This window comes from Anoplophora glabripennis, unplaced genomic scaffold, assembly GCF_000390285.2.
Source record: "Anoplophora glabripennis isolate ALB-LARVAE unplaced genomic scaffold, Agla_2.0 scaffold1050, whole genome shotgun sequence".
NCBI classification, from domain to species: Eukaryota; Metazoa; Arthropoda; class Insecta; order Coleoptera; family Cerambycidae; genus Anoplophora; species Anoplophora glabripennis.
Window position 1 is genome coordinate 1 of NW_019417126.1, and position 55314 is coordinate 55314.

The window sequence follows — 55314 nt, forward strand, 5'->3', positions numbered from 1 at the left end:
GAGATGAGGCAGGATAAAGAGGGATAATCCCCCTCGATCCCAAATCATTGAGGCCAATTTCTAGCCATAGAATAATGGCGCGGCGAGTCGTTTAATCTTCATCCTTAAAGTTTCCTGTCCTTATCACTCTTGACTCTTGACACTTGACTCAACCTTGTGACTAACCTATTATTATATATTTTGTGTGGCTAACTTTGCTGCTTACAGAGGTCACGTTTTTTTCGTGGTGCATGAATTTTCACAATTTGAAAATTAAAAACGTGATATTAGATAGTTATGTACAATATTAAAGGACCTAGTAAAATCGTTACAAAAACTACTACACGAAGAGGTAAGTAAATAAAACTTAAAGATATACGGTAATAAAATATTTTTGTAGGTATTTCACAAACCATTGATAATTATAGAGATCATAATAAAAACAAATTAATAGAAAATGATGATTATGATTCGGCAAAGTAAGTTCAGGTTAACCGTTTTTAAATTATTATTATGGGGGTATTATCAAATATATATATAAAATATTGGTTTTATCTTTTAGTGTACCAAAGCCCGTTTTTCACAAAAAATCATCGCCAAACAGCCAGAGACAAGAAAATATTTCCCCTCAACATGAAGAGATTATAAAGTTCATTCATGAATGTAAGTAATGTTTGCCAGTAATTATTTTTTTTTCAACGACATAACCTTAACAGTCTGAAATTTAGTCGGTACAAACACTATGAAATAGTCTCTTAAAAAAATTGAAATTACTTGAGACATAGTGATACTTAATGACAGCTTATCTTAGTTTTCTTTTTATATGAAGTATTTTATTGTTTTTAGTTTGGTTTTACTGCATATAAAATGGAGAATATAATTACTGAATGCAAATTCATTTTAATTACTATATCATAATTTTTATCACAATTACTTATCTTATAGCTGTTTTACATTGACAATTTATTTATGAATAAATTGACGAAGTTCTTCATGAATTAATTCACGAATTTATTGGTAAACAGTGTGGTTTTACACTGCTACAGACTTTGTCAAGTTTTTTTAATTTATAAATCAGTTCTACCAATGAATAAAAGAAGCAAATAAATTTCAAAAATGTCACCTTTCCACTCATAATTGTAGTGATACAACAGCGGTACCGTTCTGACACATATTACATAAATATTAGTTTTTGTAAATAACAAATCAGTAAAAACAATGCAAAACTAGTTCGACGCCACACAATTATTTACATATTCCAATAACATAACCTCATTACTGATCTGAGGCTGGAAATCTGTTGGGTTGGTAATTCTGAACTTCACGAAGAAATTGACGAAAATTAGAACATGCTCTAATTCATCAAGAACTTGATGAATAAATTCATGAAGTTATTTGACAGCAGATTCGGTGTATTACACTTGTCCAATTTCTTGATGAAGCGACTTCATGAATTAATTGATCAATAAATTGTCAATGTAAAACAGCTATTATGTAGTTATAATTTTAATGTAGAATGTATTCATGCGTTAGTTGTAATCATATTTAATAAGCTAATCTGTGGCTTACAATCAAATGTTTTAAATGAAAAATAGTTTAAAAAAATACAGATGGTATTAATGATTTTTATTAATGCGTTAGATATATGGGAAGAGTGTTCCTGTAATTGTTCACATTCCCAACATTTTCCTGGGGCAATGCAATGAAACAAGGCAATTTTTTTATCTAAACTATTATATATTTTATATTAGAAGTTAATATATCAAATAAGGTCTCATATCTGAATGTTTTGATATTTTATAAAAAATTTTTTTTTAATCTAAAAGTGAAAAACCGAAAGATAATCCCTTAAAATATAATATATGTCTTTGTTGTAGCATGGAATTCAGTTTGTTTAGAATTAGATCAGGAAAATGGTGACTCCGATGGGAGTACAAGTCCCCAAAGTAAGTGGTCTTCATAGTCATATTATTTTCATATGATTCAAGTTTTTTTGCAGGTGAACACTCGGTGTGTTATTACGAAGATGAACCTTGTGTGTCTTTACAAGACTTTAAACCATTTGATTTAGAATCATGGTGGGGTAAACGTCTTTATGCATACATTACTAGTTCAGTGAATACAAAAAATTAGATTATATTTTTGTTTTTTATTGTCAAATTTTTCAATTTTCACTTTTTAACTATGAAAACTTTTTAAAATATTTTTATGATTGTAAATTACTTGACAAAATTACGTGTACATCGGACATATGCTACTTATCTTTTAATATTTTTGAAAAAAAATTTTACGGGAAGAAGTATTTCGAATAGGTATACCTACTTAATTTCTAATAATAAATTTTATATTGAAAAACATTTTAGTATTTTAAACCAAGGAAATGTCGGTGATTATCATTTTTATGACAGCTAATTGTAAACATAATTTATTTCAAAGTGCCTCGATAAAATGTTTGGGAGAAAAAAATTATACACATTTTGTTTATTTAAAAAATCCATATTAACATTTGTTCTTAGATTGTTGGAATAAATTGAAGAAATAATAAAGGCAATAACAGAAAATTGTAGTTGTATATGGTTGTCTCTGAGGCAGTAAACTTGATTAAATTTAAATCTCACACTTATGCATTATTCATATCCATTGTATAGAAATATTCAGTGTAATAACGTCCGTAGAATATTCTAAATTCTCAAAAAAACTCCAATAGGCAATTCATAAGTAGGTTAATAAGCCTGTAGCCATAAAGTATTCTCCAGCGATATCCAATTAAATCCAGTAGTTGGACATAGAAGAGTGTTGAAGTGAAAATAACTTCAGATTTTAACATTTATATTTTTCTGTTTAAGTTTTAGTTATCAATTTGTTGAAATAATAGCATGTTCGATATTTTAATTAGTTATTAGTTGAAAGTAGTCATATTTAATAGCTGACTCAAATAAATTCATGAAGTTATTCATGAATTGAGTAAATGCTTTTAATATTTGTATGTTTTTCTATTTCTCATATGTATTTAATTAAATATTTTGCCACTTGTGAAAATTAATCAAACATACTCTTACACGAAAAGGATCAGTCAAGGGTTGTTTTTGTGAAACTATTTTGTCCAGTCAAAATTTCATATTGGAAAAATATTAGTAAAAAATCACTAGATGTATTTGTTATCATCTTTGTCTGTTTTTTTTTTTTTTTTTCAGTGTAGACAATACCTCCATATAAACAATTCTTGTCCTTTTGATGTAAGATTATATTAAATTTATTTGAAAAAAATCAAGATATGGCTCAAACAAATAACTTCAGATAATAAATAGTTTTAGACTACCTATTAAGAAATTGATTTTTTGATAAATTAAATATTTTTAAACAAGTCGTTTTAATTTAATTTTGAGTCAATTCTATTAATTTTTTTCAAAACCTTTTAATGCAATTTTTTGATTTAGGAATGCAAATCGTTTGATAACTTATGCTGTAACTTTTCTTTATGTCATATTCCATTAAGAAGGCAATCTTCACTAATTACATTTTTTGCCTATGATTTTATTTATTTAATTTGGAGGCACTTAAAAACTATATTGATGTGGTGACTCCTTTCATTTGAACCTTCTGAAAGCAATTGTTTTTTATTGACTAAGTTAATGTTTGGAATATTTTTTTCTAATACAGTTACCTTTTTATTTGTTTGTACAGCTTTGTTTGAGAGGTATATAAGAGGTTGTTCATTAGAAATGTGATAAAACAATGTAAATATATGTAAATAAAAATTAACAAAATAAATTCATAAAACAAATATATTTCTTGTTTACTTCTGTCCTTTTCTGTCAACTATTCAAAAATTTTTATTAGAGTTGAAAATACTACCTTTGTTGTTTCTTTTTTAATTTTAATCTGAGATAGTTCAAAATGTTAATTCACCGAACTTTGGCGAAAAATGACGTACATAGACATATTTTTGTGTTGAGAAGCATGTGATGGAATACTATTTTTTAGGAGATGATTTCCAAGTCTAAAGAGAACATTTGAGATGAAAACATTTTTGATCGAAATTTGTGAAATAAATTAATTTATACTTACCCCCTTTTCAAAATGTACAACCTTTAAGAAAAATTAAAATTTGCAAAAAATGTAAATCTATTTGTATCTATCAACTGACTAGAGAAAAAATTGTATACATATATGAGACCCTTTTTAATTTTCCAACCTGGGACTTCCAATATTTAATTTTTTAATTCGCAAATTTCATTTGAAGTTTTTTTGATACAAGAATTATGAGTCCATGTTTATAAAAGTAGTAGTAAAAGCCCTTTTTATGATAAAATTAACAAAATTCTATGCAATAAATTATCAGTTTCTAAACTGCAGGCTTTTTGTACATGTGTTCTATTGTAACTAACAAAAAGTCGCGAAATGGTCATTTTCCTGGCCTATAAGGCCCGGCCAGTCAAGGCTGTTGTTTTTCTAAATTAAAAAAAGGATGATGGCCATGATTAAAGACAAAAGTACTAGTAAACACAATCTAGTGCTAGCTGTGAAAAAAAGAAACTTAATTTCTGAGATATTAAGTAGGACAGACCGCCCATGTACCTTTCAAAAGTATAGAACTTTAACTAAAGCATTGGCAATTTTAAGATTCATTTAAAAAATATAACTATAGACTGTAGCTCCAAAAGCAATAGTTTTTTTAATTAAAAAATTGTAGTCAGTACAGGGGTGGATCCAAAGATGGAATTGGCGGAGGGTACGTTTGTACAGTTGACGTCTAAAAAAAATTATTTTTTACTTCTCTGTGAATGGAAATTCCATGTAAAATTAAAATTATTTTTTCTAATGTGAAATTTTCATATTTTCACTACATTGTATTTCCTAAATTGTAAACTTATTCCAAATAGTATAGTTTACTAGCATTTATTTGACCAAAAAATTAACAAAAAATGTTTGTTTATCAGTTGATTTTTTATTACGTAGCACCCTATATGGATTGGACATGGATTTTAAGGTAAACTTGTTATTACCTATCCTTTTTAAGGGATACCTATTCCTTTTAAAGGGTCAAAGGTATCACCTCCTAAAGTACCTATTGTTATGATGTATATTTGCTAAAAACATATTTATTATTATGATACAGATGTAAGGATGCAAGCATTGACCATTGAGTAAGCTACGCTTCATATCTAATGAGGTAAATAGGTACCTACTAGATCATTACATAAAAAAAGAAAAGGGCTGCTATTTAAAAATGATTGACAGATGCTAAATGTCAGAGACTGGGTTTGACTTGGTTTGTTTTTAAATAATTCTAGTGGTCAAATTGTTTTAACATGCTGAAAGATCGCAAAGTGATGTTATAACTGTACTTATGAGTTTTTCAAATAAATTTTAATGCTATTTCTTAGGATAAGAGTGAGAGAAATAAATGTAAAAAACGTTTTGAGAATATCGCCTCGTTAGTGCAGGCATTGGAATACAGCATTATTGAATCTCACCAAAGCGATCGAGAGGTACTGATGGCTGTACGGTTGGACAATCTGAAAAATCACAGTATGAAAATTAAGATTGAACAATTAGAAGAGGAAAATAGGCAACTTCTTAGTAAGTGTTTACTGTTAGATTCGATGTCTTTTAATTTGATGGACTTGTTTGTTTATTTTATTTTTTTAATTTAGGACATACATCCTCCTGTCCTGAAACTTTTGTTGATAAGATAAATACAAAATATTTATTATGTTACGTTTTATAAGATGGAACAAAAAAATGAACAGGGGCAGAGAATACTTCTGAGAGAGTGTTCAAGTTTTTGAAATATAATATAGCTACGCAAATATCTTAAATGATTCTTTCAAGGCATTATTTTTATTATGCTCTTTATTTCATCTCCTGCTATTATGCCATAATGAAAACTTCGCATAGCCACTTGCACAACTTCAACTCTATAAGTACCATCATAATGAAGCATTTTTGCCGACAGCACGGCAGTGGTTGGTAATCTGATCAAACTGAATAATTTTTTGGGGTAGGACGTGGTCATTGTCCGATGACGCAGGGTGGCTACGCCTGCTCGATGTCCTGGTGACTCGACGATAGAGATTTAGAAAGGTCAGTGAATTTATTGGAAAGATTGGTGATTTTTGTAATTGTGTTGAACGACTTGTTGCATGATAGATGACCGTTCGTAGCGTCTGGGGAACTTCGAGCAGAATTTCGAAACATCCGTAAATTTTGGTAAATTTCGTCCAACATTGTCTTACTGATTGCAGAGCGGCTTAGGCGTGTTGTTGTAGCCTACTTTGATACATTTGTATGAGGAATATGAGTCTCGATCGTTTTGGTGACTGGCTTCGAAACATCGGTGAAATTTTGAAGGCCTTATTATGTTCTACAACAATGATATTTATAACTAATCACCGTGTACTTAAGTTTGAATTATTATTGTCAAAATTCAATGTTCGAAAATATTGTTTTAGGTATGTTACACCCGAGACTTGATGAACTTGGTACTTCGAGGACACCCTCAAATTCTTCATGCTCTACTACGAGTATAGTGCACTTGCAGTACAAGTAGGTCAAGTATGTAAAAGTATTACGAGTAGGTTTCTACATAATCACCCAAAATTATGTTACCAGTTACTACACCTTTTCCATTTATACTTAATTCAGAAAGCACCAATTGTATTTTAGATTAATTATTAATTTTATATCAGATAACGTAATTAGAATTTCAGATTAATCAAAAGACTCCAGTTGTATTTCAGAATAGTTAGATTTAATTTAGAAAATATAGATGTCATATTATTTATATTTCAGAATATTGATACGGATTCGATTATTTTATAGAAACGATAATGTCGACTGGCATAGTGGCGCAATTCAATTTAACTACCATTTCGAATAAATTGTGCTGCAAGCCCTATGGAAGTCTCTAAAAAAACAATCGCGCAAAATCTAATCTTTTTCATTTCATTTAAAGAAAAGGTCACACAATCAGCGACCTATCAATACAAAATTTCAAAACTTAAACACTTCTTGAAACTTGTAGCATATAGCAACAATTAGGGGGGGAGGGGGGTTCCCTGGCCTACGCCCATGCCATATAGTGCCATGTAAAAGGCATTCACAAACTTACTTAATATTAAACTTTACACTACAAGGATCTTGGAAACGGTAAGAGATAGTTTAAAGGGGGGCAAAGTTGCATAATCAGGGGACGAACATTATGCCTCTAAAAAATCAAGGTTAACATGATTAGTTTTCAAAATATTTAAAAAAAAACGAAATTTTGGAAATCCGTTTTTATTTAGTTTCAGCCTTGTTAGAGATGGTATTGAAAAAAAATAACACTTTCTCTTAGCAACTTTTTGCCCTCTATCGAATGTATTTTTATATGTAACGTTTCATCTCTCCAGGACCACCATCAACTTCATTTTTTTAAATACAACCCTGGAAATTTTATTACATTTTTTGCAAGCCATCATAATCTCCAATATTGTACTGCCTCACCCCACACCAGATACAGACGTTTTGTCTCTAAAAAAATCGTTCCAAATTTATCATTTTTTTTTTTTTTGTTAGATTTCTATGTCTCTTGAGTTATCGTACACTGTAAATGTCGTTAGATCCTGTGAAATCCACCTAGTTATTTAAACTATTACCATCACACGTTACAATAAAGCATTATTAGAGTTTTAATCCATGTGCTCATAGTTATTTCTAGGTTTCTCGAGTGCTCAAAATTCAAACAAATTTCGATCTATTTTTTTTTCAGGATAATCATACAAATATACCTATCTGACATGCTCTTTCAGAGTTTCGGTTACAGGTATAATAAATTCCGATCATATTATGCTTATATTCATTTTCAACATTTGTCAAAACGCAAAAGTTTTTGAATATTTACTTACTGTAATTTTTTAAAGTATAATATTCATTTGAAGTTTTGGTTGTTATTATGCATTTTTAAGAATTAATTTATCATAATGAAATCATATTTGTAATAATGTTTTAATTTTGACGCAACAACTTATCGAATTATACCAGGTGATGGGGATTAAAACGTCAATAATGTTTTATTGTAACATGTGATGGTAATAGTTTAAATAACTAGGGGAATTTGACAATGTGTAACAACACTTAGAGTGTACGATAATTCAATAAACATAGAAATCTAAATAAAAAATTTAGATAAATTTGGAACGAATACACTGAAGTTGAATTTTTCGAGACAAAACGTCTGAATCTGGTTCATGCTGAAGCAATACCAGTATTGGGGGCCATGAAGGCTTACGAAAAATGTAATAAAATATCCAGGCTCGTATAAAAATAATGAAGTTCATGATGGTCCTGGAAAGACAAAACGTTATATATAAAATTTGATTATCCATAGAGGCCAAGAAGTTGCCATGAGAACAGGTAGAAATTCGACAAAATTGTAAAAATTTTCTTAAGCTAAGAAAACATTAGAATGGAAATTTTTAATTAAATATATATTTACTTAAACAACTTTAATTTTAAAAATTAATACACATAATACTTTATTTTTTTTAAACTATTGTAATACTTAAATTACTAAATATTTGTTGACAAAAGAATTTAAAAATATAAAATTTCATGTTAAAAAGTAATACATTTCCACATTTTAATAATTTAGCTCTGGAATTTTAAATGAAAATACATAAATTTTTATCTATCGGAATCAGAATAAAAGTTTAACAGCAATGATGTGTAGGTACACAGAAAGCTTATTTTTGACAACCATGAAAATTTTATTAATAAAGTGCTTGACAAATTTTCAAAAAACCCGAAATTATGTTTACCTAATTTTCATTGAATTTCTTTATTTTTTTAAAATTATTTATATTTTTTTAATGTTTTACTTGTATTAAAAATATGTATTTCTAGAAAAAATTAATTCACTGTACCTAACTCTACCTATAATTTATATTTCTCCCATCCTCTCTCTTATCTTGTCCCCTAGCTCATTAGCTGGCCACGCCCTTGACTCTTAGCCAAGAAATATAAAACTGTATAATAACTCTCATTGTAACAATGATCCCTAGTGTCTCCTCAACTTATACGTTCTCTGATTTTACTTTAGATATGAAGAATTGTTAGCTAATCACAACGGATTGTTAAAAATACTGGAGTTGAGGATATCAGATGTAAGGAGATATCAAGAAGAAAATGCTAAATTGAAGCAGGAAGTTGAAAATTTGAAAGCTAGTTTGGAAAGTCACAATGATCAAATTTCTAAGTTATTAGAAAAGAATAAGGAACTGAAATATAGAAAAAATAACAAGGTATTGTGAATATTTTTGTTCATTTGAAAAGTATGGAGTTTAGTTCCTTTTCTTGGAAATCTAGAAAGTGGTTTGAGGATGGTTGGAAAAAAATTGGTTAAATTACTTTAGTTTCGTTGTAAATTTCGTAGACTACAAAACTCAACATTTTTCTAATTTTGAACACTTTTACAACTATCGGTATTAGAAATTTATAAATAATAGGTACATAAATTCATAAATTAACATTGATTTATCGACTAACACTGTTAGAATTTTTGTAAACCTTCCAAATATTGATTTTTTATCAACGCCATATTAAATTTACGTTTTTGGATAGTCCTTTTTTATTCTATTTAAGGTGTATTAGTTTCTAGGTACCTACATATTAAAATTAAAGATCACATTTAAACAGAAACAACTATGTAGGTACACACAAATGCCGCTTACTGGTAACAATTTGCGTCGCAAATAATAAGGCAAAAAATATAATAATTGAAAATGGTTTTTATTTTATTATTGTAAAATTCCTAACTTTTCGTAAACAGTAAAATCAGATTAGGTTCATACAGACAATTCACAACGAGTTAATAGACTGTATTCGGCAGAAATATTATTTATTAGAAAATTCCTCTCATCATCATCAATGTGTTTCAGATCCTGAGATTGAAAAATGACCGAAACACCTTAGCCATCATCCATAACAGATTAGTAAATCTATTGCATAAGCAGTGTATGGAGAACGATAATTTTCTTCATAAGGCCGTAAAAGAAACGTCAAAATCGGAGAGAGCTCTGTTGCTTCAAGAAGTAGGTATTTGGATTAAATGTAATTTCAGCGACAGTTTTCTGATGGCATTTTGTTTCAGATCCGTAACAGTAATATACTTTCTTATGAAAATTTTCAGCTTCAACAAGAAAACGAATACCTTCAGTCGGTATTAAATGTGAAAAAACGCAGCTGTAGTGAAATTATGTCTTTGTGAATATAATAATTATAATAAAGAACTTAAAAATATAAATATGTATAACTTCACTACTTGATATAAAAGCGTTATAAAAAAGCTATCTTGGGAACAAAGAGGCGTAGATGATTTCTTTTTTTAAGTTAGTGTAAAAATAAGCTCTGTTTAATGCAAAAAGAGCGAATTGTCGAGCGGCTTTTGCCTGACCCTGCGACAATTGGTTTTTGACGCTGTTTTGCACATCCTACTTTGTTAGTTGCAAAGAGCAACTTAATTTAGATCAATTAGAACCTATATCTATGATATTAACTTCTAAAAATTAACGTTTAGTAATTAAACAATTAGTTGTAAAAAAGCAAACAAAATTAATTAACAAAGAGCTGGAGCAACAATTTCACTGTTAATCGAATTGGCCTTTGGCACACATGTTGGTCATTGGATTGACCGTCTTTTCCATAAATTTTTTCAACATCCATAGCCTTTCCGCAATAATAATACGCAATTTTTGAAAACTGATTTTTTAGCATTCGACCTATATTTTATAGTTATCAAATTGGTGAAATATGACTTAAATTGTACAACATAATATAACTAATTTTCCCCTAGATTTTCGTGCGCAAAAAGTGAAAAAACACGTAATTTTGTCACTTAATTGCAATTTGCTAATTCGACTGAACTAACGAGCGTTCAAATAAAAACGTGGTCGAAGTTGGCTCTGACACATTGGACGTAGGGAGTAGCTTATAGCGACCAACTTAACCTCATTTCTCAACGAGCTGTATAGCAGCTGTCAGTTTTAATAACGTTAATGACTATATAACTTTATTTTAAAGAATAATCGTGATAACAATAACAAACAATTAAAGGAGCTGCGGAAAGTGTCCCCCTCCTTGTTATAACAATAAATTAAAGCAGCTGCTGAAAGTGTCCCCCTCCTTGTTCCAAGCACTTTTCACACCTGTTCCTCAAAGAATTAAAGACATTTTCTAAGATGCTCGGGGTATTGTTAATTTCACGAATCTTGTCTATAAGTCGAGCCTGCAGATGGTTTAAATCAGGAATAGGCAGTTCAAAAATAGTGTTTTTAAGGTAAGGCCACAAAAAGAAATCACACGGCGTAATATCACATGACCTCGGTGGAAATTCATGTTCAGCATTGAGACTTATTAGTCGATTTTGGAAAACTTCCCTCAACATATTCATCGTCTCGCCTGCCGTATGTGCCCTTGCGCCATCTTGTTGAAAGTAAAAGTTTGTAATTTCGTTTTCTTCCAGCTGGTTAACAAAAGGAGCGATAATTTCTTCTCTATACCTTTGCGCAGTAAGAGTACCATTAAAAAAAATAGGTCCATAAATCCTCCTTCGATTGAGAGCACACCAAACTCCAATTTTTTGAGCGTGTAGAGGGCCCTCGACAAAAAAGTTATCTGGTTTTTCAGAAGACCACATTCTCATATTCTGTGAGTTTACGTAACCACTTAAATGAAACCAGGCTTCATCAGAAAAAAAGGTGATATTATGAAGTTCACCGTAGTTGTTTAAAAACCATTCACAAAATACAGCCCGTCGCGGAAAATCAACTTCATGAAGTTCTTGCTGACAAGTTAAACGATAGGAGAACAAACGCAAATCTTTTTTTAACACTGTGTGGCAGGTACCGACTGATACTCCCACCATTTGTGATAAAACACGTACAGAAGTTCTTGGCGCATTTTCCATTATTTGTTGGACATTTTCTTTTAATTCTTCAGTCCGCTTTTTAGGTCGGCCGCTTCCTTCTTTTCTTGTTACACTGCCCGTTTCACGAAAAACATTAACACAACGCTGAACTGCACTTTGAAAAATTTTGTACTCAACAACGCCGGGAAATTGATTTTGAAATTCTATGAAACATTCCTCAATAGAATACTTCCATATTCCATCAATCTTGCGTCCATTTCTAAAGTAGGACTCTATGATAAACACTTTTTGTTCTTGAGAAAACACCATTTTAAACGCTTTTTAAAACGAAAATATTCAAATTGATAGCGGCGATATAGCGCTTTGACAGATGACGTTTAAGTTCATTTGCTATACGCTACGCCCTACGTCCAAATTTTCAGAACCAACTTGACCACGTTTTTATTTGAACGCTCGTTATAAAATTTGTAACATATTTTACGGGACACCTTATAGATATATACACTTGTACTTATAATCTTAAATTAAGTAAACTTTCTTATATAAACAAAAATACGGATTCGAGTAAGAATAGTTATAATTTTTAGAAAGTTGTCTTGTTAATAATTATTATGTACTGTATTATTAGATAAAACACGACTAATATTTAATATTTAAAATTTTTCAATATAATATTTTTCAATAAAGGTGGCGGAATAAAAAGACATATAACATGTATATATTTTATTCGTGTATTTATTTCGTTAAGTAACATCGTCGAATTATTTGTAGATATTAATTATGTTTGTATGAAATGTGTCTGAACCAATAACATTAAAAAAATAAATGTCTATCACAGATTACATCTTTCTTCAGAACTCGTTTATTTATAATATCTAAAAAGGCCTAAATTAGTGATCAAATTTTTAAAATAATAGTCAGAATTTTTTACTTGGCTGTAAGATCGAATCCATTAGTATGTTGCATGTTTAAATTTCCCAGTTTCCTTTTTCCAGAGTTGCTGTCACCCATTTCGTTCCAAACTGTCGGTAGTTCCATCTTGTCTAATAAAAAAAAGTGTATCAACGTAGGGCTCTTGCAGTGAGTTTGAATAATAAAACTCGAATAACATACGTAAATAAAACATATTTTTACAGTCTACATCTTTCGCTTCGAATATTTTCTTTTTACTTTTGCACTCTTTTGCGTGCACATTACATCGTTACTCTTGTTTTTTTTTTGCGAAAGAAATGAGCCCTAAAAGCTCGTTACAATGTTGCTGTTACACCCTAGAGGACATGGTTTATAATAAGTTGTATAATGGCGAAGGTGCCAATGTTTAGATATAGATGATTGTAGAGGAAAGCAACATAAAATACTGGTGAATTCAACTATACAAGTACCAATGATCGAAATGAACGAAAAATTATGTACAGCTTTGCTTTGTTAAAAACTAAATCAAAATAATATATTTTTAATAATTATTTACACAAGCTCAAAAGAAAGTTCAAATACAAGAGATCCACATATAATTACCGAAGGAATTCGATGCGCAGAACACTATCCTGCACTCAAAATTCATGACTTGCCGATGAATTTCGGAGCAAAGTGAAATTTTTGGGCGAAAAATTAAAATGTTGTTAAGAAATAAGACAACTATTATTCCTATCTGTCAGATGATCACGAAACAAATTTTATTTTACAAATATGTGTTGGAAATCTATACAGGCTGTTATAAATTCGCTTCTCACTACAGGGATCTCAGAAACGGTAAGAGGTATGAAGTAGCTTAGATTGGGGCAAAGTTACGTAATCAGGGGACCAACATTATGCCTCTAAAAAAACAAGGCTAACATGATTAGTTTTCGAAATATTTGAAAAAAAACGAAATTTTGGAAATCCGTTTTTGTTTTATATCATCCTTGTTTGAGGTGATATTGAGAAAAGAAGGACACTTTCTTATGGCCACTTTTTGCCTTCCATCGAATGGTATAATCATTTTTTATATGTAACGTTTCGTCTCTCTAGGACCATCATCAACTTCGTTTTTTTAAATGCGACCTTAGAAATTTTATTACATTTTTTGCAAGCCTTCATGACCCCCAATACTGTACTGCCTAAGATGATGATGGCCCTGGAGAGACGAAACGTTACATATAAAAAATGATTATACCATTCGATGGAAGGCAAAATGTGGCCATAAGAAAGTGTCCTTCTTTTCTCAATATCACCTCAAACAAGGATGATATAAAACAAGAACGGATTTTCAAAATTTCTGTTTTTTTTTCAAATATTTCGAAAACTAATCATGTTAGCCTTGATTTTTTAAATGCATAATGTTGGTCTCCTGATTACGCAACTTTGCCCCCATTTAAGCTAGTTTGTATCTCTTACCGTTTCCGAGATCCCTGTAGTGAGAAGCGAATTTGTAACAGCCTGTGTAATGTATAAATAAATAAATAAATTAATTAATTAATTAATTAATTAATAGATAAATATAATTTTTGATTTTTGTTTGAAATTTTTTCATCACAAAATGTGTCTTTGTGATCCTAAATGTACTTCCTTAAAAATTGGTATGGGGTTCATTATCAAAATATGAACACTGTGGTGTATAGTGAGACAACCATTTTTTTCGTGGTTATACGAGGTTTGATTAAAAAGTAACGGGACTTTTCAAATTCCGCGTATCCGCTCTATCGAGCTGATTCTTTTTTTTTTGTGAATTGGTAGCACTGTTACTGACGTACCTGTCTATATTTAGGCAGCTGCCACGCTAGGTTGTGTTTAGCGAGCGAATTCGTAAAACATACCTAAGTGTTTTTGGCGATTTTTTGTGTGGCGAAATGTCTGATCACAGAGTTTTTATGTTAAACGGAATTAACTGAAGCAAAGTGGTTGAAATGTTAAAGAAGGCTTTTGACGATGATACTATCTTACAACCACGAGTTTGTCAATGGTACAAATGTTTTCAGGAAGGCCAAGAAGACTTCGGAGATAAGGCGAGATCTCATCAAATGTGAAGGTCCTTCTGACCGTTTTCTTCGACTACCATGGAATAGTTCATACAGTTAACAGGGAGTACTACCTACAAGACCTGCGCAATTTACGTCAGGCAATCAGGAGAAAACGAGAAAAACACAAGAGCTAACTCGTGGATTTTGCACCACCGGCACATACCGCTTTGCTTATCCAACAATTTTTGGCGAAACACAACACCGTTGTGGTGCCGCAACCGCCATATTCTTCGGGCATAGCACCTGTGACTTTTTCCTATTTCCCAAACTCAAAAGGATACTCAAAGGACAACGCTTTTCAACAACAGATGAGATAAAGGCAAACTTGCAAACTGTGCTCGACGTTCCTTTAGTGTTTCTCAATATCACAGTGGAACTAATTTGAAGGGGACGTAAACAAAATTGAAGATTAAATAGATATTTTCTAATAAAATGAACAATTCTCGTTACTTTTTGATCAATCCTTATACATACTCGCACACCCCGTGGTATGGGGTTGGGAAGTCTGCCAACTGACAGCCATGTAGTTTCAGATCCCTCATGATGAGATCCTTATTGTTCTCATAAAGTTTCATGGTTTTGGTCCTTCGAGATATAATATGCTAGTATATAACTTACTCGTTTTTTTGTTCCTTCGACCACTGTTCGATAAATTCGATAGTAGACTAATGTTAGAATCTCTTCTCACTCCAGAAGGTTGGCCAGCAACATACCTAGACACGCTCAGGTACTGATTTCTTGCGGTACCAGCGCTTGCTTTGGCTAAAGGTTCCAATATATCTTGAAGATTGTACTGACTCAGGTTTATTTTGGTTTCTTTGTTCTTGTCTGAAGGAGGCATCTTGATTTTGCTTCTTACCCCAAGAAAAACATGAAAATAAAATCGAGAATATGGTGTTAGTTGTATCTTATATATACGAGTATTATATTATTAAGATTGAATAAGTGTCATTTATAGTTTTTAGTTTGGGCTTACCCTAATATATCTGCAAAATCATCCTCGTATTCGAAATTGTTTTCTAACCCCCAGGTAATCTTCTTATTTGGTATATTTCGATTGTTATGATTGTTTACATTATTAAGGACTGGTAAATATTTACTACTGTAATCCGACTGGCCAAAGCTATATACTATAGGCGGTGCATGCTGCTCTTGTTTTTCAGGAGATTTCATTGGCTTTATCAGAGATTGAATGTTTATTTGTACAGAGGGTTGCAAAGGTTGCATCGTAGGGTTCTGGTTCAACTGTTTCAGTAAGGGCCGTCCGTTGGCTTGAAGCTGTAGTGACTGCTGGTTGGCATATATTTGGTTTTCATCGGAAGCTATTTGCTGCGTCGGGATTTTCTGAAATATTCCGTTTGTATGCGGCTGAAGGGCACTGTTAAGCTGTATTTGGCGATTGTTGTGGAGAGCGCTATACTGCTGCCCCACCTAGAGTCACATAAATACAACTTGTAAATTTGAAGAGGTACAGGTCACTTAGATAATAATTATAATTCATGCACATTCTACCTCTACATTCTATCTAGGATAAAATGGTAAAGACTAAAGTTTTAGGAAATCGATCTTGCGATTTATAAGAACTATTTAAAAAATAAAAAACAATTGTTGCATTTAGAAGATTGAATCAAAAATGTTTTAACGTGATTATTATTTTTCACTAAACTCCGTGTTTAAGCATATCTTGAGTTCTCCAACAACTCTGTTAAATACAATTTTCAGCGAAAACAAAAATTAAATGCGCTTTGCTTAGAGAAAATTTCACATTTTGAAATTTTTTGGACGCCCTGTATGTTTTTTACATATTTGATTACTGCCTATGGCTTCCCAAGATAAGTAAAACTTTTTATCAATCATCAATGAAAAATTTTACGAGAGTGCGGTACCCCATCCGGAGACACTGTTTATAATTGCAATTAGAAAAATATACAGGGTTCCATTAAAAAAAAGTTTAATTTTAGTCTTCGAAACGTACCAATATTTTTACATATTTATCTGAAATTGTATCGCTAATAAAAAAAACAGTTCCACCTTTAATCTATAAAGGCTCCTATAGCACTAAAAACAAATGTTACTCTTTTTTTTAGGTTACTGCGATGAGAAAAATATATACAGGGTGTGGCGTGTTTAATCTATAAAAATTAAACTACAGCTGATATACATGATATTTGTTATAGAAAACTTAAATGAAAAAGTTCTATCTTCGCGTTTTTTTTTGTAAATTAAATTTTATTTTTTCAACGAAAATAAAGGCCGACCCTGTGTTATTTGTTAAAAACTTTGGAAATGTTTTTATGCGACGCGAGGTGCAACCTTATAATTTAAGTCGGTATAATCTAATACTAGTAATACTAAAGAAAGGTAAGGTTACATTGTCAAAAAATTTGTGCAGTCAACTGATTTTGTATTTGTATTGAATTCATTATTCACTTAATTATTAAATATTAAGCATCGTCCATCGACCCATCAGTGTTAAAAAGTGAAAGATTCCAGACAAAGGGTTTTATTTTGGAATTCCACGATAGTGACAGTGTAAATTTTATAAAGAAGTAAAAAATAAAAATAGCGTACCAATTACATTAAAAACGAGATTCTTGTTTCTTACTTTGCTTAATTTTTTAGTTTGTGCACAAACTAGTTTTACAATGAACAGAGAAAACAATGCATTTACTATTTCCGAACGTGTCGATGGTGTTAGTGTATGCACCATACACTAACACCATCGACACGTTCTGGAGAAAATGCGCTCGCGGCGACTATGTTGTACCGGGAACGATGGCCACAACGTCCAAATACATTCCTACAGCGCGTTCAGCGGTTGCAAGATAGGGGAAGTGTTATTCCTCGAGGAGAAGGACGTGGTCAACAAGTGAACCTTAATGTTGAAGATGCAGTGTTGGAAAATCTTAACGAAGACCTCAGAATTAGTACTCGACGACTCTCACAGCAAGCAGGAACCTCATCTCGTACCGTACATCGAATCTTAAGGCGTCAGCTGTTGCACCCCTATCATCTGCAACCAGTTCAAAAGATTTTACCCCCGGATTGTGATCAACGAATGCGTTTTTGCATATGGTTTTTACGGCAATGTGCCAATCAAGTAGACTTTCCTGCTTATGTTTGTCTAACAGATGAGGCGACATTTATCCGTGATGAGGTGAACTCGGTAAATGTTTGGGCTGACATAATAGGAGATGTACTTGTGAGTCACCTATTTCTTTGAAGAACGACTAAATGGACCAACATATTCTGACTTTTTGGAAAACCGATTGCCTGAATTATTGGATGATGTGGCAATACAAGTTCGGGCACGCATGTTTTATCTTCAAGATGGGGCTCCTCCACACAGTACTTCAGAAGTAACTACACTTTTGAATGAAATGTTTCCTCAGCGATTGATTGGACGCTTTGGTCCTGTACCGTGGCCACCTCGGTCACCCGATCTAACTCCAATGGACTTTTATCTTTGAAGTCACTTGAAGTCATTGGTTTACAATACTCCAATTGCTACGGTGGAAGAATTACGAAACCGTATACTTGAAGCTGCTGACACAATTAGGGGAATACCTGGAATTTGGGAAAATATTCGCTAAAATTGGGTGCGTCGGTGCCATGCCTGTATCCGCGCTAATGGGGATCAATTTCAACATTTTCTCTAGAAATGGTAAGTTTTATTTCATTTTGTTCCATATTTTAATGGTGTTTGTTTAGTGCACGCAGTTGGCAACTACAGATGCTTACGGGTGTAGTTTTGTTTGCGAACTCTTGCAGTAACAATGCATTTAAGATATTAATTACTATTAATTAATATAATAAGAAAATATCAGTTTTTTTTTAATATCTATTTTTCCCCAAAAATTGAGAAGTATCTTTCTATCCTTCAACGACGATTTGTTTACGCGGCTGGTCTACAGCACGTAACTCATCGTACAGCACACGGACAGGACCGTCCCAGAGAAAATATTTTGACACATAATTGAATTTTAATTTACGAAAAAAAGAAACGCAGAAATAGAACTTTTTCGTATAACACTATTCTATTACAAATATCGTTAGGAGGCTGTGGTTTAATTTTTATACATTATACACGCCACACCCTGTATTGTTGTTTCTCAGTCCGTATAAAAATTATGTTCGCGGTAGCAGTCATTATTTAATCATGAGTCACTAGTTGTTAGCTTTGTAGGTTGATGAACGATAAAAGTATTCAGCACTGATTTCAGTGAAGATAATTTCTTCGACGGCTACAACGACACGCAAAAGTTTAAGCGTTACTTAAAGTTACCTGAAAGAATTGATGCTTCAAGGCTGACTGAGCTGTAGGTCGATGGGTCGGATTCCATTCTAGCAAGTCATCCATTAAATTGATAGAACTATAACTTGCTTGAGGCACTACGTCACTAAGGGGAGTTTTGGCAAAATATGGAAATTTGAATCCTACAGCGCCCGCCAGTTGATAACATTCGGACCATTTTTTCTGCAATATAGTTTACAATAAAAGAAATTTCGAAGATTTCACATTTCACGGTAAAAAATAGCATAAGGTAAAGGATATATTTGATGTAAGATTTACAGACTATGCTCCAACCAAAATAGCCGCCTCTAATAATTTCGAAAGTAACAATTTTTTGAAAACACGCTCAAACACGTCAAATGAAGATAGCCGCTATTTTCATATTAAATCGGCATGCATTTATTGAATATCGTGGTCGGCTGACGAAAGAATTTGTAGCTACTTCTGGTCTACCGCAAGGATCGCTTCTTGGTCCTCTTTTCTTTAATATATTCATTAATAATATTGTGGTTGAAACTGATGTTAATTGTTTATTATATGCTGATGACATGAAGCTCTATATAAGTATAAGTAGCGGAAATGATTGTTTAAATTTACAAACCGTTTTAAATAAAATTGTTTTATGGTGGGACGTTTCTTAAAGGTTGCAGTGTTTAGAAAGGATGGCAATTATCCACCTATTGGTATCCCTAAATGTGATCTTTTAAATAGATTTTCATTTCGCAGTTTAGATGAACGTAGAACGATTGCACAATTGATATTTTTATATAAGTTATTACATATTGTGATTGACTTGACTTGACTTCTATACTTTCATTGTTAAATTTTCATACACCTAAACTATCATCTCGTTTTTTTTTTTTTCATTGTTTTATTTACCTGTGTCAGGAATTAATATTCAAAAATACTCTCATCTTTTTCAAATGTGTGATAAATATAATCTGTTTCAAAATCAGTTTGAAATTTTTAATTGTAATATAGCCATTATTAAAAAAGTTACATTTACAAATTAAATTATATTTGTTTTACAATTATCTACTGTTTTGTTTAATTGTTTAAGTGTGTAATGTTTTGTATTGTTGCTTATCTCATATTATGTAGTGTATGATGTAGTTTTCTGATTGTACCTACCCTGTAATTGGAATTTCTGTAGGGTAGTGTATTGTCTAAATAAATAAATAAATAAACAAAGATTTCAGTTTGTTGTTTAAAATACTATACAGTCAAATATGTTGGAAGTAAGATATGGTGCTGCTCAAGGTTCCATCTTGGGACTTCTACATTTTAAAATGTTTGTAAACGATCTTCATAACTGTTTTGACAGTAATATTTTAGTTACACTTTTTGCAGATGACAACAGAGTCCAGTGTTCCTCTGTTTTATTTAATAACTCGGTTTTATTACAATCATTAGCAAATAACTGGTTTTTCTAGAATAAAATAACGACCTACGATGATCTTTAACCTTCGCAATTTAAATGACAAAAGTAATTCCGAATATGTCAAATTTCTTGATATATGGATATCCTAAGGTATCTTGGAATCATCATACTGATTATATTAGTAAAAAAGTTTCAAAACTACATTATCTTCTCTTATCGACTTTAAAAACTCCATACCACGGCCTAATTCATTATATTACATCTTACATTATTATAGTATGTATGTCTTAATGTATTTTTAAATATTTTAGAATTTAGTTGAACATACCTTTTATAAATTAACCTACATTTGAACCTTTTTTGTATTTGCATTAACTGTATACTTTTAAATCAATTACTTTTCTTTTCTTTGGGCGCACGTAAACACTTTTGGTGTATTTACCATTATTTTGAAATAAAAAATATCTCTTTGAATGGAATCCCATCTTACCTTATCAGGTGTCCCCAAAATGGCACAAATTTTGTACAGTTGGTCGGTTTCCGTTGTTCCTGGAAACAACGGTCGATACGTGTATATTTCAGCAGCGATACATCCCACTGCCCATAGGTCTATGGGGCTGCTGTAAGTCGTGGAATGGAGTAATACTTCTGGGGCCCGGTACCATCTGGTTGACACGTAGTCGGTATAAGGGGGTCGAGACCTTATCTCTCGAACCAAACCGAAATCGGCTATTTTTACCAAGTCTGGTCCGGAACATAGAATATTCTCAGGTTTAAGATCTCTATGGAAAAACCCATGTCTATGTATAAACGCTAAACCTTGCAATATCTAAAAAAAAAAAAATTAGTGAAAGTTAAATTTCTCTTTGCCATTTGATTCACCATCTTCTTTTTCAATACATAGGATTCTCACTTATATTTGATACACACGTAAAGGGTTTATTATAAGAAATACAAAGAAAAATTATACAAATGCTTTTGGACATTTTCCATGCCATTTCTTGGAAGAAATAAATGTTAAAACACATCCAATTAAGTACAACTTTTAATTTTAACAGACTATACTTTCACAAGTTTAACAAATGTTTCTAGGGTCACCGCATGAGTTTAAGGTTTGATTGATCTATGTCTAATAGTAAGCGAGATATTGTTTAAAACAATTTTCAAAGAAATAGATGAGAGTTGAAATGGAAATGTCTGCATATAAGAAACTTTTATAAATTCGAAAGTTCTTGTTCTGCAAATATAACAAAGTTAATTCACATTAAAGTTAGGTACTAAATTGTGCAGATAACTTGTTTAAAGTAAATCAAGATTTTAAATTACTGTTACATCGATTGCAGAGAATATTACTCATGCACATAATATTTCTGCCAAAACTGAAGATCGTTTATAGTTATTGCTATTATTTAATTGTGTATTTCCCCACTGAAAAAAAAATGAGATTCAAGTAATTGGTTTTATAAATTCCGTTTTGCCAAACCAGAAATATCTCACATTGAGAAAATAGATAATGCTAATGCTAACGACTACACATGGTGATCACAATACAATTTGCCGTCGAAAACAATCTATTTTCTCAGTTTGTGACTTAATTTTTTAATAACTACTGTTTTTGACTTACAGATCAAACTCATATGTTATTTTTATGGAAGCCATAGTGGGCTATGACCTAGTTAAATCTCGGAAATCATAATTCTTTAAGCACGTCGATTTTTTCATAACATACTATTTTCATTGGATAAGCCAGTGATATTTAAGTAGTTACGTGTCTGCGGTAAAGTCACGATGTCATTGTTTTCTCTAATCTAAAATTACATCACTTACTAGAGTTAAGTAAGTTTACGCGTTTGAAATGAAACGAAATGGAATAATGAAGCTTTAAGTGAATCCAAAACAATTGTTTAAGAATAACGCGAATTTCACACAAAACACTTAAGATAGGAATAATTACTTAACAAATAAATAATACAAAAAATAGTAACCTCATTTAAAAAGCCTTTTTATAATAATATGCTTTCTCTAATATGCATAGTTTTCTTCGGACTCGGAACATTCTTTATAGCCGCATTTATAATATTCATCTGGAATCGTGTTACGAACAGGCTAATCCTCTAAATATCCAGTTCCAATGTATAGTGATCAATATTTATCATCCTTACCCGACTATTAGTTTCAATATAGTAATAATTTATTCACACAATCAATAAATGTACTTTCTTCCAGTAAATTAATATTTATTAGATATCGCAGTTGTAAAGCTGACCTACTTGGATTGGATGATTGGAAAATATTTTTTATTTAAAAAGTCGGTAGATACATATGGCTTTGTCAACACCAATTTGATAAGGAAACTACATTAATTACGTACAAAATTAAAATACTGATTTATCAATAAAGTAGTTGAAAAGTTTAGATTTGAAATTAAATTTCTTATTTTTAAATACTGAATTTAGGAGAATTTAGACAGTGTTAGATTATTTATAACTATAAATAAGTTAGGATTAATATTTGATATACACTTTTACACTTTCTACAAACCCACATGCAACTGTTTATTTTGTCATAGACAGTGGGAAATTATTTAGGAAATTTATATTACAGATATCAAAATTAACTGAAAATAGAGTTAAATAGCAGTTAGTGTACATAAGTTTGATAATAAATTCTAAAAGCTCGTTAACATAAACTCGATGGAAATTAAGATAACATTTATTAATTTATTTTAGCCATTTGTCATTCCTATAAATGATGGTACCTATTTATTTATGTTAATGAATATAGTAAATTCAAGTTTAAGCATAACGTATCTATCATGAAAAGCTCTAAATGGATTGGGTTTGTAGTTAGACATATTAATTGATCGTTTACTATAGGGGGTGTAGTCAATAAAATAGCATAGTTGTTACGAAATAATCTTGACACAAAATGTGATATTTCGGCCAACTACCTATACGTTAATCCAAAGCTTTTTATATGCAAATTACTGGGTTGTTTTTTTTAAATAATACTAAATATATAATAATAAATACACAAATTCACTGAATTTGTATATTTATTTAATTAAGTCATCAACACAGATTTCATTTCAATCAATGACCATTTTCGCGTATAATTTTGTCAAACAGCACCGATTTTCATAAAAATTTGGATTTAGGTTCTACTTTCCCTCTACTTCAAAGTTGACCCTGTACCGCAGGTTGCTTTTACCCGGAGGTGAAAAATGTTTCATTGAAAATATCTCGGGAATGGATATATTTACTAATTCTAAGCAACTTTTGTTCTATAAAGTCTGGAAGTCAATACTTTTCGACTTATTCGCGAGTGAAAATGTAAATTTTTTAACCAAAAAAAAAACACTTTCAAACGGTTTTTTGCGAATAACTCAAAAAGTTAATATTTTATTAAAGAAATCATTCTTATAAAAAACGTAACTTATAAAAAATAAAAAGAATGGTGTCTGTAAACCATATATAAGGGGAGTAATAGCATGTTGAAGGTTGGTTCTTATTTGTCAAACGCCAAAACTAAAAGTTTGAACGTGAAATAACAAAAAACCAATGCATTTTTCAGGGAATACTCATAGAACCTTCTTTTAAAGTGCTTGAAAAAAACCTTTATTTTTATTTTTTTATAAAAGTCCTTAGCATCAAACCTAAGCGAGTTATGACGAAAAAAAGTTGGTCCGTATTTTTTTCGGCGTCAAAAAACGTGAAAATCACCCCCTAATTACCACCCCAATTGAAAATAATCGTTACCACTTTACAATTTACTTTATTTATGTTTGTAATATGCTCTAGAAATTTGACCGGTTTAAAGTGCTTAGTTTTGAAAAAAGTTGGGCTTGAAGTGAAAAGAGAATTTTTGTATTTTTGGAAAAGATTCTCTTTTCTTCAAAAAATAATTCAAAAACTATTAATGATTAAAGTTTGCATATGTTGGTAAATAGCAACTTGTTCAAGCCCTTTCTACTCAAACCGTTACAAAAATAAGGGCTGAAAGAAAATTTAACTTGATCTTATAGCCCTTGAAATAACCTACAAAATGCTTTTTTGAAGGGCTTGAAAGCATAAAAACTAAGCAAATTATGGGTAAAATACCAATCACATATTTTTGCAGATATCAAAACACGTATATTGAAGCACTGATGAATACACATTATAGCTATATTTTAGGAATAGAAATAGGAATTTTAGGACTAGAATAGAAAAGAAAGACGAGAGTAAGAGGATTTTTGAATATCTATTTATGTTATTTGCAATAAAAAAAAATTTTGTTATAAAAATAAAAATCTTATTTTCTCTATTTTTGATTGCAAATTTTAATGAGTAGGGGTTTTTTTAAGGTTTGAAAATAAATAAATACATTACATTTTAAATAATAAAAAGATTGTATTATATTTTGAACTAAAAAATATTTTTAACTATAATTGTTCGATTTTTTTTGCAAGGGATGGTTTTTATAAGGGTTGAAACTTATAAATAAATACATAATAAAAAATTAAAACAGTAAAGAAATCTTAATTTAATATCACTATATGATTAAATTATGCTGAATAATATTTTTCAACATTATTTTTTAATGATTACTGTCATAGGGGGTGGTTTTCGGGGATTGAGAATGTTCAATTCATCATAATTAGTTATTTAAAGATGATTTCAACCTATCTACAATTCTATAATTATTTTCGAATATAGGTAGTTTTCACCCCTAAAAAATAAAAAGCAACCCCCGGCACAGGGTCAACTTTGAAGTAGGGGGTAAGTAGAACCTAAATCCAAAATTTGGTGCAAATCGGTGTTGTTTGGGAAAATTATACAATAACGCCGGATTTTACCTTCAATGACTGGACTAAATACTTTTTAAGTTGCAACTGAAATAACTTTAGTTTAAAGGGATTCTATCAATTATCCATCATTTAAAGACATATATATCGCTTCAAAGAGCTAGTAATTGAAAATCTATTCACCTGTCTTGTTGAAATATGTAAAAAGTAACATTTTGTTCATTTCTGGAATTAAAAATGAATTCTCTGTCATTAAGAGAACGTGTTTTATAAAACATAAATTTCATTGTGACAACAAAATATACTTTTATGGATTTTTATGACCCAACATTATGTTACATATGCAGTAATTAGGGTACTAAAAGTTATTTATCTGTGATAAATTTTAAAGTAGGTACCTTAATATAGTTAGTAAAATGTCACTACTTACCGAGAGGGTATTTCTTTTGAATTTTTTTTTAAATTCTTGCCATTGTTCAAGAACCGTTAGAGATATTGGACTAAGAATTTAGGGATCGAATTTCTTTTTTTACATCATAATATTTAATAAAAACAGCCACAAGATTACCATTTAAAAAGTTGAGCACAGTTTTGTAATTCTCTATGACGTCACTAGAGACCCCTTCCAGTTATTAGAAAATCATTTACATGTCGCAATTTATCGTCTTTTAAAATGGATTTCCCTAAATTTTTAATTTAATATCTCTAACAGTTCATGAGAAATCGCAAAAAATTGAAAAAAAATCCAGACAGCTCCTTTTATTTCGGTAATTATTAACATTTTAAGTAAGGCATGTTTTGCTTAATTTTTTTATTTTGACGTCTTGTGCTGCCCCCCATGCCATTCTTAATGAACACCCCGTATAGAGAATACTGCTTCAATTAACTTTAAATCATAGTCAAAGAAGACCAATAATATACAGGGTGTTTCTAAAATAACTAACTTCTGCTGCGTTTATAACTCATTAAAATAAGCCAAAAAGTTCCTATTAATATGTGCCCTAAAACGCACCCTTAAAAGGGCTCAAACTGGCTTTTTTCTGTTATTGATAAAACGGTCGCAAATAAATAGAAAAAAAATTATGGGTCTTACATAACTTTACGTTAAATAATATGGGCTACTTCGTTTTTCGACATGCAAATCATATGCGTCCCATTTAGGTTGGTTTAGGGGGTTTTCGGACCGTAATTTTTTTTATTTCAATTTTTTTACAATTTTCTCCACAGATTTATAAAATCTTAACAAAAAATATTATCTTTGTCCAAATCGATATTTCCAATGGTTTTCGAGTAAATTGAGTTTGAAAATTACTCTGCTCTTTAAGTTATTAGGCCAAAAATTACAAAAATCTGTTTACCATGGCAAATAAAAGACTGACGTTGCCACAACGCTTAACAATTTAAGTTATTGATAAACTGTCAATTGAGCTTTGCAGTGTTTAATTTATTTATTAAATGATCGGATCCTTCATAACTGCAATTTATTTGAAAAAAAAAACAGTTTTGTTTGAGCCCTTTTAAGGGCATATAACTTCCTAAGGGTGTTTTAGGGCACATGTTAATAGGAACTTTTTGGCTTATTTTAATGAGTTATAAACGCAGCAGAAGTTTGGAATCCTATTTTAGAAACACCCTGTATAAATCATGTACCAAATTTGGTTCTTCTGCGGGGAAGTGTTGAAGAGATATAAATTTTTTCGAAATTTAGGGCCCCAATTTGGGGGCTAATAACTCCTCAGGGGTGCAACTTTGTATATAGGTAAGTTTGGTTAAATTACAATATTTTGGAGACCACTACATGCACCTGTCTTATGTCGGTTCTTATGCGGGACACCCTGTATATCATTTCATAATAGTATTTTCCTGTGGAGATAGTGAAACATGAAAACAGTTCAGGGTGTTTGGAAATGTAAGACTGTACGACTTGCTGCTATTATTTTCATTGTTATGCCTTCAGTATACGAAGCGCAATGTATTTAATAACGCAGAATTGATTACATATTCTTCACTCACCTGATATAACATATTTCTAACAGTTGCTTCTGGAAAAGGCACTCTTCGGTCCTTGATGAGCTGATATAAGTTTTCTTGCATGTACTCAAATACAAAATATAACACATCGTTCTCACGGATAACTTCCTTTAACTTGACAACATTCGAATGATGTAATTTCTTTAAAGACTGAAATAAAAAGTTGTAATTATCACCTACGAGATGTTTTCCAAATAGGTATCGTAAGTTTATAGGGTTATTTTTTAATAATTTGAAATCCAAAAGCCCTGGTTTTCGTGGTTCAGTGTTGAAACTTTTATTTTATTCGACATTTATGGATATAATTAGCGCCCTGAATAAAGGCAGTATGTATTATAAATCTAAATCGCCGAAACGAAATCAATCTGACTAGAAAAGAAGTCCAGATCATCAAACAACTGACAAAAAGTGAATATAATATTATATTTCCTGCTTATAAAGGAAACACAAGTGTTATATTGGGAATAACTCAGAACATCATTACTTGATTACCTTTTAACTTACAGACAGATCAAATAGTAACTAATTGCATTTGGATCAGCCACTCACCCACTCAGGTATGTTTCACACAAAATTGAAGATGTATAGGGAAAGATAGAGCACCATGTCAAAAGCACTGAAGATTTTATCGACAAGATCAAGAAGATCCAACTAGAATCAAATGATACCTACTGAGCTCTGACATGACGTCATTGTCCACAAAAGTTCCAATTAAAGGCTCGTAGTATAGAAAACAAAGATGATAATTTAGTAGACCTTGAAAAGAAGACCCTGGAGTCAGCTACTCTAAAACCAAAGATTCAAATGTTTTGACGATATATTTACCACATTTAGGAGCACATTTTTACAAGACGAGATTCAGAGAGCGTTTTACTCCAAGGCCACTCGTGGTATGCGGCAAAGCATTAATTTGACAGTGCAATACGGCACTGGTATGACGAGAAAAGATAATATTATGAATTACTTGACCTTGAATCATAGTTGTGATAACTACTGAATTGATTAAAATTCCAAAAACTGAGACATCATTGAGAATCATCTCGTGTTGCAATTAACAAAAAATCTTCAATTATCTTCAAAATGTCTACTGGTAATTGAACTTTGCATGCAACCTTTACTTTTAAGATATAATTATTGTTGATTAACATTTCCCGTAAAAAAATCTGTTTATCATACCAATAATAAATCTCTTGCTTCACCAGTAGTATATAATTGCTTTGAATACTTTATGTAGGTTACATTTTCATAAGTATCAACAATCTCCTTCTACTCAGTAAATTATAAGGTTGCATGCATAAGCCTGATAAGAATTCATTGGCCTATTTTAATCTAGGATGAAAGCAAAATAAATTTCTCTACGGCTAGCTTATATATGTAAATTTCCTACCACGAATGCACGCATAGTTTCATATTATTTATGTTTACGTCTCTTTTAAAATTACATTAATTATCATAATGGTAGGATAATACGGATATTAATAAGTTGTACGAGTATAAACTATGGTTTTCATTAATTTGTTGTAGATTAGTTTATTATTAACTAAATGACACAACAAGTGGATGACTAAAAACGTTATTTAGAAATATTATTAGCCCCACTTTCCTTTTTTTTCGAAGATTAATTTCACACTATAGTCCTTTAAATTTACTGACATATGCCAAAAAGAGATATTTTTTGAAATGAAAGAAGTAAAATAGTATTGACAGTATGAATAAAAATACCTCGATCAATTATTCCAACTGTTTCGCTATCGCGGAAGAGTTTTGTTAATAAATTTTGAAAAAAATAGTCTGTGGTCCTGCATAAAGTCCTTTAATTCGCGACCACTGAATGAATGAATTAGCATAAAATTAAACATGAACAAAAAATGCTATTGAAATTACTATGTATTTCATATACCACATTAAGGCAAAAAATAACCTCAGAACTTTGAGAATTGACTAGCAGGCAGAAAACACCTAAAATAATAACTTTTCCAAATAGCTTTTACCCTGGAGAAGATCTTCCATGGATACAATTCTAATAAAATGTAGAAACTGAGCTCAGATACGAATATCCCTACATACTGGGATGCTTCCTTCCATCCTCACATATTTGCATACATACCTAATGTAAATATTTGAAACTTTTAACACCCTGTATCTCCGTAGGGAAGCGTCTTATCGAAAATTTGTTATAACTACGGCTGAGAAAACTAATAACCCAAATATCACATTTACCATAAATACAATCTTCTATTGGGAAAATCCGTTACTTTTTTTAACGATACTGACCATTAGTTATAAATTTAGGGATAATGTATTTAGTTTTTTCGACTCTCTTGCTAGTGCCAACAAAAACGAACCCTTTTTGACTTTTTTTGTTTCCTATTTCTTTTTATGGATGTAAATTCTGTCTACAAATTCATTAATGATTACTGGAGGACCCTACACCCTGGAAAGATGGAGCTTGGTATGGTTTACACTGGTATGACTCCACAACGATCAGGCGGATAATAAGAAATATATGGACTCAGACTCAGACCCAGATGGAGTGCAAGCTACAGTCTGGGGACCTTTCCCACTGTATTTCAAGCAGATATTTTCACGATAATGGTGTGTTTAGGACAGTAAACACAAAGTAGGTTCAAAACTTATGTAGGAATGTTTACAAATGCTTTAGATTGGGTTGGGTGCCAGGACACAAAGGCATCAATGGAAGTCAAAAGCCATGCGAAGGAACTTATGGAATGCTCTTTGCAAAAAAGTACGAATGAGTAGCTGAACTTGAATAAAATTCGGTTCAGGAAAGTCGCGGGACTTATAACGATAGTGTCACTTTAGGAAACATCTATAGAAGCTAAAGCTTGTAGATAGTCCGGTCTGTCGAGGATGTGACTCTCTGTACATTCTGGGGAAGTAAGTACCCACGATTTACACGTAATAGAATGAAGCTCCTGGGAAAAGCCTTTCTGGAGCTTAAGGAGCTGAGAAAAGTGTCGGCAGGGAAGCACCACAGATACAAGAAGAACAAGAAGTAGAGGAGCCTGTTATTACTGAAATATACATTTTAAAATGGAATCTAATACAGATTACTACAATTTATAAAATTATTTTCTATCGGACCAATAATAAGATGTGAGTTTGGAAATGTAGTTCTGATTAACAATGCGCAGGATGTAGAAATGGTATCATAGAATTATGTGAAAACCATTTGGACCACTTAAGTCAATTGATAAGAAGAAAAGTTGAGGCATGTGAATGAGTTACCTGCAACATATGTAATTCAATTTGGCTTAAGATGTCAAAATAAACATTGTTACACTGAAGGAAACCGGCCAACAAAACAGTTTTGCTAAGATAATCTGTATTATTGATTTGCTAACACGAATTTATTATCTGAAGATGATTTACTGGAACAAGAGGTCACCTTTTTACGGTGTTCTTTTTCTAGCATTTTTTTTACTAAAGGTAAGTAAAGATAACTTAGTTGAGGCCTACCTATTAACGGTTAAAAAAAATAATTTGCCTATGACTAGTACAGTACAGTGCAGTAGGTACCACAGTAGCTAGATATTTTTTTTTTGGTGCGTAGTAATTATAGTTGATACGCATTTTTAATCTAAAACTTGCCAAACAACTTTTTAACTACTAATATGTTCCTGCAGCAAAATATCTTTTATTATGACAACAGCATGGTCAAATCCTTTTATATTTTTCTTGTGCACCCACAAAACTATTTTAAATTTTGCTCATTTTGGTTTGTGCAAAATAAAAAAGATATTTGGGAGTACCGAAAACTTACAATAAATTGAAGATTGATTGAACGAAATCTCTTGTTATTATGTGTGGGTCAATAGCACTAAAAATATTAACCCTATTTCAATGACATTTATTTCGATACGTCATATGTCAAAGGTGTAAATCAAATTTTTTTACATACTTTAACTTCTCGCAAATTCATAGCTTCATCCCAAGAGTAGTATTTCCTCTTCATTCTCTTAATGGCGACTTTTTCTCCCGTATCCTTTCTCTGGCCTAGGACGACGGAACCGTAGGTCCCATCTCCCAACTGATGAAGAATAGTGTAACGATTCATATTAAAAGTAATCACTACGTGTGTTAACCCATAGTTATTTCACCCTGGTTACTTTGCACTAAGTTGTAAATGTCTGTTGACACATTGTATTTATTTGCTGTGTACTAGCCTAGGAACATGAATCGACTGAGAAATAATGTGGTACCTGTACCGCCGTCCTTCTAATTATTGATTATTTCGCGACGTTATATATTCTCCTTTCCATGCGGATAGGGTGTCTGTCGAAGGCCCCTATGAAACTATCTAAGTCCCAACTGTTTGGTTACGGCGTACACAATAATTGTCATGCTTCGCTGCAAAGATATTATCTGCTATTCTTATATTTTTAACAAAGCATTGTCCATTTTTACCGTTTTGTTTACTATTAATTGTTGTCATATCAACCTCACAATAGAAATTGTTGTTATAGCTTTATCAAATTCATCTTTGCTTATATTTTTAGTATAATCATTAATAATAAAACTTCATTAAGTTACTACATTTATCAGAGCTAAGTAAATCTTTTGCATAGAAGATACTGGCCCTACTATTAAGGTCCTTTGTCTTTTTCTATCTTCTTAATAATATGGGTTTAGTCAAACTGGAATGCAAAGAGGTACTTTTAAGTGAAGATTGGGATAATATTTGATAATGCCTCTTTAAATGCCATCATGAACTTGCTGGAGGTAGATAGATTGCATCCTTTGGAGAAGATTAGTTTACGCGTTCCAAATAAAAGATACTGTCATGGGCAGGCTAAATTTCATATGGCACATATTACATATGGTATCCTGGGACAGAAGATTTAGTCATTCCTGCTGAGAGTAAATTCAACAATATAGCAAAGGAAGAGGTGGGGAAAGTTTTGAATATTATCCGAAGATGGAGAAGAACCATAGCAGTATTTTTCAGAGCAGAAAACTATAAGATTATACTTTTGTTAGAGCTACAAATAATATGTAATTTTTTTACTTTTTTCTAAGCTATTAAATCATAAAAAATATTTTTTCAGCGTTCGAACAGAACTTTGATATATTTTAGAATTCATAGGTACCTAACATATTTAGTAATTAAATTTTACAAATCCAAAGAAAAATGTTTCTTTAGTTTGGTATTGTGATAACAGTGATTATAATAAATTTAATCGATTTTCTTCTTCTTTCATATTCTCTGGACATTTAATTTTCGGACAGCACCTTGGATATGGTTTTAACAAATTTCCTGGCACAACGTAACAAGGAGGTTCAACGGCATGCTTGGCACATCTGAAAAATAACCAAATTCGTGTCATTTCTAGTATTTGTGGACCCACATTTATAGGAAAAGAAAGTCTTATTTTGATCTCAAAAATACGTCCCTAAATTCTTTGTACTGAATTTTGAATCACCCTGTATATATTTATGTACAAAATTTAGTTCAAGAAACTTAACAAAATGTTGTATACTTACACTTAGTTATAAAAGATGCCAAGTGATATTTTTTAAGTACATTTTTTGAACAAATACAGTATTTAATATACCGGGCCCCTAACAAGAACTGAAGACCCTGATAACTTTTCAAGATTGAGCCCTATCAAAAAAGTTTCAGATAAAACTTGTAGAATATAAAGAAATCAAGACGCTGGTGATTTTGGATTTAACTTTGACCTTGAGATCAAGGTCCACTTGAAAATATTAAACGGAATATTCCATTTTTATAACTGCAATTAATAGAATGTTAAATTGGAAGTCATATAATGTTCAAACTCATTTCTCCCTGAACAACTCGATAAAAATGTTCCAAGAGAAATTTGTAGGGTTTTGAATGATAAATTAGATGGTGGCCTTGTCATAAATTAGATGGTGGTCACCATAAGTTGTAAGGTCAGACCAAGGTTAATAATGTCAAATGGAATACGTTACTTTTTATGCTAGCTACTAATATAACGCCAAATTTTATGAAGGAATCTGAGAACAAAAAGCTTTTCTAGGATGACCTTACATGTCGTTTGAAGGTCAAAGTCATTTTCCACAAAAAACAATGGCTATAAGAGTAAAAGAATTTTATAGACGTATTTAACTACAACTACTAGCATGATCTTGAGAACAATTTTGAAATTTAACAGATTGATACGTTAATAATTAAAATTTAATGATAAGGCCTTTCTGAAGGATGATATCTAATTAGCTATTAGATCAAATAATCTAATTTTGTTGAATAATTAAGAGAAAAATGAGTTTGACCTTCAATTGACCTGTAACGACAAACAGTAAAAATTTTCTAATACCACATTCCGACCTAAAATTTGATGCTTGATCAAAAATAAGGTGTCGCATTTAACCATTTTCAAGTTGACCTGAGATTGACCTTGAAACTAAAGATCAAGGTCAAATCCAATATCACCAGCATATTGGTTACTTGATGTACTACAACTTTTATAAGGAAATTTTGTGACGGGAATCAATTCTGAAAAGTATTCGGGAGGTTCGAGTTTAGGTACACCCTGTATGTACACGACGTCTTTAAATTTTTGTCGGTTTCTATAATGCTCTCTACGTTTTTTGATTGAGAAAATATTTTATCCGTGTAGGGAGATTTTTTACCCAGTTTTTTACGCAGAAGCCAATGGCGTGCATGGCATTTTATACCAGCTAATAGGAAACAGTATACGCGGATATTTATACACTGAGTTAAGGGTAATTAATTTAAAATTCCACATTGGTATGTCTAATAAGAATTATAAACATATAGAAATTAACAACACCTAATGATAAACTGATATATCGTACGATTTAATACGATACTTACCCCCATAAACTTATATCTTTATTCTCTAAACATTCTGCAATCAGGCATGAACTTTCTATTCTCTTTTTTTCATATTTTTGTAGCGAGCCAATTTTAAATACGGGAGAATCAGTATAACAATGTCCACCATGATCTATAAACACAAACGAATACAAAAAAGTCAATGAATAAATACATAGTTCTTTATGATGATCTTCCCTGGGAAAACTTATAATTTATAAAATTGTATATAGTTTGCAATTCTGGCGTTTCTAATGAAAATCAATGAATTCTGTATTAGGTATATTTGTTCCTTTAAAATAGAGTGTTTACTATAACTTTACCTATGAACCTACGAACTGATAATACACTTCTATATTCGAATATAATGCTTTTTAAAATTACATAGTGGGCAATGATGGCAACTTTGACATTCTAAGCAGTTAGAAGAAAGAATAAATAATGCTTTTCATCAGATCAGGTTCAAGCAACAAGAAATTTCGAACAAATTACATTTTCGTTACTAAAAAAGACGTCGGGCCTGTGTTCGTGGAAATGGAGGCATTTTTGAGAATTTACTAAAATAAAATTATTTAAATGATGACTAATGTTATTAATTTCTTTATTCGAATAAATACGTATGACTAGTGCTTGTCATGTCATTTAAGTAAAAGTGTTTTCAGTTGGTTTTTTAAGTCTTACCCGAAAATCAGGCTTTTTTCGAAAAACATAAGAGTGTAGTAATTTGTAGAAAATTGAAAGACGAATCCGAAAATATCATGGTTGTTACCGTAAAGCAGTGGCGTACATGTGCCCAATGTCAAATTATTTCACTTGCTAGTTTTTAAATTATTTTAAAAAATTAAAAATATTTTTTTAAGTTTAACACCCTGTATCTTTTTAACGAAGCGTCCTAGATACAAGCTTTATGGGAATGACTCTCTTTAAAATTCACCAAAGAATACGAGGTTTCATTTTTGGTCGCCATTTGTGAATCACCCTGTATATATACATAATAAAATCTGCCACGATTTTAAATCCGTAAAATTCCGTAAACCTATTTGTGCACAATTTTGATGTCTCGCGTCTTCTTCATAAAAAAAATCTACACAGATGAAATAATCTTTATAATTTTGATGGTATCTCGTACAGAAACAGCAGTTTACTAGCGAAAACTCTCGAGTAGAAAATCAAAGCAGACTTGTTACTGAAATCTTACACACGTATTTACTTGTTCATTTTGAGACGCATTTTTACTTACATTTTGTCGCTTCTCAAACAGAAATGGCACTTTACTGTTGAAAAAAAACGGATATTATGAATTTGAAATTGTAACAGATTTGTTTCATTATTAAATAAGGTCGAAACCCAAAACGCTAACAAATGATTATTTTTGTAATTACATAAATTCAAAGTGATATTTTTTAAACGACGACAAAACTATTTAATGATTTTAACATAACAGATGTGTTATTTAATAGTAGTTCGTGTTATTTTTATTTTAGATAATTATTAATTACTAGCTTGTATGCAGTCTTATTTCTTTAACAAATCTACATAATTGCTATCAAAATATACGGGATTAGATAGAATGAATTAGTTTAATATCTTCGAAGTAAATTAGGAGTATACTTTTTACATAAAAAAGGCATTATTTTTTACAAAATCGTTTATTAACGTTTGGTTTCGTTGAGCGAATGTTTTTCTTTTTGCATCGGACATTTGTTTAAAAATCTTTGCATGTGAAAATGGTTTATAGATTTGGATTTCAGATATACCTTTTTTACACTTCGCTAATTTGATAACAATAGGCCTATTCCCTATTCTTCCTGATTACCTATATTTCACGTAAAACATATCATTTGTTCCATTTTGCTGCTTACCTGATTGTCCTTTTTTGTGTTCAATAACTGCTGTCCACGAATAGACGGATGAATATAATGCACAAACAAATAATATAAATAAAACCACTTTCATGATTGGGTATATAACATTGGTATTGTACCCTTAACTGTGTCATTTTATATAGTGAATATTGATAATGATATGATAACCCTTGATACACTTAAATGTTTAATATATTTTGAATAATAAAAGGGTATTATTTATGACTGTTCTACAAACACATATCTAATAATTGTTTATATCTAAATTGCTATATCTGTTGGCAGTAGAGATTTTCATTTAAAAAAATACCGACGCTAATATTATATCACCCTGTAGAAAATCAGATATGTGGAAAAAACAGCAAAGTTGGTGAAAAAAATTTTTTTCTTTTCTTTTTTTAATTGAACGTTTATCGTCAAATAGGTGATTAAAAAAATTAAATGCTTATGTAAGCTGAAAAAAAAAATTCAAATCATTGTTTAACCCCTTTTTGAGCCGCTTCTAACCGTTGACCCACAAAGGTTTATCGAGAGTGAATCTTGGCCTACCTTATTATTCGGTCACTAACGTAGATTTTACTGCATTTGTATAGTATTTGTATAAGGGAAAAAAAGGACCTTTTTACCTAGACACATGAATGAATAAGATATTTTTTTACATTTTAACAAGTAAGTAAGTTTAATTGTTAATAAAAGCAAATGTATAAAGATAATAATTGGTTTCCAATGTTACGTTATTACAATTTAGTATTTTTAATATTGTTAAGGTTTTCACTATGTTTCATAATTTTATAATTGAATATGAGTTTTTAGTATTACGTTCAATTAACTATTCAGTTTGTAGTACGTATATCTAGTGACTTATTGCTTTTCAAAGGGTAGTATGGTACCTACCTATTTAAAATGTCAGTACGTCTAAAACGACACTCATTCGTCCATAATACTTTGTTAATAAAGTTGGGATCTGCTGCACTTTGATTTTGAAACCGATTTCAAAATTCAACACGACTGGGGAAATCAGCTGTTTCGCTTCAACATTCGACTGCTTTGTAGTCATAAAATGTGTTACCACGTAGAGTCCCGATTTAACGGGAGTTAAGGGGTAATATGCTTATTTTTCAAAAAGTCTAGTTTTTTTAGATTTTCTCTCTTAGTTAGGCTTTCCGAATACGCTCTTAAAATTGACATTATGACTGAATCACCCTGTATATCCTTTAGTATTCATTGGTAATATATTTAGCAAAGAAATTTCACAAAAATAAACAGTTTTCTTATGATGTTATTTAACAACGATTATAATGAATTTAGTCGATTTTCTTCCTGCTTTATATTCTCTGGACATTTAACTTCAAAACAACACTCTGGATACGGTTTTGACAAATTTCCGGGCACAACATAACAAGGAGGTTCTACGGTATACACGCCACATCTGAAAAAATAATCAAATTGATTTTATTTCTAATACAAGATTTTGAATAAAAATTAAGCATGCTTTTCAAGAATATTCAAATTACAAGTAAAAAAATTAAATAAACTTCCTGCAAAAAAAATTAGCACGTGTTCTATTTTTCTGCCCTCCTTACCTATTGATCTTTCTTTATAGGAACTAATTTTCTTGCTACTTTAAAGCAATATAAATTTTAAAATAAATTTACTTGCATTTTGAAGATATAAATCAAACTTTTATTCTTTTTTTAATAGGACAGCATAAATATCTGTAATTTTTTCGATTCCTCTCTTCTGATTATAATGTGATGAGTGATATGCATGCTATACAGGGTGTTAAAAAAAGAGTGTAAAATATTTCAGGAGGTAATAGTATAAACCAAAATAAGTAGAAAAGTCTTAATAAACATGGGTCCGCAAAGTAACGGTTGCGGAGATATGGACCACTATTCGTTTTTCAAACATTTTATTTTATTAGGTTAAACCGACAAAGGAAGCTTTTAACAAACAAAAAACAAAGTTACAGAAGATGTTCAAAGTGCCCTCCGTCCATTTCCAAGCAGGCACGACATCTTCGTCTCAACGATATTCGAACTCTTTCGAAAACACCCTCCTTGGTTTGGATTTCTTGACACTTTTGATAAATCCGTAGCTGCAGCTCTTCCAGGCTATTTACAGGAGTACCATACACTAATGTCTTCAAATATCCCCAAACAAAGAAATCTAGAGGGTTCAGATCAGGCGATCTTAGAGGCCATAAAACAGGTCCATGCCCATCTATGTGGAAAAGTTTGGTGTAAATGCTCTCTAACGGCCATGGAAAAATGAGCTGGAGCACCATCATGCTGGAACCACATTTGTTGCCTCTGATTCAAAGGAATGTCTTCCAAAAACTCATACAGTGTGTTCTGCAGAAAGTTGAGGTAAGCAGCACCTGTTAATCGGTTTGGTAAAACAACAGGACCTAGAAACCTACAATACCCATCCAAATGTTTAATGAAAAACGTGCCTGATGTCCTGATTCTATTAGAACATCTTCTGTAACTTTGTTTTTTGTTTGTTTGTCGGTTTATTCCTAATAAAATAAAATGTTTGAAAAACGAATAGTGGTCCATATCTCCGCAACCGTTACTTTGCGGACCCATGTTTATCGAGACTTTTCTGCTTATTTTGGTTCATACTATTAACTCCTTAAATATTTTACACTCTTTTTTTAACACCCTGTATATTTGCTCTGATATAGTCAAGGTTGCCATAGAACTACTGCGTAGATATGTTTTCCACTGTTAAATTTACTACAAATCTATAAATTCTCTATTAAGGAAATTATTTTATAAAAGTTCTTTTATAAAACTAAACTACAAGCCCATCGGAAATTTTCAAGGGGTCATTTGACCCAGCATCAATTACTTATAAATCAATACTACCACATATAACAATAACTTCAGAAACAATGCCGTCAATTTTTGTTGGTACAGGTAAGCTAAACCTGTCCACCAAGGGGGATGGTTTTCCGCAAAACATTTTTGTACGGCATTTCTAAAGAATATAGGTTATACAAAAAAAATGAACCTCGACCTAATCCCGTACAAAAATAGCAATACCGGAAGCCATAGAAAGGCCGTAAATAATTTGTATTAAGGAGAAAGTACTAGTAAAAATAAAATCAATTCTTGCAAGTAATACTTATTTGCAAAAATATATTTAAAGCCATTTAGAACCATTTTTTTTGGACGGCATTTTCTTTTTGTTGATTATTGTTGTCAGTATTAGCAAAATATATTAATGCCGTACAAAAATTTGCCTCGTGAAATCCTACTTTTCAGAGGGAAATTAATTTTCCTATAGTAAGCACGTTTCATGAAAAATGTACGACATGGCCAAAAATGTCATTATTTAATAAAATAGAATTAAAATTAGTGAATTTGATGTTCGTTCAAATCACCCCCCATGCGCTACTTACAAATAGAGGGTTGCGCATTTCTAACCCCTGGATCAGCAAATACGTACGGCGCAACTAAAAAAGTTATCTACGTATCTATCCGAAACTTGCAGTATAAATGCCGTACTGTAGTAAACCACCGGGCCAAAATTTTCAGAAAATCAAAAATGTTCCTATCTTCCGGTATTGCTATTTTCGTACGGCATTAAGTAGAGGTTCATTTTTTGTTGTGTTACCTATATACTTTAGAATTGCCGTACAAAAATGTTTTGCCGAAAACCACCCCCTTGGTGGACAGGTTTAACTTACCTGTGTACTCATACCTGTACCAACAAAAATTGACGGTATAGTTTCTAAAGTTATTGTTTCATGTGGTAGTATTGATTTATAAGTAATTCATGCTGCTGGGTCGAATGACCCCTTGAAAATTTCCGATGGGCTTGTAGTCTATACCTTCTAGGCAAAGAACATGATTGTATGTACTAGTCTTTGCAATTTTTTAGTGCCTTATTACCCGCCTTATTAATAATACTAGTTTATCCATCAATATTTTCTCCCTTAAATCGATAATATCAGCAATAGAAAGAATTTCATTGACTGGTCTCGTGGATCATGAAGTGATGCTTTTATAAGATTTATTTAAAAATAATTCTTTGTCTTGAACACGATAAGGTTATTATGAAACATCTATTTTTTTCAGAATATGTGAAGTATTTAATGATCTGTTCAGTATATTTAATATAGGAACAACTTAAAGAATATGCACTGGTGATATGGCAACCTTGACTTTATGCACTGTGAGGGTCAATAAATAAATCAAAATATTTGCACAATATTGTAATCAGAATATTGGTAATTTGTTTTAATATTAAACCTTATAGGATGGTATTGTTCGCAGTTATTTATTTCTGGCTGTTTTTCAATTAATTATAATATATTTACTCCATATCGAAAGGAAAATAAATTTTAAATAAAATGTTTTAGGAACGAAAACGAGAAAGTTTCGAAACGTTGATAAATTGATATATATGTACTTACCCCAATATACTTATATCTTTACTTTCTAAACATTCTGCATTGGCACATAAACCTTGTATTCTCTTTTCTTCAAATTTTTTTAGTGCCCCAATTTTGTAAGAATCAGTATAGCAATGTCCTCCATGATCTAAACACAAACGAATACAAAAAAAATTATGAGTAACTTAATGATCTTCCTCGATAAAACAGATAATTGGAAAATTATTGGGTAAAAATACATGTGCAGTTTCTTCAGGCATGGAGAAAAATAACTATAAACCTCTTTCTTGATTCAGAGCTGTTGATATTATACAGGAATGGCCAGAAGTACGAAATAAAATTAATATCTTTTGAATGAGTTAATTTTTTTTTAAACGCCGAAACACGTTAACTGATTTTGATTTTTTCCCATCTTTCGGTTATACAATAATTAATTTTTCTTCAACCCCGTAACCCCCAGCTACCCCTACTTCTTTTTTCAAATGGAAACATAAGGCACGAGGGGGCTCGTTGAAAAGCTTATAGAAAACCGTATCCAGCCATACCAAATAAACAAGTTTTATTTTTTCAATAGCAAGGTTTTTAGGGTTGTATAAAACACCTACTTAACAAGTGAAATAAAATTTAATTATCTTCAGTGTTATCCTCCATGAATTTGCACAGAATAAAATAAAGAATTTGAAACTGTACCTATCACTGCTAACGCAAAAAAGATATATTTTTTATGTTGCGTTTTTTTGGCACCACTTACTTGCCAGGCTTTCTGGTTAATTTTTCGCTTTAGTTGTAAATTGGAGTTCGAAACGTTACTATTGTGTCAAAATCAAGTTATTTACTGAATTGCAATGGTATTGTCGGAAAGGCAACGCATCGAAATCTTGATATTGCTTGGATGTGGAGACAAAATAAGAAGTCAGGCTGAAGTGCGCGATTTATTTAATGCGAAATATCCCGAAAACCAAATCTCGCAAGGGACAGTTAGTAAAATATTTCACAAATTTGAGGAACACGGTACAGTACAGACTTTGCCCAAAACTGGACGGGCACGTGCTTTGAATGAAGAAAAGAAATTAGACATTGCATTAGAACTTGTTGAAAATCCTCATACTTCAACTGTTTCATTGGCCCGCAATCACGATGCTTCTCGAACTGCAATTCGAATGTTTCTGAAACAAGAGAAATACCACCCCTATAAGGTATGTCTTGTCCAAGAGCTTTTGGAAGACGATTATGATAGGCGATTACAATTTTGTGAAGAAATGATGAGACGGTGTGACGACAATAATGGTTTTCAACGAGACGTACTTTTTTCGGATGAAGCTACGTTTTATTTAAATGGAGTGGTTAACAGGCACAACTATCGCTTTTGGTCCCAGGAAAATCCACACTGGACATGCGAATCGCATACGCAGCATCCACAAAAAGTTAATGTATGGGCAGGTATCATCAACAACAGAATCTTGGGCCCATTCTTTTTTGAAGAAAATCTTACTGCCGCACGCTACCTGGATTTCCTAACATTTGACCTGATACCTGCTCTAGCTGTGATTTTCCCTCATGAAATTGATCCAGATATACCGAATGAAAGAATTTGGTTCCAACAAGATGGCGCTCCCCCACATTTTGGTATTGATGTTCGAAGATACTTAGATGAAATGTTTCCAAATCGCTGGATTGGTAGACGGGGTACAGTTGAATGGCCGCCAAGATCCCCCGACTTAACACCCCTGGATTATTTTCTTTGGGGATATTTGAAAGAAAGAGTCTACCAGGACAGACCGGATAATATTGAGAATTTAAAGAACAAGATTAGGGCGGAGATGCATAATTTACCAGCTGAAGTCATTCAGAATGCTGTGGACAGCTTTTACTATCGTCTTGGAGAATGCCAAATAGTGAATGGAGGACATTTTCAGCATTTGCGACATTGAGTTTATTTTTGTAAATTATCTAGTTGTTTCAATTTCTAAATGAAAAAAAACTTGTTATTGAAAAAATAAAACTTGTTTATTTGGTATGGCTGGATTCGGTTTTCTATAAGCTTTTCAACGAGCCCCCTCATGCCTTATGTTTCCATTTGAAAAAAAAGTAGGGGTAGGTGGGGGTTAGGGGGTTGAAGAAAAATTAATTATTATATAACCGAAAGATGGGAAAAAATCAAAATCAGTTAACGTGTTTCGTCGTTTTAAAAAAAAAAATAACTCTTTCAAAAGATATGAATTTTATTCCGTACTTCTGGCCATCCCTGTATAATACATTTTCATGGTTTGAAGATAAGTGAATTTAAATTTAAAGCAGTAAAATATGTTAAAACATATATGTTTGTTATTAGTGCCTACTATTTGGATAGAATTTATTATTTTATTTCTATTTTAGTTATTAATTAATTCTGTCTCATTTCTTGAATATGTATTTGCTACCAAAAAAATATATCTATATGACATAATTTAATAATAATGTTAGGAAAATTTTTAGTCAGTTAAAATTAATTAATACTGAATATCTTCAAAAAGTATATATTTTGCATAAAAAATTGTAATCTTTTCGATTTCCTAATAAAATCTAAAGATCTATTGAAATAAAAAGTTATGTAAAAATGAACCCCGGAACTTCTGAAAAGTAAATACCCCTACCTATGTTTCACCCTAACAATTTGATCTACATACAAACGTACAAGAACATATATGAAATTATTTAAAATTGTTAAAAACGGTTTGCAAGTAACTATTTGTGTTTTATACAAATTGATCTGTGTTTTTTGTTTTCCATTGAGGCCGAAAAACAAAATGTTTTAAATATAAATATTTGCCCGCAATTAATTAAACATGAGCAAATTCAAAGCGTTGCAATTTTAAATTTTCAATTAAAGTTTCGATATCAGTGAGTCAGTTCAGTCAGTGAGTGTAATTCTCAAAAAATCATAATTATGCTTCTTCACTTATTTTCTACTCTCTCAAAAAATTTCCAGAATGATTGTTGTTCATCTTATATTTCTCCTTAAATTCAGAAATATGTAGCATGCAAAAATTTATATCATAATAATAATAATTTATATATAAAAATAATATTAATGATATCATTTGTTCCACTTTGCTGCTTACCTGATTGGCCTTTTTTATGCGGAATAATTGCTGTCCACGAATAGACAGATATATACGAAGCACAAAAAAATAATATAAATAAAGCCACCTTCATGTTTGGGTATGTAACACTGTTACTGTTTTCTTAACTAACTGTGGCATTATATTCAATATTGACAATTTCATGATAACCCTTGATACACTTAAATGTTTAACATAATTTGAATAATAAAAGTGTATTATCTATGATTATTCCGCAAGTGCAAATACATAGATAATATATAATAGGTACCTATTGTGTATATTTAAATTACTATACACTATACCTACCTACATACTAAGCTCAGGTACATAGATCATTTTTTTAAATTTACTGATGCTAAGCTGATATCACCCTGTATAAAACAACAAAGTTATTATAAAATCTTTTTCCTTTTTTTTAATTGGGCTTTCTGGAAAAATATACATACAGGGTGTATTTTTTTAATTTATTATTTTTTTAATTTAGTAGAGGTATTACCAGAGAATGATACCTACATACAGAAGTGCAACTCTCGTAGAAATCCGCGTTGTTCTAATCTAATGGAATCAAATTATGGACCTTCAAGCCATATTTTTGGCAGCAACCAGTAGCAACGAAATTTAAAACAGAACGAAGTCAAAATTGTACAGTTTACTGCGTGTGGTTAATAAACTGTATTGAAATAAATAATTCAGTAACATTTACCCACAACATCAAAAAATTTTGACATTAGATTTAAACAAAGTTGCATTTATTTTAATTATGTAGTTTAACTGTGTAAGGACATTGCAAGTTTGATAGAATATTTCGTGTCAATGCTTTAACTAGAAAGTTTATTGGAAGAGAACCACGAAAACCTTTAGCAATATTACAACATATCAACTTACTCCAAATATCTCAATATAGGTAGTTATAAAAAAAATGTTGCAGTGGAATCGAATTGGAATCTAAATAGATTGCTGTAACTTTTCTCTTTTGTCAAAAAAATTCTAACGAAAGTTTCAGTTTAATGTCGATATATTTTTCTTATAAATTGCCATAAATTTAAAAGTACCTATCAATCAATTGGTGGTGCTTTTCTATTTAGTGCTATCACTGGTGTTTGCTGATCGTTATACTGTTATCTTTGCAAGTGGATATAATGATGGAGACAGTCATCCTTTATGATGGATTATAAAGAATGATTACCATTAGTGGTTACTTAAAAATAATAATAAAGAATTCTTTTTATTGGTGATTCGATTTCTGATGACGTCATGTTCTCACACTGCCTTTACTGAAAATGCTATCTTGTTTATGAACGCACCATAGAATACAAATGACGATAACATGACACACGTTAAATTTTGTTTACCACGTCTATGCAATTTAGGTTATGTCGTTTTTGATAGTTATAAATAATTTTTAATTTCAGAATAAGTACAAGAAATTAAAAAGAAATCTATAAACATATCTCAAAAATGGATTCTATGTGAAAGTTGTATTGAAAAATATCGTGCATTTGACGTAAAATAGGTAAATATCCTAAAACCTTAATCCCTTAATTAACTTTTGAATACCAGATTTTTAAAATATTAGGATATATACATAAAAATTGAATGTGTGTGTGTATAAAAATAGTCCGAGTAAAATTTTTATTTTTTTATTAAAAAATTATTCTTTAGGAGTCTGTCTTGTAATTTGTAATTACTAGGTTGTACGTTGATAAAAAATCAGAAATAGATATAAAACCGCTAAGGATGTAAAGCATATTTCAGGAGCAAATAACACTGACTGCTTACCATAAAAAAAATAAACTTTGATAACCACAGAAATATAATCAAATTGCTGTAGACAATTTTGTGAATTAAAAATCATTCCTATAAGTATTGTTCTCTCCACTTAGATATCCAGTTTTCAGCCAGATTCTTCACTTTTAGGATCAATTTCAGTCTCCTGTGATTGTGAAAAGTAGAAAATTAATGCCTTTTTTTGGTTGTCAGTAAACGCATACATCGTAATTAACTTACATATTTGATAGTATTGGGGTGTAATTGTTTTTATATTTGGTCATCAGTTAATGGTAATAGGCAATGACTTCAGCACCTAACCTACTATTTCAGATTGCTTCGACTGAACAGTATTAACAATCTGGCAATTTAATTTTCACTATATTAACAACAGTTCATTATTTTGATCTAATTAAAAATTTTAATATGGTAAATGAAAAATATAACTGTTCCTAAAGGGAAAGCAATACTAGAAAGGGTGACTTCCTTCGATCACTGATCTACAGTGGCGTACCCACCATTTGGTACCCAAAATCGAGAGGCCCCATTGTGAATCCTTTGAAGTAGGTAGTGGTAGTTTTATAATTATATTTCTATGATTATCAATTATCAAGTAATGTGAGTTTTGTATTTCTTAAAATGCTAGTGATTAGGTATAATGTATGTGTTTACAATTTTCATTATTACTGTTTTGGCTCAAAATTTTAGGTTTAGAAAAATGAAGATAAATGAAAAAAATTTGGTTAAGAGGAATGTAGAGAAAAATGTAAAGAAGAACCCTGAGAGTGATAAAAAACATTCTGAAACTGAATCAAAGGGAAAAGATGCTCTGTAAGATTTTATTTATAATTTGCGTGTGGAAGTTCTCTGGTTTCTTTATAAAAAAAGTGTAGTGCTAACTTTACCTAGGCACAATAACATTCTGAGATTGTAGGTGTAGCATCATTAAGGCCGCTGTAGAACAAGTTTTTGTAAGATAGTTACTGACAGTTAAATTTGAGTTTTTAAAAGTAATAAAAAAAGTATGAGATGATGATACGCTTTATTTTTATTTTTTATGTGAACATAAAATAAATATAATAGTCACTCGTTTATATTTGAAAGTACTTACATATAATAATAAGAGAAATAAGTTATAATAAACTAATTTAAATCAAGTTAATTACCTTAGTACAATTTTACTTTCTCAAAGTTGTAGGTCGTAAATAACATTCAATATGAACACAACAGCAACATTTTTTTCTCTATTATGCTATTATATTATGCTACCATATTTGTACGTTAAAATATATGTTTCTAGTAAATATGGTCCTTTACCAAGGTTCCCTGGCCAGAGAGTTTGGACCAGAGGAATATTAATACTGGGTGTATTAATTTACGTTTGGTACTTTTCAAAAAGTTCAAAAGAGACAGTATTGGCTAAACAGAATGATATGTATAACAGAAGAGGTCAGGTTATTGAATGCAGTGAAGAATACTTAGATGACATCAAACAGTATCCAGGATGTATTCCACAAAAGTGTGGGAGGTATGTTAGCGATAAAATTGTTACCGCACACGAAGTCGAAATTTTACTTCAGCTTGCAAACAGAGGTAAGCAACGATGTTATTAAACTCTTTTATTTATATTTTTGAGAAGAACTTACTCTATTAAATTGTCTAGAGTGAGACGTAATAGATAATAAAAATAGTGATATGCCATTTTTCTATTTGTTCATGCAGTTTTATGAAGAAATATATAAAAAATCAAAATCATTTTCAGTTCATTAAGGTTTGTCGCAACATGGACTTTTTGGTATTGTTTTAGTGATGGCTCTTGGGGGCTCGAAAGGAGGAGCAACCATAATGGATCTGCACTCTGGGGCTTTGTCGTTTGATGACAAATTTATCAATGTGTATGCCCAGAAAAAAAATAAAATTTTAACACCGACCGATCTAACAGTATACAAATTAGTCAGAACGAAAATTCAGAATGCTATAGCAGAAACGTTTGGAATAGATGTTGGCAGCTTGTATTTAACTCACCCTACGTTCTTTTCGAAACTTTCTAATTTAACACCTGTTACACCTCACGACGAGTACTGGCACGTCCATATAGACAAAGTAAGTTCATTTTCATTCATAACTAGTACTTAAGTCTCGACCTAAGTTCTGAATATTCATTTACACACAAATAATCATTATATCATATAATAATAATTACACGAAAATGGTGGTTGGTGGAAATTAATGTGTAATATTTTACGAGTGGAACTAGTGAAATTCATTTTTTAGGAAACGAATTGTGCTCAAATTAGAGCAAATTTGTTTTTCTGTGGCTTACTTTGCTTATTTTTAAGTCCATGCTTTTGAGCTTTGTAAAAAGAATATACAACATGCAGTTGACAGGGAAAAGTTTTCTCTCAACTTTAGGACATTATACTCCGCGGTCGAAATTATAAAGAGTGACTAAGACATAATATAAAAAAACTATTACCATAATGCGTATAAAATATAAAATGATTTTTATACGGTTCAATATTATTTATCTTTGTGCCGCTCGCTACGCACATCGATAGAATCTATAATCGTCTAGAGACTGAGTTACACTGAACATCGATCTATATTCTATCTCTGTCTTTTGCACTTGGTAGGGAATAGGGAAATGCTTTTTTAGTGGGTGTAAACGGACTTGATTTAACCCGTCCTGAGAAACGTCATAGTATAAGCGTAGACGAGGGGTCTAATTCCATGGCTATAATAAATTTATAAATTAAAAAAACACAATTGGGACGTTTTAAAATTCTGTAATAATTAAAATGGATCAAAGTGCTTGTTATAGCAAACCGTAAAAAATATTAGATGTTATGTTTTATTATCTTTTTTCATTATTTTCTATATCTTGTTGCCTTTTACGCAGACACGCCAATGGATTTTCGTTCCCGGCACGCTTCATCCCCCTTACTAGTCCAAAAGCTAGCGATGAATCACTCTCTATAATTTCGACCGTGGAGTATATGCAGAATGATTCTGTGATGTTTATTAAATATACACATTTCATTACAATTTATTTATATTTAATATTTTTTTACTTTAATCATCTTGTTATCTTCATTTGTTCAAGAGGTTTGATTTTTTGAAGAGAACATTGAGAAGACATACTGCCACAATTATAATTTTGAAATTGTTTGTTTATTTGAACTCATTTGTTTTGATTTTGACATATGCCAAATATTCTGCCGAATGTCAAATATGTGGTAGTTATCCATCAAATATACCATCTTCAGACTATAGTTTTACTACGGAAGATCACAGTACTATGCTGTTAAAATAAGGAGTGTTTCCAAATGTAACATTTAGAAAGCTGATACTGGTGATGGTTAAAATCAGATATCCAAAGCCAACTCTATAAACAGTTTCAAAATTGTGAACGGCAGTTTAAATTAAAACAAGAAATTTTCAAAGGCAGTATTGAGATAACATGATTATAAGGAAATAAAATGTTAGGAAGGAATCAATCTTTTTAATGAAGCTTACTTAGTAAAGTTAACACCACATAATCATTATCCGCAGTATCTTAAAGTTGAAAACAAAAATAAGGGAGCATTTGTTTCACCTGTACACTGCAAGTTATAAATAATTTTTATTAAATTCCAGATTTAAAAAATTAAAAAAAGATTATCAGGAAGAAAATATCACTCATTAAACTTAATCGAAATTTTGTATAGATGCAACTTCATGTTGTAATTTTACGAAAAATTAACATTTTGTGAAAAATTTAAAATTAATTACGTTTGTTAGCATTATAGTCCAGGGATATGAGGAAAATGCCGTGACTGTTGAGTAGCCAAGGATCTGTAAAGTTTTTCCTAAAATTTGGGTGAATTTGTGCAAAACCCACACACCATCAGGTGAGGTTTTTTAATAATTAACAATAAAATATCTAAAATAACCCAAAATATCACTTTTTTTGCCTACCAGAAAAAAACGATAATTTTTATTTTAATATTAAAGTAACCAACTTGTAGGGAATAAAAAACCTTTAAAATGGCGGTTTATAAAATCCGATACGATAATTTGTTGCTCGAGAAATTGCAAAAAATTGTCATAATTCGATTACTACTAAATAAACAATAAGTTTTGCAAAAGTCAACGACTTTGATATTGCATAAATAGTTGGCTTTTATAGTCCTTAATTTGTGATTAAAATTTCAGACTGATTCTTCCAATAGTTTTTGCAAAATTCTAAATGTTTATCCCAGAGGCATTATTTTTGCAATAACTTGACATGCAAAATTACCAAGATATTTTAATTCTGTAGGTGTCATATGAAAGAGAAAGACTTCTTTTATTGGAAGAAATTATTTTATTGCAAAAAATTGTTTTTTACCACTGCAAAAACGTACCACAAAAACATTGTCATTTTTGTCTTATAAACAATTAGAATAAATTTGTTGCAATTATATTTAGAGAGATTATTTTTCCATATTTGTAAAGCTGATATTTTTACACAAATTTAAAAAAAAAAGTTGCTCTAACTTAATTTGGGGCAAAGCTTTTTTTAAAAAATCACAGCTACTTTGTTTATTACAATAAGACTTCTAATAAGTGCCATTTCGAAGATCAAGAGCTAAAAAGTTTCTATGTGAAATTTTTGAGGACGATAGCTTTGTAACAGCATCTCTGAGAATGCTCCAAATAATGACTTCGATACAAGATGACTGTGGGTCAGTGGAGGGGGAACCTACAAATCCACGAGCAAATTGAACTCTGGAACTTGTTGACCGATTTTGATGTTTTTTTTTTTTGGGGTACCTTCTTGCGTACATCACAAATATACATTTTGTTAATAAATAAAAATTTAAATTAATCCAGTAATTTGTTTAAACAGTAACAAAAAAATTTTTTTTTTGAAAAATGTCAACATCTTTGTAATTTTTTGTAATGGAACATTATAGGAATGATTAAATATCATTTTTTAATAAATTAATATTGCATACTTTTACCAAAAAATTCTAAATTATCAACATTATTTTAGTTACTTTAACGGAAAGTTATAGATATAGGTTCAATTTTTTTCTTATTAATAAATTAACATTTAAATAATTGAATAATTTGTTTAAACATTAAAACATTTTTTTTATGTTAATTATTAAAAAACCTCACCTGATGGTGTGTGGGTTTTGCACATATTATACTAAAATTCCCCTAAATTTTATGAAAAACTACAGATCCTTGGCTACTCAACAGTCACCACACGGTCATTTATTTTCCTCATATCCCTGGACTATTAGTAACAATTCCTTTATTGTGATTTATTGATTTTATATGCGCAAATATATTGAAACAGTTAGTTGCTGAAATTTTTTTAATATATGGAACAGTTTAATTTTGCTTTACTAATTGGTAGAAATCATAAAATAGAATTATGTTTTTAGCACACCTATGAGTCGTTTCACTATACATCACTGCTCTACCTGAATGATTATGGTATTGACTTCAAAGGAGGGCGATTTGTTTTTTTAAACGATGCTTCTAATCCTACAAAAAATGTCACAGTAGAACCTAGGAAAGGTAGAGTGTCAATGTTTACATCGGGTCCTGAAAACCCGCACTTTGTAGAGCGTGTCACGGAAGGTCTCAGGTTTGCTATTACTGTATCTTTCACATGTGATTCCTCCAAAGCAATTCAAGATCCGGTACATAAAATGTGATTACATTTCATTCCATATTTAACATTTTTAACAACCAACAAACTGCTTTTTAATTTAATTAATATACATCTATAAAAATTAATTATTTTTGCAACTTTAGTGTTGTGAGAATAATATCACAGTAAGTTAATATACAAAATACTATTGTTTGTTAAATGTTTTACATTGTTCTTATCTTAAAACATTCCAAAAGTTACACATTAATAAAACATTTTTGAAATTTAGATTTTTCACATTTACCCTTTACGTTATTCATAATCTTACGATTTTCCCAGCTGACAATCTAAAAATAGTAAGCACTTATACCAGAGTTTGCTACTAATGCCTTGACCCACAAGCTTGCAAGACATCACAATTTAGGTGTTGACACTTGTTGATACCATTGTGACTTTATTATATAATTTTACATCTGGAAATACTTTAAGGACTTAATTACTTCACTTCCACTTTAACTTCACGACCACCGATTCATTATGTTTGATTATAGCAGATGTGAAGTAATTGGATCCGTGAAATATCTGCAGAGGTGAAATAGTAAGACATCTAAAAGGTGACATTTCTTGTACAGAAATGATTCATAAAATTGCATGTAGAAGTATTATTTAAAGTTACCGTTCTATGCATTATAACTTTTTTTTATTATTAACGTGGAGTTTAATAATTAAAAAATTGGTAGCAAATAATTTCCGTGTTAAACATAACTAACAATTTGCAATTATGCAGAGACCCTTTGTGATTCATTTTTGAGATACAGGATGATAAATATTTTCTTATGTTATTGTTCTCAATTATTTTACACTTTTCATAGATGATAGATTTGTACGAAAGGTCTTATCCAGTAATGTGTTTACGGTTAAAAAAACAATGACAAAATATCATGACATGAGGACATTCGGAGGAATTAGAAGTGTTATGGTCCTAAAATTTTGAACAGTAACTCATATATTCCATTGGTTCTCAATAGTGTTGACGTACTGAATTTAAATGGATTATCTTTAAAAACATGTAAAATAAATGAGAATTATGCTTTATCCCTCGTGTCTCAAAAACAATGTATTTGTGACCGTAACTTTTCTTAATTTTGATCTGGTAGAATTTTTTTGGTGGAATGTCGCAAAAATGTATATGTCAATTCAGAAATCAAAAGAAATATGTACTTTAAAAATTTAGTTTTGTATATCTGCTTAATAATTTAGAAACTTTTAAACATATGTGTAGACATTTACAAGAAATGCATTTTTTGATCAATATAACTTGATTTGAATTATGGAAAAATGGTAATCAATACATACATTTTAATTCAAGTTAAGCAGTGAATAATATTGGAAATTTTCTCTAATTGTTGAAATATGACTTTCAAATTGATAATTTCGGATTTTAATGAGCTTTGTTGTAGTAAAAGTACATACTCCAAAGAATATCTAGAATTTTGGTTAGTGTAAGTATATTAGAACTTGGAAAAAAAAAATTATCAAAATTATTTTCTTTTTTTTAGACCATTGAAAATAATGTAAAAATCTGAAAAAAATCTATAATATTCTCTGAAATATCCCTCAAAGTTGCTCATTAGTTCCATACTTTTATGTAGTTTTTGAGAAAACATAATTTGAAAAGTAATAACATCTGCGTGTTAGTTATCTCAAAAGTAGTTTGAGAACCAGCACTAAAAGCGGTATGTACCTACATATAATGTTTTCATTGTATGCTAATATTAAAACTTATATTTTTTCACACATTAGTCATGTGGGACTACCATGCTTATCCGGCTAGACCCTTTACTTGATCCAAAAAATATATTTATTTTACTGATAGATTCGTTTAGTAGATCTCTTCCTCAAATAAAACATAACTGAAATTAAAAGTCAAAAAATTGAAGAGATCCTCTGTTCTGTTTTTCACAAAAAACGAGCTCGGGTCATTTGAACTACTTTTTATCTATTTTGGCCCCCCTGTAATGTGTAATGATATTTAAATCATTGGGGTTTACACTTTTCTTCAAATACACTCTGTATGTAACTTTTAACTCTTAAATATATTGTATTGTATAAATTTCTTTATTATTAGTCGAGGAAATAAAGCACAAAGAGCCGAAATCTCCGAAATTTTTCCATCAAGTCGTATCAAGATGGGGTTTTTTGCATTCAGTTTCTAAAATGTGAAAAAAATGTATCAACTTTGTATTATGTTTTTCGGCCAAATTGCATTTGTGCAGTGCAAAATGTATCAGGAAAAATGCATTTTTTAGTCACTTAGAAAAAATTCATAACTCCGTTAATAATGTCTGGAATGGACTCAATTCAGGGTTCTGGAGGTTTTCGAGGTCGCTGATCCCGAATATGACCTTCAAATTGACACCCGGGGGTTTTACGGGTTGCTGATTCCTAATCTGGCGTCGGCGAGCACCCCCCGGACATCTGGTGTACCGGAACCTGGACATGGACGTCACTCCGGGAGTTTTCCTGTAAAATTCGGGTAAACAATCCGAAAATCGCATCAGGGGGTTTTTCGGAGCGCTCTTCTCGAATCTGGCGTCGGTGACCACACCTCGGATACCTGGTGTACCGGAATCTGGACATGGATGGCATCTCCGGGAATTTTCCTGTAAAATTCGGGTAAACGAGCCGAAAATGGTATCAGGGGGTTTTTCGGGGCGCTCTTCTCGAATCTGGCGTCGGCGACCACACCTCGGATACCTGGTGTACCGGAACCTGGACATGGATGTCATCTCCGGGAATTTTCCTGTAAAATTCGCGTAAACGAGCCGAAAATTGTACCAGGGGGTTTTTCGGGGCGCTCTTCTCGAATCTGGCGTCGGCTGACCACACCTCGGATACCTGGTGTACCGGAACCTGGACATGGATGTCATCTCCGGGAATTTTCCTGTAAAATTCGCGTAAACGAGCCGAAAATTGTACCAGGGGGTTTTTCGGGGCGCTCTTCTCGAATCTGGCGTCGGCAACCACACCCCAGACACCTGGTGCACCGGAACCTGGACTTTGAAATCGGCGTCATCGCCAGAGAAATCAATAAACAGTAAATTTTCAATATATTTGAGACTGCTGTTAATACTGCAATAACTTGTTTGGAATTGTTGATCTAATTTAAAGTATGCAAGTTTTGTATGCAATAATTTGAATGATCACAATGTATGCGTGTTATTTCAGAAACAAATGAAAATCATTTGCCTTTTCTAACTTACTATGACATCTATGTCCAGGTTCCGGTGCACCAGGTGTCAGGGGGGGTGGTCACCGACGCCAGATTTCGACAAAAGCGCCCCAAAAACCCCCTGATGCGATTTTTGGATTGTTTACGCGAATTTTACAGGAAAATTCCCGAAGATGACGTCCATGTTCAGGTTCCGGTACACCAGATATCCGGGGTGTGCTCGCCGACGCCAGATTAGGAATCAGCGACCCGAAAAACCCCCTGGTGTCTGGTCTCGTTGCATTTAAGAGTGAAATTCAGGAGAAGCCTCGGAGATGACGTTCATCATCAATCCTAAGCTTCAGGTCGGGGATGGACCAATTTGAAGGTCATATTCGGGATCAGCGACCTCGAAAACCTCCAGTACCTGATTTGAGTCCATTCCAGGCATTATTAACCAAGTTATGAATTTTTTCTAAGTGACTTTTAAAAATGCATTTTTGCGGATGCATTTTGCACTGCAATTTGGCCGAAAAACATAATACAAAGTTGATACATTTTTTTCACATAATTTTAGAAACCGAATGCAAAAAACCCCATCTTGATATGACTTGATGGAAAAATTTCGGAGATTTCGGCTCTTTGTGCTTTATTTCCTCAACTAATAATAAATTTATACAATACAATATATTTAAGAGTTAAAAGTTACATACAGAGTGTATTTGAAGAAAAGTGTAAACCCCAATGATTTAAATATCGTTACACATTACAGGGGGGCCAAAATAGATAAAAAGTAGTTCAAATGTCTCGAGCTCGATTTTTTGTGAAAAACAGAACGAAGTGGATCTCTTCAATTTTTTGACTTTTTTAATTTCCGTTATGTTTTATTTGAGGAAGAGATCTACTAAACGAATCTATTGCAATTTGGTCGAAAAACATAATACAAAGTTGATACATTTTTTTCACATAATTTTAGAAACCGAATGCAAAACACCCCATCTTGATACGACTTGATGGAAAAATTTCGGAGATTTCGGCTCTTTTTGTGCTTTATTTCCTCAACTAATAATAAAGAAATTTATACAATACAATATATTTAAGAGTTAAAAGTTAC

The 55314-nt window shown here is 31.3% G+C and overlaps 6 protein-coding genes across 7 annotated transcripts; 3 read left to right on the forward strand and 3 right to left on the reverse strand.

Annotated features, from left to right (window-relative positions):
- Nucleotides 1–155: 155 nt before the first annotated feature.
- Nucleotides 156–3765, forward strand: LOC108915670 (MAPK regulated corepressor interacting protein 2). The gene is made up of 5 exons (XM_018721767.1): nt 156–331; nt 380–458; nt 542–642; nt 1857–1925; nt 1979–3765. Exons 1-5 carry the CDS (start codon nt 277–279, stop codon nt 2110–2112), a joined length of 438 nt encoding a protein of 145 aa, XP_018577283.1. The 5' UTR covers nt 156–276; the 3' UTR covers nt 2113–3765.
- A 1356-nt stretch (nt 3766–5121) lies between these two features.
- LOC108915668 lies at nt 5122–10793 on the forward strand. The gene is made up of 7 exons (XM_018721765.1): nt 5122–5152; nt 5367–5562; nt 6435–6528; nt 9062–9263; nt 9900–10052; nt 10112–10205; nt 10732–10793. The coding sequence occupies exons 2-7, from the start codon at nt 5478–5480 to the stop codon at nt 10791–10793; spliced, it is 690 nt and encodes a 229-aa protein (XP_018577281.1). The 5' UTR covers nt 5122–5152; nt 5367–5477.
- Nucleotides 10794–12621: 1828 nt separating this feature from the next.
- LOC108915672 (serine/threonine-protein kinase dyf-5) lies at nt 12622–31563 on the reverse strand. 2 transcript variants are annotated; one of them, XM_018721770.1, is made up of 8 exons: nt 31298–31563; nt 27358–27525; nt 21049–21387; nt 19169–19360; nt 15860–16314; nt 15502–15734; nt 12819–12930; nt 12622–12762 (listed from the first exon to the last, which is right to left on the reverse strand). In XM_018721770.1, the coding sequence occupies exons 1-8, from the start codon at nt 31451–31453 to the stop codon at nt 12750–12752; spliced, it is 1668 nt and encodes a 555-aa protein (XP_018577286.1). In that variant the 5' UTR covers nt 31454–31563; the 3' UTR covers nt 12622–12749. The 2 variants fall into 2 exon arrangements, with proteins under 2 accessions (XP_018577286.1, XP_018577285.1); XM_018721769.1 differs by having other exon boundaries at nt 15502–15737.
- A 953-nt stretch (nt 31564–32516) lies between these two features.
- Nucleotides 32517–36205, reverse strand: LOC108915675. The gene is made up of 3 exons (XM_018721772.1): nt 36082–36205; nt 34220–34352; nt 32517–32697 (listed from the first exon to the last, which is right to left on the reverse strand). Exons 1-3 carry the CDS (start codon nt 36173–36175, stop codon nt 32562–32564), a joined length of 363 nt encoding a protein of 120 aa, XP_018577288.1. The 5' UTR covers nt 36176–36205; the 3' UTR covers nt 32517–32561.
- A 1087-nt stretch (nt 36206–37292) lies between these two features.
- Nucleotides 37293–43722, reverse strand: LOC108915674. The gene is made up of 3 exons (XM_018721771.1): nt 43591–43722; nt 40511–40637; nt 37293–37513 (listed from the first exon to the last, which is right to left on the reverse strand). The coding sequence occupies exons 1-3, from the start codon at nt 43682–43684 to the stop codon at nt 37378–37380; spliced, it is 357 nt and encodes a 118-aa protein (XP_018577287.1). The 5' UTR covers nt 43685–43722; the 3' UTR covers nt 37293–37377.
- Nucleotides 43723–44940: 1218 nt separating this feature from the next.
- Nucleotides 44941–51263, forward strand: LOC108915671 (2-oxoglutarate and iron-dependent oxygenase domain-containing protein 3-like). The gene is made up of 5 exons (XM_018721768.1): nt 44941–45106; nt 46069–46191; nt 46661–46953; nt 47168–47463; nt 50778–51263. Exons 2-5 carry the CDS (start codon nt 46079–46081, stop codon nt 51051–51053), a joined length of 978 nt encoding a protein of 325 aa, XP_018577284.1. The 5' UTR covers nt 44941–45106; nt 46069–46078; the 3' UTR covers nt 51054–51263.
- Nucleotides 51264–55314: the final 4051 nt, after the last annotated feature.

What these genes read in the sequence shown, in the direction of transcription:
- LOC108915670 (XM_018721767.1), top strand. Translation starts at nt 277, where the DNA reads ATGTACAATATTAAAGGACCTAGTAAAATCGTTACAAAAACTACTACA. An exon ending in AAAAACTACTACACGAAGAG is followed by an intron (nt 332 to 379) that starts GTAAGTAAATAA and finishes ATATTTTTGTAG; the next exon opens with GTATTTCACAAACCATTGAT. An exon ending in TGGGAGTACAAGTCCCCAAA is followed by an intron (nt 1,926 to 1,978) that starts GTAAGTGGTCTT and finishes GTTTTTTTGCAG; the next exon opens with GTGAACACTCGGTGTGTTAT.
- LOC108915668 (XM_018721765.1), top strand. Translation starts at nt 5,478, where the DNA reads ATGGCTGTACGGTTGGACAATCTGAAAAATCACAGTATGAAAATTAAG. An exon ending in GGAAAATAGGCAACTTCTTA is followed by an intron (nt 5,563 to 6,434) that starts GTAAGTGTTTAC and finishes ATATTGTTTTAG; the next exon opens with GTATGTTACACCCGAGACTT. An exon ending in AATATAGAAAAAATAACAAG is followed by an intron (nt 9,264 to 9,899) that starts GTATTGTGAATA and finishes AATGTGTTTCAG; the next exon opens with ATCCTGAGATTGAAAAATGA.
- LOC108915672 (XM_018721769.1), bottom strand. Translation starts at nt 31,453, where the DNA reads ATGAATCGTTACACTATTCTTCATCAGTTGGGAGATGGGACCTACGGT. An exon ending in TGAATTTGCGAGAAGTTAAA is followed by an intron (nt 27,526 to 31,297) that starts GTATGTAAAAAA and finishes TTTTTATTTCAG; the next exon opens with TCTTTAAAGAAATTACATCA. An exon ending in TTAGAAATATGTTATATCAG is followed by an intron (nt 21,388 to 27,357) that starts GTGAGTGAAGAA and finishes TTTTTTTTTTAG; the next exon opens with ATATTGCAAGGTTTAGCGTT.
- LOC108915675 (XM_018721772.1), bottom strand. Translation starts at nt 36,175, where the DNA reads ATGAAAGTGGTTTTATTTATATTATTTGTTTGTGCATTATATTCATCC. An exon ending in ACACAAAAAAGGACAATCAG is followed by an intron (nt 34,353 to 36,081) that starts GTAAGCAGCAAA and finishes TTGTGTTTATAG; the next exon opens with ATCATGGTGGACATTGTTAT. An exon ending in AAAGATATAAGTTTATGGGG is followed by an intron (nt 32,698 to 34,219) that starts GTAAGTATCGTA and finishes GTTATTTTTCAG; the next exon opens with ATGTGCCAAGCATGCCGTTG.
- LOC108915674 (XM_018721771.1), bottom strand. Translation starts at nt 43,684, where the DNA reads ATGAAGGTGGCTTTATTTATATTATTTTTTTGTGCTTCGTATATATCT. An exon ending in GCATAAAAAAGGCCAATCAG is followed by an intron (nt 40,638 to 43,590) that starts GTAAGCAGCAAA and finishes GTTTGTGTTTAG; the next exon opens with ATCATGGAGGACATTGCTAT. An exon ending in AAAGATATAAGTATATTGGG is followed by an intron (nt 37,514 to 40,510) that starts GTAAGTACATAT and finishes TTATTTTTTCAG; the next exon opens with ATGTGGCGTGTATACCGTAG.
- LOC108915671 (XM_018721768.1), top strand. Translation starts at nt 46,079, where the DNA reads ATGAAGATAAATGAAAAAAATTTGGTTAAGAGGAATGTAGAGAAAAAT. An exon ending in TCAAAGGGAAAAGATGCTCT is followed by an intron (nt 46,192 to 46,660) that starts GTAAGATTTTAT and finishes ATATGTTTCTAG; the next exon opens with TAAATATGGTCCTTTACCAA. An exon ending in GGCACGTCCATATAGACAAA is followed by an intron (nt 47,464 to 50,777) that starts GTAAGTTCATTT and finishes TTATGTTTTTAG; the next exon opens with CACACCTATGAGTCGTTTCA.